Here is a 72,089-nt window from a genome sequence, read left to right as displayed (position 1 = left end):
TTGCTGTTGCCATGAAACCTCTGTACTTGGTTTTGTCAACAACTTTCCATTATTTAACATTCTTTATTATTCCCATATGCTTTCGACTTTGGAAATGGTCATGGTGTCATGCTCACATTTCTATTTTTACAAAGTCAACTAACTTTTTCTTTCAATTTTTTTTTCTATATATATATATATATATATATATATTTTAAAATTGGAAATAAAATACTTTTGCTGATATGCGACCACATATGCGTTTGTGTAATAGCATATGCACACACATGTTGATCACACATGGCCTATGCGATTTAACAACATTGTTGAGGATTGCTTAAAACCATCTTCTTTGTGGATGTGGAGATGGTTGGGACTTGAAGCGAGCTTGCTAAATTAGTTAAATCTGTGAGTGTTGGTACTTGGTACAACGACCTGGGTTCAAAACACTCCTCCTACTAATTACTGACCACTGATCTCTGTTGCCTAGCCCAGAAAAAGATATGGTTGGGATTGGGACTCATATTGTGGGTTCGGCATTCTTGCTTTTTAAGAAAATTTTAGAAGACAAAATTATCCTTCTAATATCTTAATTTTATACACAGTTTTTTTGGTAGGTAAAAGGAGTTCAGTCAATAACAAAGAGAGTGTACATACAAAGAGAGGAGGTTGGAAAAGCCCTACCTAATAAGAAGCAAAACAATGGGAACAATCGATTCGAGTTAAAAGGATTAAAAAAAATATTAACGCCAAAAGGCAATTGTGAAAGCATAGATAGTTATTTAAAATGAAATAGGGTACAATGACCTACAAAGTAACTATCTTGAATAGGTCCACTCTCTACCATAACAACCTTCGAGAAGGTGTCTTCCTCTTCCCTTCATATTATTGTTATATAATTTGTTAATCTACTTCATATTATCCTATTATTTACCTCTATACTTCAAAATAGTTGTTATAGTTATGCCAGATACTCCAATTTTAAGTGTGAAAAATGTATTTCTATCGTGTTGGGGCTGTCCTTTGCATAATGTGGTATATAATCTATTTATCTTAGACTATCTTACCATATACACTAACAAAAATGAGGCTCTTTATAGTGAATGTGTTCTAAAGGTAACGAATACAGTCTGGTGTTTAGATTAATGTTGCTTATCATTGACCCTATAGTATATATGATTTTAGGGGTTGTTTTATAGCTTCAAACATCATCATTTTATCGTGACCAAAAAACTGATTCCTTCTAGCATTAATCTCATCTTATGTATATATATATTTTCTGAAGCGGTAAAAGATAAAAGATAACGATGTTTAAGCCAAAATCTTGTATGCTGATCTGCTGATAGTAATCAACTGTTTTTCAGGTTGGAACAGGTGTGACAAATGCCTTAATTAATGCAAGAAAAGCCGTTGACAAGTCTTTGGAGGATGAAATAGAAAATGTTCCTTTAATATCAACCAGCGTTGCTTATGGGATCTACATGGCAGTTTCGAGCAATCTTAGGTAATTGGGTTACTTGATATCTCAAAGTTGATGATAGCATTTAGGTTTGCACCTAATTCATATACGGACCCCAAATTTCTAGGATAAGGCTTTGATGATTACGATGATGAGTTTAGTTACGAGTTGTGTCACTCAATGTATTTTTCTAAGCCATCAGTTGATGACTTGATGTAGAGGTTCTGAAAGACCTCATCACACTTTATTAAGAACCATATTTTGTGGGCCCACATTATCAATAAATTTTCACTTATTATAAAAAAAATGAAAATAAATAAAAAAAAACCCTAAGTACCCCGGGGTTCACCATGTTTTGCGACATCAAATGGAAGTATATATTCATGAACATTGAACTTTTGTGCACTGGCAGTGCAGATAACTTACTATGTGTTCTTTGTTCAACAGGTACCAAATACTTGCAGGTGTTATCGAACAACGGATGTTGGAGCCATTGTTGCACAAACACAAGATTGTACTGAGTGCAATCTGCTTTGCTGTCAGAACAGGAAATACATTCTTGGGATCATTACTGTGAGATTCTTGACCGTTCTCTTATAATTTTCATCGTTAAAAACTTTTAGTTTCTCCTCATGGTTGTAAATCTCGTCCGAGACTGAGATGACTCGAGTGAGTCATCTCGGTATCGTTCAGTAATGACACAGATATACACGGTGTCTCAACCACAGCATCTCACGAGATAAATGAGATTATGTAGACGATATTTTGAAAATCTCAGGGGAGTCAACTGGGATTTTGATTAAAATTATTATTATTATTATTTAGAATTTAAATGTTTACTATATAAACAAAACATGATTTTATGACAAAATCTTCTAATCTACCTTATTTTATTAAAAAAAATTATAATTATTTTTATTTAAATATATATAAATAAATCAGTATAAATCGAGTTAAATGGTTTATCTTGTCCGAGACAATTTGGTCTCGTCCATGGATGAGACGAGACGTCAAACCATGTTTCTCATTGAGAATTCTCAAAATGCATGTGTTTGAGCAGGTGGGTTGATTATGCTCGATGGATAGGTATTCAGAAGATTCGCGAGTAGGAAAAAAGGGTCGAAATTCCCTTGGGGTGCTTTAGCTTTCCTTTTTTTTTCCTTAATAGTAGGTAGTCTTTATATCAAAGCAGATCATTGTAAGTTTATTCTTTGTTTTAATTTATCTCAATGGTTTAAGAATCAAACCGATTATTAGATAACAGCATTGTTCAATTTGGTTAAATTGAATATATGTAGACATAATTTTTAAAATATATTCTTGATTTTTCTTAAATTAAGTGTTTTTTTAAAGGATAATGCTCAAATTATTTTTTAGTTTTATTTTTATGAATTCTGCAATTCTACACATTTCATATTTCTATATGGATTGAATTTTATTGTTTTCTTAATGAATAATGCTCAAGTGACCTCAAGATTGGACCTCACAATACACACCCAGACGTGTAAGTGTATGGGAACAACCATAGATGCTTTCCTCGAGATGCGAGTGAGTACCCTTAATTTAATTTTTTTTCCCACTTTTAGCCTTGCTTGGTACATTATAAATCATTGCAAAATCATTTAGTTTTTTATTGATATTTGCAATGAATTTTTTTTTACAGTAACAAAATAATAAAATTTGGAAACAATTTTAGTTTACTCAAATCTCATCAAAGAATTTATTAAAATTATAAAAAATATCTGCATTAACATACTACATGCATTAAAATAAAAAAAATAAAAAACCCTCACCAAAGGTATAGTAATTTACATATTAAAATTACAACAAATACTCATCATCAAAGAAACTATTCAAATTACAAAATTAGCTTCAGTGCTTGTTATAATAACATACATATGAATTTACAAAGATACACTCACGATGAGCGATATTTTATAATAACACTAGTAAGGGGTTTTTTTTTTGCTGTAATTTTATATGTAAATAAATGTATCTTTGATGAGATGTATTTTTGTCAATTCATATTATAACAAGTACTTGGAAGTCTATTTTTGTAATTCAAAAGTTCTTTTATGAAGGTTATTTTGTAATTTTTGATGTATTTTTGTAAATTTGAGTGCATATTAAGTAAGGGTTCTGTTAACATGTGCCTTAAGAGCACACGTTTAAGTGCATTAAATACTCCTTGAAATTTGATTTTCCTTTAAAAAATGCCCTCAAATGCTTACTTCTAAGGTGTATTTAAGGCAGCTTATTCTGTGCCCCTAGGGCACTTGTTAACATTCCCTCCATTCAAACACTAGTTTGGCTAATATTGTGGGATTGTGATTGCCAGAGGGTTTAATCTAATTTCCTATTAGATTTTCTACTATTTTATGATTAAATTAAATCCAATCATAAAAAAAGGGTAAATTACACTTTAACCCCTTGTGATTTTGCATAATTCTTTGTCAACCCCCTAAGCAAATCAAAGTCAATCACAGAGATCAGTCGGATTTACTAATCAATGAACTGGATGGAACATAATGAAATTTAAGAACCGAAAACCACCTACTTGATTTTCTAACGAAGTCAACAAATAAGCATTTAACCACAACGATACCGTAATTGACCATAGAATCAATCTTTGTCAACGCAACAAGTACTATAAACACGAATATATGATTTCTATCTGATACCGATTGCTTGGATGCATTCGAAAGCTTCGAGATGAATTGACTCTTGTAAATAAAATCTTTTTAGTTGGGAAAAATTGTGGTCTAAGGGGCTCTATGGACAACACAACTGATAAAAAACTGATTTTTTATTTTATAAACATCATTTTGCCCATTTTAAAAGAAAAATATCCCTACGAAAAAAGGGTTCAAGAGAGTGAATGCTTAGACTGGTGCATTTTTAATTATTGTTTTAAAATTTATTATTTTAAAGAAAAATAAAATAAAATAAAATGCGGGGGTAAAATAGTAAAATATCATCTAAAATTTAACACCAATGAAAGGAGAGGTAAGTGCAATTATCAAAATGTTAGGGGGTCAACATGAAATTATACCAAAGTACAGGGGATCATAGTGTAATTTTCCCTTTAAAAAAAAGAGATCCACTTATGTACAAAATAGAGAGGTGGCATTCATTGTGGATAAAAAATTCAGGAAATAATACCAACCAAATGATGGTTAAAACTGCATTTATGTAAAAAAAAAAAAAAAACACAATTCACTATAATGGGAAAACATAAAAGATGGCATTGGTTTTTTTTTTTTTTTACTCGGATTACGATTAAATGACCAGATTGGTTTCTATTAACAAACACCTCATTCAAAATATTAAAGGTAGAAACTAGTATTCAATGGTTCCAACAATATAGAAAGATTGACGAAACTCTTCAATAATTTTCAAGGTAAAGGGGCACGCAGTACTCGGTTGCAGTATTCCCCAAGAGCCCATATTGGGAAGATATTTCGGTATGCAGAGTAGCTGATCATACAATTCTTGTTGAACACTCCCATTATCTCCTGATAAACAAAGAAACATCATCATTGTCTGAAATTCGAGAAAGAAATTTGAATTTCTTCAACATTCCATCTAGAAGGGAGTCTTTTCTACAAAGGGAAGAACCCAACTCATTCCTCATTTAGAATTTTGGGTGTTAATCAAAATATGCACTGGCAATTGAAAAATTACCAAAATGGCACACTATTCATTTTAATTCTGAAATCAGTAATTTACTGTTTTTGGAATTAAGATATTTTCATTAATGTGGGGAAAAAATTCACAGGTTTATAAAACAGAATTTTTTGAAACTAAAACGTGGAAAGTACTTACTGTTTTATAGAATAGGAAAGAATTTTTACTATTCATATAAAAAATTTACCATTTTGGTAAAAAAAAATTAAATCCGAAAATGGTAATAATTTTCGAAATTAAAATGAATAGTGTGCCATTTTAGTAATTTTTCAATTTTACTCCATTTTGGTAATTCTCTCTAGAATTTTGTGCCTTCTGTTTCCTTGTTTCTCCATGAATACTATCTTACTTATTTTCGATAACTCACCCCATACAGCCATAATGTAAGTATCATAAGAGGCACCGTACAGCCAAAATGCAAGTATTCATAAGTGGCGATTTAAGCAATAATTTCAATTTTTTAAAACTGAATAGCGTATTTGAATAATTGCATGTGAACTATAGGTTTATGTTACTTTGCAATGTGCAATTGTTTTTCACAATGGATAGACCAAGGGTTTTCTATGGAGACAATAGCTCATGCAAACATAAATATTCACTTTTTCAGTGTAAACATGAGAGAGAGAGAGAGATACCTCTTGCGGATAATCACCATTCTCCATTTGTGAATTTATCAATATCCTTGCTGCACGATGCAACACCGTGCATCTCTTTTGGCCTGTTTTGGGCAATATTTGAAATGAATCATGAAAAAGAAAGTGACATTTAGCATAAAAATATGCAAATCAAATATGTATCCGTGGATGCCTGATAGAGACGCCTATTAAACACTTGTTCATTATTAAGTGTTACATAATCTTAACATTGTCATAAAGTACAAATGCAATCACAAGTACCAAACTTCAAATAGTGATAAAATAAAATAAAAAAATTAGTACTCGAAATTTATTTGCATTTGTAGATGTGGAAAGGCAACTAGGAACTTAAAATCCCCTAAACTCTTAAGACAGACAACTTTCAAGAGATGAAATATATGCTCAAATCTTTGATTGAGAAGTAAAAAGACGTGTTAAGTACACCCATATCATTTTACTACTGAAAAAACATTGTTTGAGGCCTACCAGTAAAGTTAGTAACTTGATTTAAATTTTAGAGACATTCAGTCAATTTTAGAATTAGGTCTTGGTTATTTTAAATGGATGGTTCACAAGTGTTCCTAAAATTAGGTCTTTGGGGCCTTTTGTCATAAAAATAGTTGTTTAGAAAGCATTATGAGGAGATTTTTCAATTCCTTAATGAAGATTTTCCATTTTTGCTCCTTTGAGAATTTAGGTCGCTCAGACTGACAGATTTTCATTAACAAATGCTCCGTTGATCAAATGAGTGAATAGATCCTTCCTTCTGGGAAACTAACATGTTCAATATAACAGGTTTGGAGTGAAAAATAAGTTGAGAAGATTCAATAGTCAACCTAAATAAAGGGCTTTACTGATAAGAATATTAAGCTTTCCAATCCGAGTTAATAGACACATGAACATAAATAAAGACTTCAATTAATATCCATTTATACCTGCCCAGCATCGATCAGAGCCAACATAGCCCATCCAGTGTTTACCACATGTGTACGTCTGTCCTTGAGATTTGTATACACCTGTTCATACAAGTATTGAAATGGTTTGTCATAAGAGAGCTCTACTTAGAAAGGAAGAAAACCCTGTATTCATAGTGCTTTTCCACATAATAGTGATGGTTTCCGTTCGCGCAATCTGAATATTGTGAAACTTTTTTTTTCCCTAATTGTGGTTTAGATCCCATACTTGTTCGATTGTTAAATACATGCATGAATCAAAACAATTTGGATTCTTTGCCATCACTAATTGTTGTGAATTGTGATAGATGTCTTGAATCTACTTAGTGATTGATAACCGGGATGTATTGATTTTTAATGATACAAAACACTCCCTTTGTATTCGAAAGAACAAGCGCAGTTCCATTTCCATGCACTTGGAAATAAGCTTTACAAAGAAGTAGAATAAAAGAGGACGCTATTTTATAAAATCCAATTAACAACCTGAGTACCTATAAATGACCAAAGCAGCATTATCAGTAAAGAACGGTATGCCTATGGGTAGGATATAGACAAAATACTTCTGGCATATGTTCATAACAGAAATCACAGAGTATCATCTTTACTATTATAATGAGAGGAAGACGGAGTAGAAGTGGTTAGACACCAAAATTTGAGTGGCCATAAATGCCCTGACTTTTATATTTAAATTTAATATAATCCGGGCCATTTGGATAAAAAACAATTTGCAGCCCACGACCCTAGAAACATGTCGATTAGTTTTAAAATATATATATATATCCTTTTTTACTATGTAATCTTCAAAAACCCTTTAATCAATATTTTAAATTATAAATTAGTTCTTTTAGATACATGTGTGTTTGCACATGCCACCAGCAAGTTTATGTTAACATGAATGTCAAGCTAAATCATTATTCCAGCACTCTGTCTTCTTTGTTGTAATTTTTGCCGGCGTGATTGTGTATGTGTACCCTTTAAAACATTATTTATGGGATTATCAGCATCATAGATTCTGGAAAATTGGGAAAATAACTATGTCTGGGATTTGGAGAACGTTGATTCGTATGATTGTATCTCCCTTCCCGCATCCATATCCGGGCATCTTAGTTAATAAGAACACCTCCACAACTGATATTCAAAAAATCAAGCATCAAGCATGCCTTAATAAGAAAGGAAAAGGAAATTTGATGTAAATTTGAAAAACTTCACCTTGTTCTGACAAGAAAGATAACTCTCTCCCCAACCACCAGAAGCCAGCTGTTTAGACAACAGAAAGTCACAAGCTTTACGGATACTAGAGTTGTTTTCAAAGGTTTCTCCAGCAGCCACCAACCCCTTTACCCCAAACCATAAGCCATAGGTGAAGCATACTCCCCAAGAGCCATACCTATTAAAAGAAATCTCTTCTACATAAATGGTGGACTCGAGTTCAATCATTAAACATAAAGTTCTCAATAAATGCTCAAGTAGACCAAAAAATTTAGTCACTTAGATGGACTTGTAACATTGATTAAGCTAAAAGCTCAAACATGGATACAATAACTAACAAGAAGAGCAAAGTAAATATTTTCAATGGGGCTGAAAAGAAGAATAGAAAGGCACACAAACCAAGACCCATCTGGCTCTTGTATCTTCTCAATGAACTTAACAGCTTTTGCGATACAATTGTCTATTTCTTCTCTCCGATGTCCGGGGTGTAATTTCTTGAATGATGTTAATGCTTGAATTGCTGCTGAGGTACATTCCACATACCTACATCGCAATTATAGTTAGCATTATATAAGAAGATTCCACCAAGAAAAAAAAAAAACATATAATTCAAGGTTAGGCCATCTTACGGATAATCGATAACAATGTCGCCAAAAGTTTCAGCAGGATTGACTAACTGCAAATACAAATGAGAAGGCGAAGAAGAGTAGGATTATGTTCTAGATAACATACAAAAAATAACCTGAAGCAGGTTTTAAACAAGAAACAAATGTTTCCAAAAAAGAAAAGAATCTAAATTTGATTATACATAATAAAGAGATTATCTCTTGAGCATTAAGTGTAGGTCACCTCTAACCATGCATAAGATCTTGTCAATTCGTAAGTTGCAAATCCACCATCTCCATTCTGCAGGGACAAGGAATATCAATGATGATATACTCAACTGTAAATCAAATATGGAAATGCAAGATAGCTTCATAAGAAAATGGTGGTAGAAGAGTAGGCAGACCGAGAAATTACGATCCATAAAACAAACACTAAGATATGGTTTATTAGTAACAGAAATGTTCACAAACAAAAACCCAAATCTTGTGAAGAGAATATTGCTTGCATCTTATGTTGCTCCAAATATTTATAAGCTTGAGAGAATAAAAAGCTAAATTTGTACTACTCAATCATTATCACTTTCATATGCTTATAAAAAAATTTAGAATAAAACTGACATGTTATATTAGCTTTTATAGCATTCGTTGCTTTATATCTGAAACTAATAGGTGAATACCAGTTCTTATTTTCACAATTAAGAGTATGGAGGCTAGAAAAAGTCTAATCAGCAGTCCTGGCCAACGAATTCCTTTAGACCAACACAAGATAATAGTTGGGAACTTTTCTCCCTTTTTTTCTAATAAAAGAAACAATGCATATTATATTGACCAACAGAATTGCAATGCTAGGGAACAAATTTCCTAGTGGACAAAGAGACAACTACTACTATCTGTTACAAGTGCCCACCAACGCAGACCCTTCACCAAGCATCAAAAGTGACCAGACCTGTAAAAAAGTTGCCTAATATGACAGTGTGAGAAATCGTCAAAGAGATATGGGAGATGTGGTGGTGGTGGGACACTCCCAAATGAAGACAAGATGAAGCCCAAGACGATGACAACCACAACTCCTTAACCACGGATTGAATTGAGGACATGCCAAACTCCTTTTAGGGTTAGAAGTTTTAAAATGTGCTTATTTTTTATGAGGATGATCCCTATGGTAAGGAGATCATCCTCACAAAAAATCAGCCCATTCCAAAACTTCTAATCCCATCAAAAGTGGTTTATAAGTTGAAGAATTATCAACCGTTAAATTGTAAACAACTTTTGATTGGTTAGAAGTTTCAGAATGAGCTGATTTTTTGTGAGGATGATCTTCTTACCATAGAGATCATCCTCACAAAAAATCGGCATATTTAAAAACTTCTAACCCAATTAGACAAAGGATTGTCACCTGATCCCAACCCATATCTATATAATAAACACAATTATAGGGCTCACTTTTGTTGGGGACAAACTTCTATCCAATTAGGATAAACATCCCATCCAACTACAATTTTTGTGGGCCAACTTTATTACCTTTCCTCTTCACCCCTCTAACTTTACTATATTTCCTCTTTTACTCCTTTAACCCACTTTATTGTTAATCATCTTTTACTCCTAAACCTCAAAAGATTTTAATAATACTCTCAAACTTTTTTTTTTCGCTTTTACCCCCTTAATCCAAAGAGAATGCCAGTGGCGTAGGCATGGGTGAACTCTAGTATACATAATACCCAACCCTTAAACCTTAAGCAAAGTGGGCCATTTAATTATTCAGTGATCTCAACCACAAAAAACCATCAAGAAATACATCACACCTCCTCCCCCCCTTAAAAATAAAATATACAAGGGCTCCCAAATGTTGGAAACTGTCCAGTTGAGGTACATCATGTATTCACTTTGCAAATCTCTGCACTCAACATAGTACATGTTAAACCATAATGGAGTCAATAGAGTAGTCTACCAGTGAACATTAATTGCACTACCAAGTTAAAATATCATTAACCCAATTATTCGATCATTTTAACAAAAGTTCCAAATTGCTGATTTATATTAAAAATTTACATCCTACTACAGAGCTTATTTTTAGCACTATAAAGTTTTACATAAACTTAAAACACAGTTTAATATAAACATACAACAGTAAATAGTGACCCACTTGCAAATATACAAGCAAAATAATTATGTCAAAATGATATTAAAAGATAAGCTACCTGAAGGGAAAGAATGACATTCACAGCATTATACAACAGCTTTGCATCTATTGGTTCACCAACAATTTCTGATGGAATTTTTGATAATAAGAGAGCAGCCTGCATGGGAAAAGGGAATTTAGTAAGAGAAGTTCATCTGAAAAAATTGTGTTTGAAGTTCCTCCAAGAGTTACCGATAAAAGGCAAAAAAAAGAGTTCATCCAATGGTTACTGGGTATTTTAGAAACAACCCCTGTAAAATTGGTGATATTAGGTTTACCCCTTGCAAAATGCAAGATTAGGCACACCCCACTTGACTGTAAGTCAATTTTGTGTTTTCTTGATGACCTAACAATGAAAATTGATTTTTTTTTTAAATGCTCTTTAAATACTTAAATTACTTAATTGGAATTTGGAAACTATCAAAATTTGACGGTTAAATCATAAAAAAAAAAATTAACAAAGTTGACTTACGATCAAGGGAGTTAAACCTAATCTGGCATTTCACCAATGTTACAGGGTGCTGTTTCTAAAATACCCATAGTTACCTTGAATCCTTCTGCTGTGCAGTCTGAGATAGGCCATCCATGATCTGCAGTTGAGAAAGGCCATGCTCCTTTGGAAATGTGGCGATACCAAAAACTAATATTACCAGGACAATCCTCTAATACCTTCAAAACAAAGTAAAACCAATGAACAAAGAAAACATGTGGAACCAATGATTGAAATATAAACAAGTATTCTTTGGAGGAAAAACTAATGATAAAAGAAGAATAAAAACCTGCGTATTTTTTATGTAGTCATGCGCCTTTTTAAGAGTTGGACCATATTCTTCAAAGAGGTTAGTTGAAATATATGCTTGAACAGTGAAAGCAGTGTCCCATAATTGACTTCCATTATATCCCTGCAGTTAATTGTAATATATATGGTTGCTAGAAATTATAATTTCAATGCACTCTAAAGTAGAGAAAAACAAAGAAAGATATGATATCACTTAAAGAAGTAAAAGAACATATTTAATACTTCAATTTCCGGACCTGCATTTTCATGCCATCTTCGGCAATCCACAAGTAATCTGGGATTCTTGGAAGATGCAACTTAAATGCCTCTGAGTTTGGATCTTCTGCCCAGCAGCACAACATATTTAATACCTGCATATTTTAGGAAAGATGCAATCAAGGGCTATGCTATATAAGTAATCAATAGCTTATAGCTCACAGAAGTTTAAAAAATAATTATTAAGTTAACATATATTCTGGATTTATTGAGCAGAATTAAGAGAAATAAGCCGACAATCTAATTAGGTGCTTAGAAATGCAGGCTCGTCTCTCAAAGTTCTAATAGGACAAGGGACTCAGATTAATCCTTAAACAATGGTGCATTTCAGTTAGTGAATAAATATTAGTTCTTTTCAATGGTTCTAGTTAACATATGTTTGATATCTCAAGTTCTCAACATTATGCTCTCTCCTACTTAACAAAAAAGGATAGAGAGAAATTCTCTTGCCACGCCAACTTTAATAAGGGCACCCCAATTCATGTGATATCAAAGAAGAATTTAGTACACATCTGGGGTGCTCTCAGTAAAAATTGGTGTGGCAATAGAAGCTCTAAAAAAATATATATATATATAGGGCAGCGTTTAGCAGCCAACATTATGGAGCCAAAATTTGTCCTATATGGCTTAAAAGTTTTGGATTGGGCTGATTTTTTGTGAGGATGATCTCTATAGTGAGGAGGTCATACTCACAAGAAATCAGTCCAATCTGAAACTTCTAACCCCATCAGAAGTGGTTTACAAATTAACAGTAAAAAATCGACGGTCCACAATTCTAAACCACTTTTAATGGGGTTTGAAGTTTCAGATTGGGCTGATTTTTGGTGAGGAGATCATTCTCACCAGAAATAGCCCATTCCGAAACTTCTAACCCCGTTTACAAAACATGTTGAATAAAACATCGGATGGTGATTCTGTCCCTATATATATATTAAAATTTAAAGAAGAGAAACATGGGGGAACCTCTCGTACATACCTTGTTTACAGGCCCTATGCATATGTATCGAGTATTCTCATCTTCATAGTGTATATGCTCCATTGTTGTGAGCAAAGCCTTCTCTCTGAACCTTTTTGCAGGCCAATGCATTAGAATAGGCTCAAGACCCCTGTGAAGTACTTCCCAAAGAATATCCTGTACTAGTGGGTGAGGGTAGTATAGATCTTCCTGCCAAAAAAAAAAAAGAATGTAATGAATCCTCCTTTGCAATAACCCATCTGTGTGTGTGTAAGAAATAACATGAATATTTAATGAAAGATTATCTTTTGCAAGGACTCCATAGTAGATGTATTACCAACCTTTGCACACTGATTGCGTGCTCGATTCCAATCAACTTCATGATAGGGAACATTATATAGTTCCTTTCTTAAAGATAAAATTGTTGGTGTGATTGGACCAACAAACCTCTTCCCATATAAATATGACATGGGTAAATACACCATCCGGCAGTGACACCACATCCTACCTGTGTAGTCAAGAAATTTACTTTGAAGTGATTAATACAGAAGTCCTTGGGTCTTTTTATTTCGAAATTTTATATAAAAAAAAATTACTTGATAAAATATATATATATATATATTAAAGAAAGAGAGCTGCTATTGGCACCCCAACTTTACCTATTACAGGCCAATTAAAAATAAAGAAAATAAGTGAATGATTGAGAATAAATAAAAGTTGGGGTGCCAATAGAAGCTCTCCCGCTTTTTAGCTAGATTTCTATTTTTTGAGTTTAGGATTTTATATGAGCCTAATCATAATTTTAAACAACTACTGAAATTGTTTGAACGAGTGTTATTATGTTTTGTAATGTTGAGATTATAATTTGAGCCAAACCTTTGTAATTTTGAACTTTGAAAACTGTTTTAATCTTTACCTGGGATGTGATAAATAATTTAACAAATTGGGGTGTAATAAGTAAAAGTTGGGGAGCAAAGAACTGCCCTCTAAAGAAAAGGAGAGAAAATAAGTTGGCACAAACCTGGATGGAAAGGGAGTATACTAGGGAGCAACCATATCTCTGGGGGCAATGGATTGTTTCCAGACCATTCAAATACTCCGAGTACCTGTTACCGTAAAGGAAAAAGTGATCCACGAATAAAAAAAACAATAAAAAACCTATACTATCTTCTGATGTTGACTCTTCTCTTTAAATCAATAAGAAATGAAGGTTATGTACCGAAAGCCACATCTTTCCCCATGATGTTATTGCAGTGGCACCACCATGGCTCAGAATCCATCTATGCCCTTTCTCCATTGCCCCTTCTCCATCTTCAGCTCCTTCACCAAGCAACCTCAAAGTAACATAGTTTAAGGTTGTACCAAACATAGTACTTGGGCCTTCAATATGTAAACCCCAACCCCCATCTTCGTTCTGCAAACTTGCACATGTTAATGTCTAGTAAATGTTTTTTCTTTTCTTTTCATAAGCAAGAAATACAGAAGTGGAAAAGCTCTAACATAGTATCTCATAAAATTAAAACAAAAGAGGCATATGTAGAGAAGCATCTTTTTTATGTCATAATAATAGGAAATTATCCTTACCTGATGATTGTATATGTAACGGCACATCTCTCGTTGATGCTCTGTAGTTAAGACTACATTCAATGCTCCTGTAATAGATAGTGCAATGATCTATACAATTGAAGGAATAAGACAACATTAGAATCTAACTATTATTTCTTTCCTCAGCTAAATTGCAAAGGAAAATTACGAAACCTAGTTAGTTGAAGTATTTGAGCTTTGAAAAAGTTAGAAACCTGAAAGATTTATTAAGTGGACACAAGCTTCTACCACACAAAAAGCACTAAGAACAGAACTGTGTACAGATAAAATGAGAAAAAATCATTGTAGGGCCAACAGAATTTTAGTAGGGATCATTGGATACGTATATCAAGACAACAAAAACAAATGGATAAAATTATGCAATATCTCTACTATTATAATGAAAGAAGGCGGAGTGGAAGGGGTTTGACACCAAATTTTGGATCCCACAATTGCCCCCACCATTATATTTAAAGTTAATATAATCAGGGTCATTTTGGTCAAAAACAAAAAAAATTACAGTGCATGAATCACGTTGATTAGTTTTCAAAATTACAAAAACATCATTTTTACTATGTAATATTCAAAAACCCTTTAATTAATGTTTTAAATTACAGATGAGCCCTTTCGATATATGTGCGTTTGCACATGCCACCTTCTAGTAAAGAATAAAGCACTCTCAACACTGAAAAAAATAATTCTATATAAACAAGAAAAGCAAATTGACAAACTGAAGAAATTCCATTATTTAAAGTGCCACAACTTACCAAGCCAGGTAAGAGAAACATTGGACCTCCATAATCCCCTGGCCAGTGCCCATCATGTGCCTGCATGGTTGAATGGAAGCCAATAGCTCTTCTTATGGTGGTCATTACTGCGTCTTCCGTGACATCTTCTGCATCCGTCACTTTGACTTGAGGTAAGTCAATACTGCATGGATTCTCTTTTGCAAACTATGTTTTGTAAAGGAAGAGTGAAATGATGTAAGGATGCAAATAAAAACAACTAGAACTTACAAAAGCTTTCAAATACAATTTGTTCATTTTGTAAGAATAAACAAATTTACAAAGGAGTTGCACTGAATTGTTCACAAAGAGCTTCATGGTCAGCATCGTATTCAAAATTATGAAAAAAATGTATGATACGTTAGACATTTGTGCTAAGTTTCCAATATATTTTTGAGTTAAAAGAACACCATTGAATATATATGCATGATAACATATTTCTCAAATAATTATACAATTTTTTTAAGATGCCAAAAAATAGTCAAACCATCAACATATCGTTTGAGTAAGATAATTGTTAAGTGGTGGTAGTAGTAATAGTAATATTAATAACAATAAAATGATAATAATTATAACAATAGTACATATAATTCTAAAGGATCAGGATCCGCACATCCAGAAAGTTGACATCTACAATCACATGCACTCAAGGCCAACATACATATGTCTTCCTCTCTCTCTCTCTCTCTCCCCCCCCCCCCACCCCCCAGCCACTCTCCCATACACACATAATCTGCATAGCAAAAATCAACCATTGATTCATATCCATGTGAGCATGCATGACTTTTGGCATCAACTTTCCAAACATCGATCAAATCCAACAATGGCAATATAAAAGTAATATTCATAGTTTTATACGATTTATGGTACAAATAACATTTAAAACAAACAAATTTAACTGTATCCCATCAAAGACTGACATGATAATTGATTGGATTCAGAGTATAAGATCAATCTGACCTAAAAAAATTTACAGTAAAAAGTTGCAGTATAAACTAGGTTATATTTGATTGTAGTCATGGGGCATCCAAAAGGGATCTAATAAATTCATCAAGTTGTTCCAAAGGGTTAAAACAGTTGATTATTGATGGAATCTTTGTCCCCATTTCACTGCTCACTTGAGTAAGATTGGTTTTGAACACATATAAACATTATCAGTTCTCTGTGATCTCTTCAGCCAATAATTAGGCTAGAAATCCCAAGATGGCAATATGGATCTACGTTTCATTAATCACAATTCTGGTTAGAAATTCATGAACTTTACATCTAATCTCAATTTCTAATGTATAGCTTTCAAATCTTTTACATAATGAGAGAAGTCGGACTAAGCACAAAAATGAATAGAATGAAATCTATATCTAACCTGAAATCGCATGAGTAGGTCTGAGCTGTGCTTTTTCTCGCAACGGTGGTTCCGAAAATCTTCACGAGCCTTCTCAACCTCTGCATGCTCCTCTGGTGTTCCAAGTTTCGGATCAAATTCCCAAACTTGCCTTCCAATATGGTTGTTTAGAGTCCGAAGCCATGGATTTCCTCCTTCAGCGATTTTAAGCTTCCACATTATTGATCAAGCAACTGCAACTCCTGCAAAACAACGACAATCGTTTCAACTTGAAAAATCAAAATATACTTAAAATTTAAGAAAATTAGTTTTTTTTAAAGTAAAAAAGATATTTTTCAGGAAAATGAAGTACTTGTAGATTTTCAACTTTTCTCTGGTTAAAAACTATAACCCATTTGAAATGTTTTTGGACCGACCCCTTTTTCTTTATAGTCTTCCTTTTAATTCTTTCAAGTTCTTCAGAGGGGATGGATATTCTCATTTTAAGGGGATCAATCTAAATTTTTAACCAAACATAAAAGTTATTTTAATTAAACCCAAAAAAGAAATTTAGTCAAACCCACTCACTTCCCAAACATTTAAACCACATCAAATTACAAAATAAATCCACAACCTGAAAGTCCCCATATTCCATAATTTACTCAGTTAACTCATTTCAACAATCTAAAAAAAGGGCAAATAATCCAATAAACTACTTAAAACAGCAAACTAAATTACTTGATATAATCACATGAAACTAAACCAAATCAAATATCTAAACTTCTTTTCTTTTCTTTTTTTTTTGTACAAAGGATTACTTACTTCACGTGCAATTTTCGTCTCCAAACCCCGGATTTCAACCAAGCCACCTTCTTCTTCCTTTCGGTTTTGTTTTGGAGCTCCCCAATGAACAGCTCCACTCTCTCTCCAATTGTTCTATCTTGAGGTTATTTGAAAAAAAAGTTATAAGCAAAGTTGTTGCTGAAGCTGAGAGGAAATTGTCTCTGAAACAACTTGTTTAACTGAGTATATTGTTGGCAACTTGTTATCTAAGTGTGTTGTCTAGATGTTGAACAGTTTGGTAACTTAATATCTAAAATTTGCTTAATGAATTTAAAATTAATATTTTTACAAAAATTATAAGTAGATTTTTTTCTTTTGATAAACCCTTTCCTTCCGAAGATAGTGAGGAAAAAAGGGCTTACAAAGTCTCATCCACTGTCAAAAATACCTCGAGATGCATAACAATTGAACTTGAGATTTGTTACGAATCTTGAGACTTGTTTTTGAGCATCTTGAAGTCATTTTTGATGGTAGATAAGGCTTGGTAAGCCCTTTTTTCCTCACTATCTTAGTAAGGCTAGTCGGATTCTTTTATTTGATATTTTCATACAATCATACCTAAAAGAATAATGCTGAAGTGACCTCAAGATTGTACCTCACATTGCACATCCTAACATAAAAGTGTATAGGAATCATAGATGCTTTTCATCGAGATACAAGTGAAAAAGCATCTATGGTTCCTATACACTTTCACGTCAGGATGTGCGATATGAGGTACAATCTTGAGGTCACTCCAGCATGACTCTACCTAAAAATATATGTTTTTTTGTCATCTATGATTCCATTAAACAAAATAAATTGGATGAGATTAAGGATTTTGAGAGTTGGATCCCCCATCTTCTATCTGATCTCTCATACATTTGGAAAAAAAAATGGCCTCTCTTTCTTTTTGTTTTATTTAATGATTTTTCTCCTCTTCCACCCCTCCTCGGAGCTGTTTAATCGAATTGATCTATAAATCGACCCATAATGCTGAATTTTGAAAAAAAAAAAATCCTCAATAATCAACAGAAGACAAAATCATAGAAATTTCTTGGACATTGATCTGCTCTTATGAGTAGTTCTATTTGTAAGTAACATTGCTTTGGTTATCTATCCATCCTTCAATTGCTTTTATTTTTTATTTTTTAGTTTTCTTGCCAAGTAAGAATACATCAATGTTGATCTCCAAGTCCAACACCCAAACAACCAAATCTGATTTGGGTGTCAGAATAAAAAATCCATAATTCTTTTACAGTATAATCAAGAATACATAAATCTAACAAATTAAAACAGAGTAATTACATTTACATTACATTACAACAATTAAAATCCCAAATAAAAAACACACAAAAAAATAGGAAAAATAAAATAATAGCAGCATAATCGATATGGATTTTAATCTTTTAACTTCAAAACAAATTAGTCAAAGAGATTCAATAAATTTCAGAAGAAATGCTTTTAAATAGAGATAAGAGATTAACTAGATCTGTCTGTCTTCTAGAGCTTTCAGAGAGAGAGAGAGAGAGTACCTCTTGAGTTCTTCGATTGAAATTCGATCGAGTCTTCTTGGCGAGATATTCAGCAACAATTCAACTGCTCTCTCTCTCTCTCCTCTCTCTTTCGTTTTCTTGTTTTAAGAAAAAAAATCTCATTTTCATCTTTACAAGTGGGTCCCACCGTTCACTTACATTCTCTTAATTGAGATCAACTCCCCCTTACTTTTGAAATTCCAAATTACACCCTGAGTGAAGGAGAAAACTTTGAAGAGCCCTTTTTAAAAAAGAAATGACACGTGTTATCCATATCTATTAAAATTTTTTTATCTATACCGTCCATGGACTTCTTTAATTTCAACCGTGAAATTACCCTTTTAGCCTCTCTTAAATGTTCGTGATTTACGAATCACCGTTTTCAACATTTTGGCAAATTAGCTTTATAGCCTGTTTTATAACCCGATTCTATGTACTCACGTCTCATCACCTTTTTAAAATATAATAAAACAAATTTACACTCCTCTTTACGCAAAGAAGAAAAATGGATTCCCACCCTATTCACTAAAATGCATTTCCCAATTTAATCATGTGTCCCCTAAAATAATTTTAAAATTTAACTTGATATTTGTCAATTTAAATTTTAAATAAAAATGTATTAAATTTTAAATATTTTAAAAATAATTTTTATATTATAAAATAAAAAATAATAAATTTTGACTTAGACTCACTCTAATTTTTAGTCGACGACTCTACAAATTGGTTTTCATTAAAATTTGGACAATATCACACCTTCAAATCCCATAAATATATGCAGTTGTGTATCAGGAGAAAAATAATCTATGGTTCTAGCACATGCTGCCACATCAAAGGGCGTGTGTGAGAGGAGTCAAAATTCATTATTCATATGAATGTTTGGGGGTTCTAAGTTTCCTTCTCTCATTTTAGACGAGTTTATTGTTCTTAGACAAAATCACCAATGGGTATTATCACCATTAACACTGATGGGACTTTCTTTACTCTAAAAAGAGGTTATGGAGCCATCATTTGTGACTTTGAGGGTAATGAGAAGACTGTCATTGTGGGTTGCAATACTCTTAGATCTATTTTACATCATGAGTTATAGGGTATCCTAGAGGGCATCCGACTTGCTGCAGCTTCCAACACCTCAAGAATTACTATCTAATCTGATTCCTTAGTAGTGTTAAACATCCTCAACAACACTTGGAGTTGCCCTTGGCATGTTTACCACTTGATCCTCTTGATTAGGAGCCTTCTCCCAAGATTTCAAGAGGCCTTCTTCACCCATATTTTTAGAACAACTAACAAGACTGCTGATATGCTAGTTTTGATGAACGATAGGTTAGATTGCATTGTTTTGAATTATAATTTACTCCCTAGTGCTATGTTATTTTTGATCTGGTAAGATGGGGATGTGTTATGTGAGATTGTAGCTAGTTTGGGTCCAAATAATCTTTAAAAATAGTAATAATAATAACAATAAGTAAATAACTCTTGAAATCAAATTTTGCTAACGCCACCCCCCAAGATGTGTGTAATTTTTTTGAAGTGATACAAATGATTGAGGTGGCATTAACAAAAATTGGTGTGACAATAGAATCTCTCTTTTTTTTTTTTTTTTCCATTAAATAAATTTTTTAAACTTTGTTGTGCTATAGTTATATTTCAGAGGTAGGGTGTACTATTAAGCTAAAATTGTGATTATCTGCCAAGAACCTTATCCAGTCACACAGGTGGGGCTGTCAACAGGGGCGGAGTACGATTTTGCCTTTGTGAAGGCAACCAAGAGTGAAATATTTTTGTGGGTTGCCCTTACTAATTCATACTTGCCCTTACTAATTCGTGGGATGCTTTTGTGGATCTCTATTTATTCCTGTCTCATTCTCTCCTCCTCTCTCTTAGGCTTTTACCCTAGTAGATTGTTGATTGAGAACTTGAAATAATGTTGTTCCCATCACCATTACAACTGTCGTTATAATCCTCAATGTATGGTAGTCCATCCTACAATAATAGGTGTGCAACATCAGGGGCGGAGCCAAGAATTTCTTGTAGTGGGGCAAATTATGGTTAGTCGTATAGTTGATGAACTTGAAGATGAATGGTTTTAAGGAGAAATTCAGAGGTTTTTTATTAGAAGTTGAAAAAAATGATATTTAGGTCATTTCCAATTAGTATATGAGAAGGTCTAGTCAAGAAGCAATGTCATCAACAAAAAATTTAAAAGGGGAGGAGGTGAGGGGTGTGGAGGCAAATGGGGAGAGAAATGAGGGAGTGGGAACATATGGGGCACGTAATTAGTTGAAAATATAGGGGTGTCTCAAAGTTCTATCGGGGCAATTGCCCCCCACCAACTCCTTACTAGCTCCACCCCTCTCCAGCATGGTAATTGGTGCTTGTTGATTTATGAACAAAAAAAGAAAATCAAATAAATGTTATTCCAAATGCTAGGGTTATCAATAGAAGCAATTAATAAAAAATATAGGGGGAGATGAGGTCATTAGCATACCTCCAATTTTGGAACCATGAGTGATAGAAGAAAAGTGAGAGAACAAAAAGTGGTTTTGTATTTGATTGGGGAGATGGAGCACGTGAATGAAGAATCATGAATGTTATTCATGCTTTTGAGTACAACTGTCAATGGATCGGGGTCGATTTGGTATAGATCCAATAAAGATCAGATCAAATCTCGTATCGATCCAATAAGGATCAGGTCAAATTTAGGACTGATCTGATAAGTATTAGATTGAACCCTTATTAGATTGGGGTTTTTACCATATCTCAATATTAAGATCTAGATTCAATCCATTAACAATTGCATATATTTGATCAGTCAAATCCAATTATATATATATGGGTCCCTTTCAGCAACAAACATTTTGGCAAAACATTTTTCAAAACATGGGTTAGAGGTTTTGGAATGGGCTGATTTTGGTGAGGATGATCTCTATGGTGAGGAGATCATCCTCACCAAAAATCAGCCCATTCCAAAACTTCTAGCCCTATGTTTATGAGTTGAAAAATCGTGGACCGTCCATTTTTTGTAAATCATTTTTTATGGATTAGAAGTTTTGGAATGGGCTGATTTTTGGTGACGATGATCTTCTCACCGTAGAGATCATCCTCACCAAAAATCAGCCCATTCCAAAACCTCTAACCCATATTTTGAAAAATGTTTTGCCAAAATATTTGTCAAAATGTTTATTGCTGAACATTTCCCTATATATATATATATATATATATATATATATATATATATATATATATATATGAACAGCGTTCCTAAGACTCATATTGGGACTCACATTGCGACACACCGTTTTGTCTTATATGGGTAAAAATATTTGGAATGGGCTGATTTTTTGTGAGGATGATCTCTATGGTGAGGAGATCATCTTTGCCAAAAATCAGCTCATTATGAAGCTTCTAGACCGTCCAATTTTTGTTGAAAAATTATAGACCGTCCAATTTTTGTAAATCAATTTTGATGGGGTTAGAAGTTTTGGAATGGGATGATTTTTGCCAGGATGATCCCCTCATCACAGAGATCATCCTCACAAAAAATCAGCTCATTCCAAACATTTTTGCCCATATAAGACAAAACGGTGTGTCGCAATGTGAGTCTCAATATGAGTCTTAGGAACGTGACCCTATATATATATATATATATATGTATATAAGACCCACATTTGCTATAGTTATAGAGGATAAATTTCCCATCCATCATTGTATATGGGCCCATTGTATTATTTTTTCTCTTCATCCCTTCCACTTTATTATCTATTTTCTGTCATCCCTCATTTTTTCCCTTTTAACCCCAAAGATTTTTTAATAATATCCTTTCAATTTTATTATTTTTTCACTTTACCCCCTTAAGCACATATAGACGTGGGCTATCATATATAATAAAATTCAACGATGGGGCCCACTTGTACTTGTGGCGGATAGACATCCCATCAAGTATAGTGAACCCACTAGTGATTTATTTGGTTTAGTTCTATATAAGCCTTGAACCGAATCGGAATCAAAACCGAACCAAATTGATCGGTTCTCCAATTTATAAACCTATAACCCAACCACAACTTTCCAACGCATAAGGAGCATATTCATATGTAGGCTCGGACATCCATTAGTTTACACATAAATTACATCTAAGGATCAAATGAAAGTTAATTTTGAATCAATTAACATATTTTGATTGAAAGGAGTTACAATGCAGATTAACTGTTACAAGAGATCTTACCAGGCAGTTTTCTTCCTATAAATGTTAACCTTTCATTAAATAAATTATCCATTTAAAGTAGTTGAGATAGGTGTATTGTTTAATAGATGTTAGCTCATACACATCCATGTCAAGGAGATAAAATATCAACACCTATCTAATAACATTGTATCTACTCAAACCCATCAAATAAAATATGGTACCCTATTTTACACTGTTTTAAGAATGATTTTCCATACACTACGTGAAAATTGAAAATTTTGACGGGCCTAGGCTCACAAATTTTAGAAATAGAATTTTGACAGTCTAGGACCGTCGAGATTCTAGATATTCCCAGATTTGACGGTTAGAACTGTTGAATTTCTCCCATGCTTTATTAATTTGACAGTTTTGGCCCGTCGAAAAAAATATTTGACAATGAAAAATTCAACGCTAATTCGACCATTTTGTCCATCAAATTTTATGAAATTTGATGCCCAGGACCGTCAAATTTGGGCATTTTTCACATTGTGATATGATAATTGATCTTATATAAATCAAGTACTATTTCCAAATAAAAATGAATACTATCAATAAATTGATTGAGGGTAGACAAACAGGATGTTGCATCCGAGTTAGTTCAAGTTTATGAAACAATACCAAGATCTAAGAAGGGCGGGTTGAGAAGGAGAAGATCTTGGTCTAGAAAATGAATTCCAACGTTTACTTTATTTTAAGGGATCATTTTAGTAGATTGTGGGGACAATTTTTTTATGAAGTTTACTATTTGTAACTACTTAGCTCATTATCCCATATTTTGGCGATCATGATTTCAGCAGAATAAGAAGTACTTGGTGTTGTCGACAATGGAGGTAGGTAGAACTATTTTGTGGAAGAACGTGAAACAACCACCAACACTTCAACTACAATGGAGACCGAGTTTATGGTGTGTTTTGTAGCCACTAATCATTTTCTATGATTGTGGAACTTCATCTCAACATTTGATATTATCAACTTTATATTTTGAAAATAGAATAGTTCTCTTCTTTAAGAATTAGGCCAGCCTACAAGGGCCCATAAAGTTTGTTCACTTTGGCCTATCAGAAAATCCCCAAAGAAAATAGAGTTACTAGAGGAAGATACTGCGTTGTGAGCAAATTCTTTGGTGGAATAATAAGAGAGAGATATTGATGAAAGGGACTATTTTAAAGATCATAGATGAATGTGATTTTGCTAGATCGGCAAATGGGAAGGTCTAAGAAGGGGGGGATCAAGAAAAAGAAGATCTTAATCTCATCTATCCCTTGAGTGGGTACGAAATTCAAATCAACGTCGAGAAGGTGATATCTTCTATGTCGAGCCAACCTGATCCTAGTCAGGAGATCATGTTGCTGTGTAGTTGAAGGTTAATTTTAATTAGGGGTGCAACTTGGTCCGGTTCAAATCGAGAACTGAGCAGCAAGATGGCCAAGAAAAGGACCAGGGAGATGTTCCATTCTTCCTTCAAGCGAACAAAGAAGATGCCACTCAGTTTAAGTCTCTGCCAGTATCGACACCTCAGGCTCTGGGGAGTGAGAAGGAACAGCAGAATCAAGAAGAACAAGGTAAATCTCTATCGAACAACTCTCTATTACATATCCTCTGGCTATTCACAACATTTTCTATTTCCTCATCCCAATTCCAGGCGTAATTCATATTCCGTCCCACGAAGAAGTCATGAGACATCTGCAAGAAGACAGTAAGCCTTAAATCAACTTTGTGCATAAACCCCGTAATTGACTATTCGAAATTCAGAAGAATTACGTGGAAGAGCCATTGAACAGCTGGAAAAAGCCCGGTCCTATTTACGGAAAGTGGAAATGGAAGCAGATACGTTTCGAGTGAATGGATACCGTGAGATAGAACGAGAAAAATTGAATTTGATTAATTCAACTTCTAAGAATTTGGAACGATTAGAAAATTACAAAAATGAAACCATTCAGTTTGAACAACAAAGAGCGATTAATCAAGTCCGCCAACGAGTTTTCCAACAAGCCTTACAATGATAGCAGTTCAGTTCCAGGTTACGAAAATGGAGAACCGATCATACATAGGGCGTGGGTGATGCCCACTTGCATTCGTTTTACGATGGAAGAGTACCAAAAATACACATATTACAAACCAAGTATACAAAATCAGAAATATATCTTTCCTCTGCCCTCCAAGAAACCTACCCTAAGTTGTAAAACCGGGCTCTATTCTTGCTCGATTCAAGAGAGTTTTTACGAACTGCATATACATTGAAAGTGAAGTTATCATTACATGATATCACCACCATGAAACATCTGAAGCAAAGATGTGTGTGTCTGCAATATGTTGTAAAATAACAAGAACACACCACCAAAAGAAAAATTCACTGCCTACCAAAACATTGTACTGGTAAAACGATGGCCTCACTCAAGTCAGTACTATTGGTACCCAAGAAGGCATGACAGCCATTACCAATCCAGTGCAACCACCTGACATAACAAAGATGAGCCATTACGTGTAAGAAAACCAGCTCACATGTTAACCAAATTGGAGTTAGACAAGTTTAATGAAGCCATAGCTAAAATGAAGGCTCTTGCACCTGATGATCTGTGGAACTTCTACCTACCGGCCAAAATTCATTGCACCTTCTGTAATGATGCTTATAAACTCATCGGCACCTCTGCAAGTCCAGTCTGAAATGTCAACAAGATCACTCTAAACAAAAAAAGGTGATTAAAGAGAAAAAGTAGGCTGAGAAATAACTTAACTTAAAAAAGAAAGAATGAGTATTCTTGATTTTGAGGAAGAAAAAACTAGGGCTACAAAAATGGGTATCTTTGATTTGATTTTCAAGGGACATGTTACAATTTTATGGCACCAAAGCACGTAAAGAAAACATTATAACACTGAAATCTGTCTCACACTGTTGGGGCCTCATCTTTAATCTTTCCAAAGATTGGAACCCCAAGCTGAATTAGCTCTCTTATTCCCTTTCAACTGCTGGTTGAACAGGATAAATGTCTAACCTACATCATTCACAAAAAGACTATTGCAAGTCCCTTGGATGGCAGGAATATCAAGCTATGTAATAACTAGGGCATACGCCTTATGGGAATATCCTGTAGTATCTTTTTTCTCTGTTGTTGTGGTATTTTACATAATAGGCTTTGCAATTATATGGTTTTCCTTGTTATCACGGATCAAAGTTTCGTGTCATTTCGATTTTTTTTTTTTGGGATAGATGAAAGAAAATTTTATTAAAAATAGAGAATCCCTTTATGACGCCTCCCCCCCTCCCCCTCTAACATACGCCTCCCTACTCTCCCATCATAGAACTGTAGATCATTTGCCTTGGGATACAAAAAACCATTAATCTTTTTATTTTGTACCCCGAGGCAAATGATCTACGGTTATGTGATGGGGGCGTATGTCATAGTGGGGCGTCATATCATCACGACTCTAGAAATAATAGAGACAATTCTAAATTGAAACAAACTCCAAGTAAGTATAATTTAATCCAAATAGAAATAAAATCACCTTTGTAATAACTTATAAAGAATGCTCTTCACGTATAAATCATTAAATCCGGTAAAAAAAAATCATACGAAACTAAGCTAGAGTAAACTATTATAACCCATTGATTAAATGCTCAAAACAAATTAATAGAAATGGTCAACCATCTAATTTGGGGTTGAGCTATTAGCTCAAGTAGAGAGAAATAAAACAAAGATTGGATCTCAATATCTTAATCACCCAAGGAGATATATTGAGAAAGAACCAGAAAAAAAATTATATTAGCCCAACTGTAGTTGGAACAAATTATCAACTTCCCTTAGTAGACTTAAATTCTTACTTCACCTTAGATAAAAAATAATTCATGACTATGAAGTAATGTTCATATTTACAAAAAATTAGCGTACGACTTTCCAAAGGGGTGACTTAGTAATTAGTGAACCACATAGGAGCAAGACTTATGAATTCTATGAAGAATAAATACTAGTAATCTCGCTATCTCTTGTTTTAAGGCTTATATGTTATTGACATTAAAATTCATATGAATCATAAGGTTGGATACCATAGTTTGTCACAAAGTTTACATTGATAAAGTATTTCGAATTTTTAGGATTCAAAATTGTTGTTCCCTTAGAGATATTCTCATAGTTAAAGAAAATGCCTTTATGGAAAGTTAGTGTTCCAATAACAAAGTAGAGAAAGAATAAGTTAATGCTGAAAGGGTTTCTCTGTTTTTGCATTGACACTTTTGTTCCCCATAATTTAGTCAAGTTTAAGAAGATTTTGGTGTCTTTGCTTAGTTAAGTAGTTTCATATTTCTCGTATTTATACTACTATAGGACCAACTAAGTGCTTATTGTGAACTAAATGCTTAGTTGCTTACAAGTACATAATCAATGTTATAACTATTGCTTCTAACATAGTTTCTTGTGTTTCCACTTCAGTCTTAGGACTTTTAGAAAATAAGAGACAACTCAAAGTACAATCATGATTAGAATGGGCATTCTAGCTAGGTCAACTATCATGCTTCTAACATTGTTATGGTGTTCTTGTGTTGGTTTTGGAAAGTGTGATTTTGACGATTCAAGTTGAGTTGATTTACAAGATACAAAAGGAGTAAATTTGGCTTACTCTAGCGTAGTTTGGATTGGGTTATTGATCAAAATATTAATTTAGATTTTGATTGAGTTATTGTTGCATAGATATGCATATAGTTCACCATGAAGGTGATCAATCGAGTTGTTTTGTGACTCTCACATCGATTTAGTTGAGTTAAGTCACCTCAAATTGACTCATTGAGTTTTACAGATGTGATTCAACACACTTTTTGTTCAAGAAGATGTGATTTAACACATAGATGTATTGCTTACATTAGCATAGTTTCCTTGTTTAACTTTTGACCAAATTGTGTACATGAATTATAACATTGCTTAAGTTTTTTTTTTTTTTTGAGGGGGGGGGGGGTAGATTTTTACCAAACAGAATTGAAGAGTGAATTTGTAGAAATTAGTTTTTAGAAACAACTTAGGCAAATGAATGTTTGGAATCTAGTAGGTGAATCTCATGCTTATTTTCCCTTCTATAGTTTACAGTCCAACATTTCAAACTACAAATATGCAAGTATCTGTAGTGTAAAAAAGTTTTGGTTGCTAGTATATGGGGACAATCCAATTGGAATTTCCGACCTACTGTGTTTTGTACTCATTTCAATAAGATTTTGTTCATTCTATTTTTAGTTCATATCTAGTTTCCATCTATGGATAAAAAATAAAAATAAAACAACTTTCCAAGTTTTTTTGTAACAACAATAGAAAACAAGGCAACTACTAATTGAGTAACAACAATAGAAATTTCCATAAATGAAATTAAAAACAAGACAACTACTAATTGAGTAAAAATAATAGAATCTTCCATAAATGAAATTGAAAACAAGACAGCTATTAATAACAACTATTTGAACACTCCATTAATTAGTAGCAACTAAAACATATAAAAGTGCACACATATATTTGAACAACAAGAATATAATCCAACTCAACTACAAGTTACGAGTCTTATACATGTATCTGCAACTCAGTTGCAAGTTGCATGTATTATTAGCATATATATATATATATATATATATATATATATATATATATATATATATATATATATACAAAATCAGATTTGTACTTACCTATCTCTATTAAGAAAATTATATTACCAATAAACAGCTCAATAATGTTTATACCATAACAAAGCATCTAGTTATAAAAAACAAGAGAAGTAGGCTACGGTACAAATTCATCTCATACTTTCTTATGGATTGTTCAACAAATTCAATAACTCCTACTCAGTAAATTTCAAATATTGGGATAAAAAACACCCAATTTGATGAACAAAATATCTTAAAAAACCCAAAAAACTTTCACTTTAATTACAAATTCAAGGCAACCTTTTGTGTTGAAGGTGTTGTAATTCATACTTGTTTTTTAATTGAAATGGGTCGATATGATTGTTAGGATTAGTGATCTATAATCCTATTATATGCCATAACCAAGGTATATGAATTGGCATATAACCACTTTTGATGCAAGTGTTCAGAGGAAAAAATAGGATATATTATATTGTTGCACCGACTTTTGCTAAGAGCACCCTAATTCATACAAAGATTGAGGAAATGTTGGGGTGCTATTAGTAAAAGTTGGTGTGACAATAGAATCTTTTAAAAATAATTGGGTTATTTTTTTTTCAGATTCTAAAAAACTAATTTTCAGAATCTACAATCTCATTTGCCTTTACTGACTTTTGGAAACTGATTTTAGAATCTAGAATCATAATAGTGCTGATGAAAAATATTATACCCAAACACAAAAATATGAAAATAAGAAAGAAAAAAGAAACAGATTTCCAAAATAATATATTCTTTTCAGATATGATCTAATAGAAAAAATGGAATTTTTTTTATCAGTCCTAATTTGATCTTTATTCGATTTGATAAAAATATATTTAAGATTTAATGTACATTACATATATAAATATCATCTATAGTATTTTATATTCAAACACCTCCGATTTTTTTTCAAAAAACAACACAAATTGCCATCAAATAGAAGCAAATAAAAAAAAATGAAAAATTGAGCAAGAAAGCGTTTGAGAAGAGGGGTGACTACTTACATGATATAGAGATAACAATACAATGAAAGTTTAGGAGATTTGATTATCTGGGATCAACCAAATACTGTAAACCAAACTTTCTGAAAAACAAATTAAATAAATTCGAATTGGTGTTGCACCCTAACAATAAAGAAAAAGCATTCAAAACCAATTAATACAAAGAAAAGGGGAAAAAACAAAAATTACCTGTTCTAACTCTCGACAGATTTGGGTTTTGAAAAAACAACCCTCCTTTCTTCTTCTTCTTCTTCTCCAACCTTGAGAAATCGTTAGAGAATGGGACAGAGACATAGTGGGAGTGGGAAAGAGGGAGGGAGGAGAAAAGGAAACGAAAAACTTATCGCCAAATTGGAGACCGCGAAGGAGCCATATTGAAAATGCCTCGATTCTTCATCTCTGTAATGACAGAGCCTCGATTTAAGATTTCTAAAATGGACGTTGGAAATGCCTCCCAACGATCTACTGTATCGCCTATCTTGACGATTCATGAAAATTACCTCAGATTTTACCAAAAAATTGCCTTCTTTTAGCCTCATTACTTCCTTTTTCAGAGGTGTTTTCGTTGGAAACACCTCCAATCGATCTACGTTGGTTCTTCCACGGCGTTTCCATTGAAGCTACCTCCAAAAACTCATTTCATTTGGCTTATCTTGACACTTCAACAAAACCGCCCAAATATGAGCCTCTAAAAGCCCTAGTTTTTGTAGTGATTAGTATATTTGAAATGTTTTAACTTCATGTGAATGGGTCAAAGTAACACTTTATCAACAATCAAAGTGTTAAGTGTGAAAACTTTGGGGAAGTAACACAAGACCGACTACATGAAAAACAACTTTTTGGGTCATTAAAACCATCTACGTTCAAGTTTAAGTGAGAAAACTTTGGGGAAAAAGAAAGTAAAGAAAATTTCCCATACCATTGTTTATGGGGCACTAGCTGACCTAGTTTTCTTGTGCTTTCGTTACCAATCTTCTTCACTTCCCAGACAATATTTTATGTGTGATTGATATGAGTTTTCTAAGGTGGTATGACCTTGAACTAGTCTAGATCCTTGAGAGCTCATATAAGCAAATTAGAATGTTATGTTCATGGCTTTTGATAACTATTAAACTAGCCATATGGCCAAACAACGTTAGCATAAGAATCTAATTTTCTTTCACTATAATAAGTAGAAATATTCCAACTTTACTAACATTGAAGTATATTGTCCTAGGTGTTTTTCATACAGTTTCTTGATATAGCTAGATGTGGATTCTTCATGGTTAACAAATCCATCATTAGAACCAATTCAGCATGTTCGGTGTAGATTATCAATAAAAATAAGAGAACAAAAATATATAAAAACCTTGACAAGCAACAGTCGGCCCACAGAGACAATGTTGATTCCATAATTTTTCTTTTGACTTAAAACAATCAGATTTTAAATATTAGAGAAAACTAAACTAAAACTATTCTAAGCTAAACAAGAGTATAAATCACAGTGTAAAAAAAATAGATCAATCAAATACACCATAACAATTCATCTTATTAATTTATTTGTTTGTTTATTATCTCAATCTAATTAACAAAGCTAATGTTATTAGATAGGAAGATGAAATATGTTAATCTAAATAACAATCATAAATCCTGTAATGAATTTTATGATGAAATCAAAGGTAAAACATTGAGTCTCTAATAAAACATAGTTTAACTTGAACTTATCTAATGATAAAACTATCAAAATCATGAGAATAACATTTCATCCAATAATCACTACTTAAAAAATTAGTATCACAATAAAGCATTAAATCATGATTATGTAGACACCCCATGTTTGTATTTACCTAATTCAATAATTTGTTACACAGTTACGATGAATTTTTAATGATGAGCACGAAGAACTCCAAGGCTTGTGAGTATTGTTTATAATTTTTTCCGTTGCTAGTCTTTTCATCTCTCCTACTCGCTACGACTCGATATAGAAATTTACGCACGCTTAGGATCGTTACACCTTACACCCGTTTTAGCAAACATGTACACTTAGGTTTGTTATACAGTTCGATAACTTAGAGACCTCACTAGGAAAATGCAACCTTGAAACTTAGAAATAATCACGTTGGGACTAAAAGAAACCTCATGCCAAAATTTGTAAAAATCTGCAAAAATTACTAAAATAAAAAAAATACCCCTCATGAATTTTAGACTTTGAAAAAATCTCGAAAGTACCTCCTTCGTACCCATAATATGATTTTGAGTCTAATGAGATTCAAATTGACGAAAATAGAGAAATTTATGAAAAATCACAAAAATAATCGAAATGACCCTCAAATCGAAAAGTTCTTCATTGTAAGTTTCCGCATGGCATATGGACACACTTTTTGAACTTGAATGGAGTTATATCCTGTCTACCACAAACATTAAAGAACTCTTCAATTGTTGGTCTTCAATTGGCTATTCGTTTGGTGGTACAAAGAGATTGTTGTGGAGTATTACACCATTTGCAATCTGTTGGGGAGTGTGGCTTGAGAGAAATAGGAGTATATTCGAGGGGAAACATAAAGATTGTAGAGATACAATTATATCCATTGTGGGTCTTATCTTTTTCTGGTCCAAAGTATTGAAAGAGTTTAGGGGAGTTTTCTTCGAGGTTTTTATTTTTAATTGGGATGGGATTTGTTGTATTCCTTATGAGTAGTCCTCCGATGTAAGGTCTTGCTAGGTCGGTCATCTCGACTGGCCTAGTTTTGTTTATGAATGAATTGCTACTTATCAAAAAAAAATAAAAAAGAGACGTTTTCTCTTTCCAAAAGATCTTCTTCAGCAGCAATGTTGCTCTATCTCTCGCTCCATCTTCTTCTCCAACAGCACCCCCTTGGTCTCTTTCCCCTACATCTTCTTCCCCATGTCTCTCTCCCTGCTACATCTTCTTCCCCACGTTCCTCTCTCTGCTAGGCTGCTCTCCTTCACCTCTCTCTACTAGACCCCTCTCTTCCCACGTTCTCCCTCTCTCACGACCTTCTCTCTCTCAAGGCTCTTCTTGACGTCTCTCTGCTAGGATGTTCTTCTTGACATCTCTCTACTAGGCTGCTCTTCTTTCTCTCTGCCCTCCTTTCTCTCTCACGTCCTCCCTCTCTCTCTTACGTCCTCCCTCTCTCTACCTTCCTCTCTCTCTCTCTCTCTCACGTCCTCCCTCTCTATGCCCTCCTGTCTCTCTCACGTTCAGCCACTCAGATATACAGTAACAGCAATAAAAACTAAAGAAGAGGAATAAGATCGAAGGACAAAAGAAAAAAAGAGGAGAAAGAAAAAAGAAGACTGACTTTCTTCTCCCTTTCAGCCCAGAGCAGCCACCTCTTCTTGACCTCATCTTCTTCTTCCACTTTCCTCACCCTTCTTCACGTTACAGCATCATATTACTCAGCCACCCTCTCCTCTTGAACGCCGCAGACACAACAACTCAGCCACCCTCCTCCTCGTTGTTTTTCTGCCAATAAAACCAACCACATGCTGCTATTTTTTTTATGCCATTTAAACCAGCACATAGACTCACCATTTTAGCCCTTCATTAACCTCCCTTACTCTTCAATTTTACCGCAACCCAACATCATTAATCTCTTTCTCTCCTGTAGAAACACCACAGTACGGCCTCCAACCATCTCTCTCTCCTTTAGAGACGCCACAGCAGTACAACCTCCAGCCATCTTCGTTTTCTCCTCTTTTGAACGCCCCAACAGAACCACGCAGCCATTATTGTCCCTTATTCTTCTTTAGAAATGCCCTTCATAGCAGCCACCTTCAATCCATACCTCCTTTTAATACAGTACTCCAAGCTATTTCGAATCAGGCCTGAAGGAATATCACCCAACCACCTCTCCGTTGTAAAGGTAACTTAGTTATTTAATTTATTTTTTGTATTTGTTTTTTTATCATCTCTAGTTTTCATTTCTTCAATGGCCGTTTTATTTAGAATCACCACATCGTTTGGTTGAGGATTTTTTTTTATTTCTCTTATTTTTCCTATTTCTTTTGTTTTTCAATAATCTCTTTTTGTATCTAATTTTAGTAGGATTAGAGAGTTCATGCTTTATTTTTCACATCCATTATTATTGTGATTGAACTACATGAATCAAGATTGTTTATTTTGGAATTTTTAGTGATCATCGTAGTTCGAATTTTTCTTTCATATTTATATTTTTGCTAGCTTGAGAACCATCCCATATACGTGCTCATTTTTTTCTAACTTGGTGGCTTTATACGATCTCAAATTTTCTGATTTATGAATCCCATATGCGTGTTCATATTTCCTTGATTTAGTAATTTTATATGGTGTTGATTTTGCCGATTTTGAGATCTATGCATGTTCATATTTCACTGATTTGGTGGTTTTACATGGTTTCGATTTTTTCCAATTCTGAGATCTATGCATGTGTATTCATATTTTTTAGATTTGATAATTTCACATGATATTAATTTTTTCCAATTTTGAGATCCACATATGTTCATATTTTCTTGATTTGATAATTTGACGTAGTATTTATTTTTCTCAATCATAAGATCCATGTATGTTCATATCTTGTCGATGTGGTAATTTTGTGAGATATTGAATTTTGCAATCTATTAAGTTATCATATGCTCATAATTTCCTATTTTGAAAGATTTCATGTTCATAATTACTCTTTTGGAAACTTCATTTTTGGAAACTTCATTTTTTGAAATTTCTATTTTGGAAAATTCATAATTTTTTATTTTAGAAAAATTCATATTTATAAATATCTAATTTAGAAATTTCCTTTTTGTGATTTTCCAATTTAAAAGTTTGCACTCTCATATTTAGAAATTTCATGTTCATAGAAATTTTTGATTTTCTAATTCGAAAATTTCGCGTTCTTTTAAAATCTTTTTATTTTAGGAAATTCCTGTTTTACAAATTTCTAATTTTAGACTTGTCATATTGGTCATTTTTAATTTTATAAAAATTATTTTTATAAATTTCTAATTTGAAAATTTTCACATTCCTAATTTAGAAACTTCATAAATTACTGATTTAGAAATTTCACATTCATAATTTTTTTAATTTGAAAATTTTACTTAAATTCCTATTTTATTTAATTTGGAAAGTAATTGCAAATGTGGATTTTTAATTAAAGAATATTGTCATGCAAACTTTAGAACACATGATATTATTTGGGCTTTTTCAAAGTTTTCCCTTTTTGCGAAATTTAATAAATCATGTAATAATTGGAGAATCTTAACTGTAAGATTCGTTTCTTAAATTCGATATAGATTGCTAATAATTGAATCCTAATTTGACTTTTAGTGTTTGTATGTTGACCATAGGATAATTTTGGATTATAATAGAAACCGATCATCTAATCGGGTAGGTTTAGTGCCTAACACTTTTCGAAACCCGTAATCTGACCCCTTACCTGTTTCTCTTATCTGTGGACCGATCTAGATCCATTTAGAGTTATTTTTTAGTTCCTAGACCTAAACTAGGTGGCGATTCTCATTTCTTAAAAAATCCCCAATTTACCAATCGGACTCGTTTAAACTATTTAGTGTAAAAAAATCTAGACGATTTCAGATTAAAACAAATAATTATCTAAGATGATCTTGCTTGAGCTTCATTAACCTCTCTAACAGAGGTCTAGCCATAGATCATAGCAAGAATAATAAAAATAAAATAAAAAGAAAAAGAAAAGAAAAGAGAGAAGAAAAATGATGATTCTTTATTAATTTCGGCTTGAAACTGGCAGAGTACTCCTTCTCTTTACAAAGCTTGAATATAAAGTAAACCTAAAAATCTAAAAACTAAAAAATAGAAAAGAACTAGAGAAGATAATCTTGGAGGAGATGAGACGATTTGGCTCTAGTCTAGTCACTTATTTATAGAAGCTAGATTAGGGTTCCTTTAAAATTTGGCATACTTTCATGTTTTACAAGACTTTGAACCCTAACTTGCTATGTTACAAATCATGTCGCCTTAACATTACACCAATCTTGAGAAAAAGTTTGTCAATGTCACTGCGTAGTGATTCCTATTGGCCAGTTGCCTTTGGTCTTCGGTCCTTGATTTTGTCTTGAGTCTTGAATTGTAATGTGCATCTTTAATTATCTTGGTTCATCCTTTTTACTATTGCGACTTTGGTCTGTTACACGCAAATAACCATAATTAGTCCGAATATTCACAATTTATTCAAAAATAATAATAATTATGGACTATCAATATATTATGTCTATTTAAGGGATTTATGTATTATACAACCTTATAGTCTCTGCAATTAGGGTTCTAGAAACAACTTTCTAGGCCCTGATCACAACACACCATGAGTTCCAGCTCAAATGTGGAAGTTCTAAAACTTCAGAACCCTGAGAAAGTTTTGCTTGATTGGGCCATAATAAAGGGATTTCTACTGAATCCCCGTCATTTTCAATAGGTTCTTTATAATTTCATAATTTATTTTAAATACCTGTGGAAAGTTCAGTAGCATCATATGAAGGTTGTACACATGCAGGGTACTTTCCCATCACATAATTCTCTTGTAATGGCTTAGGGATTTGAAATGAAAATTGTACCATCGTCACTCCTGCTGTTATGTATTCCGGGTGTTCAACAAGAAACCTGCAAAATAGGAACATAAGAACAACTGTAAAGCAAAGAATGAACATTATTTTCTAAGACAACATGAAATAAATTCTATTTTATTTTATTGTTAGAGAATAATAGAGAACATTTTTCTCGGCTGATAGAGTAAAGCAGGACGTACTTCTGGACTTTCACCATGGATTGAATTCTCTTGCCAGATGATACATGAATCTAATAAGAAAGATCAAATAAGAAAATCTGAATAATTTTAACAAAGTTACTTAAAGGAAAATGGAATTGGCAGTTTTAAAGGAGCCCGCAATGAAAGGGAAATATAGTGGTTGTGCCTTCCAATATTAAATGCAAAACAAAATTGGAAAGGAATACATACACATCTGCAAATTTGGTGCTTCCTTAACCTCTGATCCTAAGTAAACATTTCCAACCAAGAGGGGGCTGAGCCTGCTACCATCCTGTGAGATGTCAGCTGGATCCTCTCACAAGTTATATCTGGTTGCCACTAGCGAGCTCTTTCACAAATGAAAGGTTCTTGCAAGATACTCTCTCTAATTTCTGTAAGTAAGCAAGTCTAATTCATAAACATCAAGTCATGCTTTTTTTGTTGAAAGTTACATCAACTCATAATCAACTAAACTTAGAACAAATTCAATAGCTTCACAAACCAAACAACAAAACAGATTCATGAGAACCTGAAGTTCCACCTAAGGTGATCAACCCAAACATGCACATAGATAATTAAAAGAAACGACATATAGATCAACAGATACCTTATTTCAGTCTTTTTCCCTCTTTCATGCACCTGCTTTGATCTCTACTTCTACTACCACTTTTGTGCTTCTTCTTACTCTTAGGACTCCCTATTCTCAAGATTTGGTGTAAAAGAGGATCAATTGTAAAAGAAGAAAAATAGAAATTGAAGGAACATAATTAAATGGTACCTTGGTGTACTACTTGTATATTCAATATCCCAAATAAGATTACAAACTCAGAGAAGCCTTCTTTAGGAAGTTGGAGAACGTAAGAAGACTCAACTTGTTGATGCCGGAAAGAGAGATGAAGGAAAAAAAGAGGAGAGAAAAACAAGCACTGAACTAGGATAGAAAACAAGCAATGAAGAAATTGTTCTTCAGAAGCTTAAGGCTCAAAATTCATTCCAACCATCAATTACGAAGTTATGGACTTAATTAAATACATGGAACGCCCCTTAGCTATAAAAGCTCTTATAGTTCAAAATTCTTGAGAACCAAGTAACCTAACAAGTAAACTTAATAGGCACTAATCAAGACACAAAACATTGGAAACTACAAAAAATTAAACTACAAGAAGGTGAACTGTATTTTGACGTACTAAAACTGTAATTTTCAAAGTTAGAATGACAACCAACAAAATGGACCCATAGTCAAGTTGTTTGTCTTGCCTAAATGATTACCACACGACCCACTTTGGTGATCATCAAGTCCTCACTCTAGGCCGGTGTTGAACTTCATCTAAACCAACAAGTGAAGCCCAATACCTAGGCCCAACATATTAACGGTGTAATAAGTCCATTGGAATGGATACATCATCTAGATGTCACAAGAGAGACATTACTCATGGTTCCATGCCAACCACTCATGAGAATGCTTATTAAATATTTTAAAATATTCTCCATCACAATTAGAGAATAAGATACATTGTATTAAGGTGCATGAGAAACACCGTATCATTAGTAGTATATCTCATCACAAATGGAAGGTTGTGATGGAGGATATTCTAGAGTACTTATGGATATTTAGAATATATCAATCAGGATATATTGTAGAATATGTCAATCTAAGTGTGTCGTTCTTTGGCAATGGCGCCACCATGATTGTTGTGTCATCGTCGAACTTGAATCTCTTATATTTTCTCTTTTGCTATTATTTTTCTAGAATTTTTTTTTTTTTTTTTGTCAATAAAAGTTACATCTCCTTCTATATCTCTAAAAATCTCCTAAATTCACACATTCATCTTACACAATATTATTTTCTTTTCTATCTAAAATCTCTCCTCATGCACCTTAATACAATGCATCTTGTTCTCTAACAAGGGGATGAATGCATGTGGATCATCCAAGATCCTTACACTTAAGTTCAATTTCTCTTAGGTTCCATACATGTGTATTTGTGTTAATTAACATATTGATTATGATTATGGGAAGATGTGATTTTAAGAACAAATAAATTTGCCAAAAACTATAGGAGCTCTAAGAAGTGCTCTTCGCAGGATACAGTCATGTAGGCTCCTCAGAGAACTAAGAGAGGTTGCGACAATTAATATCTATATAGATCCATTAAACTGTTTTAAACTAAAGCACACCAAGTACAAGCATAAGGACTATTTATTTTAATTGTTCTACATAGAAAGATAAGGAGAAAAAAACGTGGGAAAGAGTATTTTGGATACTTCAAAACTCAAAAGAATTTTCAAAACGTGACCAACTTAATTTAGACTTAATTCCCATTCCAGCTCACTATTCATTTTAATTCCAAAAACATGCCTAGCGAGATCGTCAGTTTTTGGAAAGAAAAAAAACAACGATCTCAATACTTTTTTTTAATCAGTGAGTTCGGCACTTTAAAAACATGTGTTCTCACTAGGCATGTTTTGGGAATTAAAATGAGCAGTGAGTTGGAATTGGAATTTCGTCGTATTCAACTCCCTAAATTGAAAAAATCTTTACTAACTATATTATTTAGTTACAATTCAAAATTTTGGGGGCATCTAGAAAGAAAACCCTATATTTATGCCTGTTAAGTGGTTTTTCCCAGAATTCTAATAAAGAGCCTAATTTTCTATGATTCAGACCATCAAGATAGGGGCCATCATAGCCTTAAATACTCAATTATCTTTAATGTATATGTTGGTGAGGAATGTTCCCATTCCATGTGGATCTATGTGGGTTTTTATTTTATTTTTATCCAATCAGATCAGTAATTCACGTTCTAAGTTTAATTTCAGATTTAATTTGACCCCGATTCAATTTATTCCACACCTAGCCTTGTCAAACTGCTAGAATATATAAGATTCAAGTAATATACCACCATGAATAATAAGAATAATAATGAATGATACACATATTTGTAACTTTTAACCTCTAAACAAATTTCAAGAAAAATTAGTAAGGTAGATAGACATACCATTTTATGAAATAACTCTGAAATGGGATCGGGCCTGTGACTTCACTCTTAAATGCAAATCGCTTGTGAATCCTAATTTCGACATGCAGAAAATACTAAAAGTATTCACGAAGAAACACGAAAGACATGACCACAAGCTTTTGAATCTCAAAACAAGATCGTAAGGAATAAATTCCAATGAAAAAAAATGAAATACGAAGTGAGTAAAGAAGGAGAGAGTCTAAGCTCTTTCTTTTCGATTAGGGCAACTATAATAGAAAGCGATCTTAAATACTACGAAAATATCCCTGAATGAAATTACACAATTACCCTTCAAACCTAAAAGTGCTTAAAAACTATTGAAATATCCTGAATGAAATTACATAATTACCCTTCGAACCTAAAAGTTCTTAAAAACTATTGAAATTACTTTAAACACTATTTTGAAGGCTCAAAAGGCTAACCAAAAGTTTCACCCTTCAAAACAATTTAAGTTGAATTGGAAATTCAAATATAGCCCAATGCGCATATGCCAGCTAGAGAAAATGGAAAACCTGCCAAAATTTTTACTCAATTGTTTATCTAGTTCAATGATAGTCACAAACTATATAATTCTAACATATCAACGCATCTTGTAAAAGGAATCGGAATTTCAGGAATACGTTGATGAAAACCTTGCTGACGAGCAAACTTGTGAGGACTATACATTTCCACCTCACATATATTACGATGACGAAATACAACAAATCCAAATAGTGAATGGGGCAATAAGTCGAGAAAGCACTTACAACTATCTGTGTTTTCATACCTCAATAGGTCTGAGTTAGACCTTTCTACAAAAATCACAAAAACAGAGATACCAAGTTGAATGTAGTACATCGAGCCATCAATGCAGTTACCATAAAGGTGTTTGGACGAAAAACATCACTACTTTTATAAGGGAGAACAAAATGACATAGTCACATGGAGAGAAATGAAGTTGTCATGGCTTCATTTTCGACATTCTGATTTGTAGGAAAGTCTAGTCTGATAAATGGATTTTTTCCCTTTATAACTCCTTATAACCAAAGTGACTCGAGAAGAAAAGGGTGTTCGTAATTTTGTTCTAAGACGTTGATTAATTAAATTGATTTTATCCTTTCTTTGTACTTCATGGTTAGATGATGATTATAAATTTATTCAGTTTTGGTGTACCACCAATCCACTCATTGTGCCTAACACTCACTCCCCTTATCAAAATCCAATAAAGAGTATGCCTTGAACAGGTATTGGAAAGAAATAGGGAGTTCTGAAATATTGTTACAACCCATGAGTTCATCAAAATTGGGAACTACTTCTTCATAATACTCACCCATAATAGAAAGTCGAGAAATCTTCTACATTTCCCATAAAAAAAGGTCAACTTCCACAACCCATTTCAAAAGTGTTAATTTCAGGACACCAGACGTCGTACAAAGTCTAATACATGCCGTTAAGACTATTGTATTCCTTACTAGCTGCAAATATGGCATCACCAAGATAATATGTCCCCTTTCTACTCTATAGTTTATGGCTCATGTCCAAACCCCAATCCCAAAAATTATTAAGATATCAAATATCGCCTCGAAGTTCAATATCTGAGCCCCATTAAGTGAAACGTTGCATAATTTTCTACATTAAAATAGACTATGAACAATTTTAAACTTGATTGTGATGAGGAAGATGACATAAAGATGGTTGACGCTCTGTATCAATCTTGTCTCCTGCAAGTACGTTAGTTGTTAAAAGGTATTCACTTAAAACTACCATATTGAGTAATATGTCCCTTTTTGTATCTTGCACCCTCAAAGAACCAACTATCGGTGTATGCACAATAAGCCTCAACTCTACAAATGGACTATTTTCTCCTCTTGAATGACCAGTTATCATAACATGGGAAAAACACAGTCATTTTCTCTTTTGAGAGGGATTTACAAGGTCATCTACCCACCTTTCGCACAGTAAATTCCTTTTGGAATGATTTTTATTCCTTGAACCTTTGGGGAAAGCGTCTTTAGTTATCCATGTGGATTAAAAAACAAAACTCACATTTATTCAAAAAAAAATTTCATGCCTCACCAAGTACTAGTAAAATGTTAATTAAAGGTACATAAAAATAGGAGATGCAAGTGTAAATCAAAAGGTATCATGCTTAATAATGTTCTGGTACCAGTTAGCGTTGTCCACTCACGAGCCATTGATAAACAATTGTTTTGAATACTAGTCAACCAGCGCATAAACATATCTCATTTATGGTTCTTTTATCCAGTTGGTGTTGTTTGCTCCCGAGCACCATTTATAAATAATTGTTCTGGAGACTGGTCAATCGACATGTACATGCCCCTCGTCACACGACATATCTAGTCAATTAGCGTTGTCTGCCTCCGAGTACCACTAATAAACAACTACTTTGGATATTGGCTAACTGACGTGTACAAATTGCTCGTCACATGGTTCTTCTAGCCAATTGGTGTTGTCCACCCCCGAGAACCATTGATAAATAACTACTTTGGAGACTGGCCAACTAATGTGTACAAATCTTTCGTCACGTGGTTCTTCTAGCCAATAAGCGTTGTTCGCCTCCGAGTATCACTAATAAATAACTACTTTGAAGACTGGCCAACCAACATGTACAAATATGTCGTCACGTGGTTCTTCTAGCTAATTGGATCTGTTCACCCTCAAGCACCACTGATAAACAACTGCTTTGGAAACTGGACAACCGACATGTAAAAATCTTTCATCACGTGATTTTTCTAGCCTGTTAGGGTTGTCCGCTCCCGAGCACCACTGATAGACAGTCAACATGTACACAATTCTCATCACGTGGTTCTTTTAATCAGTTAGTGTTGTTCGCCCCCGAGCACCATTAATAAACAACTACTTTGGAGACTGGCTAACCGGCAAGTACAAATCTTTTATCATGTGGTTCTTCTAGCCAGTTAACGTTGTCCGTCGTCGAGCACCACTAGTATACAAATATTTTGAAGATTGGCCAACTGGAGTGTACATACACATCTCTTGTCAATCAGTATCTCCAATAAATTAAAGTTGTTCGCCCTTGAGCAAGACTAACAAATAGATGCTCTGAAGACTGGTTAACAAGGGTTATAAGTTCTCGATCTATACTTCCTGTTACAATTCATTATAAATAAAAGGAATATACAAGGATAATCAAATTCGAAAAATTAACTTTTTTGTAACAACAAAGATCAAAGTGTTAGTTGTCGAGATACAGTAAGGAGAACCAAAGCTGTTAGTTGTTGAAATTAGAGTTACCAAGCTCCTAACATAATAGTCGACCAAATGATCAAAAATAAAAAAATAAAGCCATGCAAATTGTACAAATATGTAAACGAGAGAAATTAAAAGGCCACCCTAAAATATCCATATTATTGAATTCGGATCATGGTTCTTGTGTTTCAACCAAATACTGGAGTATTGAAACTCATTTTGCTAGCTATTACAATCTTGCCCCTGTCTTCTATACTATTTAAAGACCATAAAGCTAAAGGAAATAAGCAGTTTCGTACTTGTAGATCTGAAGTTTCGTACTTGTAGATCTGAAGTACTACACCTAGACCTTTTTGAAGCGTCCGTCGTCACAAAGTTTTTGATGTCGAGGATATGAAGGTGTGAGACTTGATTAAACTAGATCCACCGTATGCCTTCAGAACTTTTGTTGGAAGGAGAGAGAAAGAGAAAAGTGATGCTGGCCTCAATTCCAACACAGAAAAAAGGAAGGAGTAAAGGAAGAAAATTTAAAAATTAAAGGAAGAAAATATATTCGGATCTGAACTGATCACCATGGGACATCGGCCTAGATTCAACCATCAGTGATGTCGCCCAAATTGCAGCCCTTAGCCACCTTTTGTTGTGTTGGATGCCATGAACACCATCTTCAACGATTTCATTCATCTCCCAATTGGTTCAGTGCTCAAAGACCCTTCGGACAAACTCTACAATCAGTAAATGGTGAACCTGCGGCTCCTTGGTTCCACATTCTTGACTAATCTCGTTTGACCACCAAAGAGAAAATCTATTGTCTTTTGTGACACACATTTACAAAGATAAGATTCAGTTTCTAAGTCCAATTCATTTTGTTTGGTACACGTCTAGTAGTAAGAGTATTAAAGTCCAACTCAATTACTTTAATCCACCTCCAAATCAGTCCCACATGTGTCTGTGTTGAGATTGAAGACTAGCAAGTGTTTCAGTTGTACTGGATAACTCAATCCAACATGGACCCAAATCAATTATCCAAGTCCAAATCCAAATTCTCTATGCCACGTAAGTAATGCTAAAATGTATAATTTTTTGAAACAAATTCCTTGGTCAACCAAGAGTCCTAGTTAATCAACTCCATTACAGAAACACATCCCCTAGGGCCCATATCAAAGATGTGCAATCAAAGCCCACTACACCTAAAGAAAAAAAAAAATTTGTCCTTTAAAGCCCAATTCTTCTATTCCATTTATAAAAATAAAAAAAAAAAACAGATTTTATGTTGTCTCTTGTGGCAATCACGCCTTGAATTTGATTCAAATTAAATTCCAATGCCCGAAGCAGGTTTCTAACAGAAAAAAAAATAGTTTTTTTTTTTTTTTTCCTCTTAAGATTGACCACTTAGCCTAGTGGTAGGACTTTGTGGAGGTCGTTCCCAAGGTCTTAGGTGAACCCCTTCTTATGCTGGTCTGGGTCTGCCTTAACCCTGTTGACCTTTCAAAAAAAAAAAATATTTTGTTAAGTCAACGACACATGCATGGTAATTGAATCCATTCCCCCTGGGTTTGCTAAGCCCAAGCTCTCCTTACAAGAAGAAAAAAGCACACACAACCCAACTCAAAACTTTTTTTTTTTTGCTTCGACCCATAAGAAGTTGGGGATAGGTACTACATGGTTCTTTGTGTTATTATGAAGATAGGGAATTTTCGAAATAAAATCATCTCATTAAACCCATTTGTTTGTTATTATACTAATATGTTCTTGGGAAGTCTTCTTAAAGATAAAATGAGGAGATTGGAGAATTTTTTAGGAAAAGCCTCAATTCGGGTCAAGGTTGGCAAGATAAAATTGCAAGAAGATAAGCTCAAAATTGCAAAATCATCCATTTGCAAGAAAAAAATATTTTCAAGGAAACATGGACGTTGTGCTTTCGACAATACATTCTTGAGGGGACATTTGTAAGCATCAAAATTTTAGGAAGGTCCTTAGAAATTTTATAAATCAAAATAAAACCCCAAAAAGTCATAAGTGGATTTATGTATCCAAATTGGGCTTCACTAATTGGGAATAGACCTTCAAAGTCATGGGTTGGAGTTTTTACAAATAAAGCCTACAACCTAAACAAATTTAAATGATCAATGTTAAATGTTGAGTTTCATAACCAAATAAATGAGTTTGGCCCAACAACAATTCATAGAATCTTTAAAATCGGATTTGGATGAATTTAGCCTTTAGATTAACCAATCAAGGCTCTCTAAGTCGGGGCATAATTGAAAATCTAAATTATCTTTAAGTCAATAAATATCAAAGCCTTCCTCATTTAAAAGGGATCTGAATCACTTTCTCTAAGAAGACAAAAGTTTTTCCTCTAAAGAAGAAGAAGTTCTCATGCCCTCTTCTAAAAAAAAAGTAAAGCTCTTCAAAAGAATTGGACTCTGATTGAAGAGAAGATCAAGCCTAAAATTCTTCTCCAAAAGTCAAGAAATCCTTCTCAATTGATAAAGCGTGAAGCCAAAAAAAAAAAAAAAAAAATCTACAGAAGCCTCTACATAAGAATAAGTACAAGTAAAGCCACCATAAAAGCAACCTCTTCAATCAATCACGCACAAAGTCTGGAAAGAAGAAAGCTACACACTTTATATTTATTTTTGTCAAAATCAATATAAAATTATTTGCAATCTTATTTTATGAATCTCAATATAGATTTGTAAAATTTGTTGTCAACACCACAATCATTAATGCTCTTACCCTAGAGGTTCAAGACTTAATACTTGATGGGCTTGGAGGAAAAACAAAAGGTTTTTGGCTAGATGTTGAAGATGAGAACATTTGGGTCATTTTCTATTAGTATCTTGGAGAAAATTGGAGTCAGGAGACAAGTCATCAGTTTGAAAACACAAGGGTAGTATCTCAAATATTCACCCAAACCCAAAGGCATTTGTCTAGCTAAATCACGCTACTATCAATTATTCATTTAGGTTTGCTCTTACTACTCTAGTATTACAAATACAAAGTGCTACCAATATTGGGAGAATCATGGAGTAGGGACCTATATTGCCCAATTGGTGGTACTAGTCGGAACCACAAACTTTATAAACTGAAAGAGTTCTTGGTATGGTTTGTACTTGCTTGGTAAAATCAAGCAAACCACGAACCCGCCAAATTTTGATTGGGTTCGACGAATCAAAACATGCCAATTCACAACAATTTTTTAATTGGATCAGTGAGGCAAACCATTTATTATATATTTTTTCAATATTTATCTTTAGAATTTGAATTGATATTGTTGTTGGACTCCCCTTAAGAATTAAGGGAAAATTTTTGTGGGCAAAGATTTGAGCCATCAATAAAACCAAACAAATCATGGCCCTTTAGAACTGGAACAAATTCTTGACGTCATAGAAGATTGTTGGTCCGATCCAACTTAATTGAAGCAAGGTGAGAGCTATTGGAGACAATAAAAGTTGGGTTGTTTGAGGTGCCAGATGAAATCATGTTTAGCAGAAAATGAGATGGACTGATTAGAGAAGGTAAGAGGAAAAAAATGAGGATCAACTAAGGAACTAATTAGAGGAAGGAAGAAATGAAGATCAGTTGACAGATGTCAAGCTTGCTCTGATACCATGAACACAAAAGCAATATTTTATTGAGAACAACTGTATATCCCCATATTTGGGGTTTATCTATACTTATAAAGAAAATAGAATTTGCTTACGGAAAGTGGCTGCAATCAAGGGACTGTTGAATATCTATCTAGTAGAGAGAATCAAGGAGAGATTATAGAAGATATTGATGACTGATTCCATTGTGATTCAGATGGGTCGGATCTTCTAAATGGGTCAATACTAACATTGTTTCTTATTGACGCGTCGCAAAGTTATTCAAATGGTTGGAAGCCATTTCAAATTTTGGGGTTTGGAACAGCTAACAAATGTTCCAAATATGCCAGTAATGCTTACTCTTAACATTAATCATTTATGGGAACGCACTAACACTATACAAAGGCGAGTAGTGCTTCATACCATTTCAAAAGAGTAGGAATAGGGCTATCAATGGATGCTTATCGATTTGAATATAGCAATAGCCGAATCTGAAATTTTTATCTGATACCCGAATTCGAATTCAAATCTTATTATCCTATCGAATATCAGAGATCATATAATATCCCATTAGAATTGGAATAATTTGTATATTAAATAAACACTATTTTTCCTTATCAAACTCATTTTTCATTAATAAAAAAATATATTATATATTATACTATGTATATAAAAAATAAATCAAGTAAAATAATACATATTATATCTTATTTCTAATCAGATATTATCGGATTTAAAATGTTAAATCTAAATCCGTATCCGATAAAGATTCAAATATATAAAACTATCCGAATTTGAAACCGATATTTGAAATTTTCGGATAATATCTGATTTTTCGAATTCGAATCGGATTCGAATTTTCGACTATCCATTGACAACCATAAGTAGGAATGTCAAAATAGACAAATCTTTTTGAGATGTTAAATTAAGGAGACTCCTATAGACACCAGTTAAGATTAATGAGCAAAAATTAACCCAAAGAGATCATTTACGTTAATTAGGTTAAATTATCCATAAAGATCAAGATATCAGTGGATTAACATTAGTTGTCAAGATATTATAACTACCTCACTCCCCTATTGTTCTAGGATTAACATTAGCTGGTTCCTTCAAAAAAATCCAGCTAAAAAGGTTCCAAATTTGAGCAGCAAACGAGCATTCAACAAAGAAATGTCTAATATGGGTATGATGAACATTGCTCTTCTAGTATTGGGTCTAGGATTGGGTCTTCTGATTTCAACTCTTGCTGTTTGTGTAAGATCTAATCGAGTTCGTTGTAGATCTGCTATTTCTGAGTGCACGGTTGGCAGACAGTGACTGTTGAATCTTGGAAACCAAACGCCAGAACCGACTGCACTAAGGATTCAATCCTAAGGAGGCGAAATTGGTTTTAAGGACAGCGGCTTCTCCGTGCCTCAGTCACCGATAAGTTCTTCCAATTTCATCGAATTATTTACATTATAATATTGCTTATTTTTCAGTGTTTCAATAAATCAGATTCATAATTAATATCCAACAAAATATGGACTAACCATGTATTTTGTCTAATAAAGGGATTTAGTGTGCAATTTATCTATAAAGTTAATGTAATAAAGCCTTTAGAAACCAATTTCTAGACCCTAATCACATACCAATACCTTTATCCTTAAAAGATACAACTCTAAAGTTGCACACATATTTGAGGATATTTTGAGAAATCCAACATAAAGGAGATATACAACGAAAACCAATGTCCTCATGGGGTCTTGGATGATAGCATTCCCATAACATGACGGATCATAATCACGATAAAAAAGAAGTTAGTACTTGACTATAGGCCATAAATAATGAAAGCACCAACTTGCAGGTGTCCCAAAACATTTTGTGCATGATGTTTGGCCATAGATGCTTCAGGATTAATATAAAAAAGGTAGTCAGTTTCCTTTATAACTGGACGAAAACGATTATAGAAAGGCATAATTGACAAATTTCTGGAAAAAAAAAAACATTTTATACAGCAAGAGCAAACTGAAACGTAGAATAGATACTATCATCCAATAAAGTATAAATTGAATGATATATATACCAAACCTACCAAAATATGTATCGATCCGTGGAGGACTAGATATGTTTTCCAATTGTGGTGTCTTAAATTCTTAAACCAAGAGGAAAATTATACTCACTTGGCACTCCCTGTATTAGAGTCATCAACAACCCTCAAGGGTCACTTTCTCCGTGGCCGGCTTTCAATCTAAGTTTGCATACAAGGGAGAAGATAATCTTAAGCTTTGAGTCAAAGGGATAAATAACAAAACTGAACTCTACTAGGAGTCATCTTAAGTCTAATAAAAAAAAAGTACTAGGAAAGGTGAGATATGATAAACATCCTAGTATATAAAGCAAGTGACTACATGCATGAAGCATACATACAAACTAGATTGAAGCAAAAAATATCTTCTACTTTAACAGGGTATATAAGCTTAAATAAAAACCCATAAATAAAATCAAATATGTTACCTTCTCCTGATGTGATCTGGGAGATTGATGACCCTTTCTAAGATATCTTCAATACTGCAAGAGCCAAGATAATCAGTGTTATAGCAAATATAAAATATATATATATATCTATATATATATATACATATATATCAACTAAGCCATAAATCAAAAGATATATATATTTAAGTACGCAAAGGGTATTGTACATAAAACTACAGAAAAGAAATCAGACCTTTTATTTCTAGTGAAAAGAGTGAGTTTTCCGGATGAAGAAAATGAGATCAAAGCGATGTCATCACAAAACGTAGCAAGTTCATGAAAAGTTCATGAAATTTCCTGAGGAGCCCATTTTTATCTTTTTGAGTTACAACACAAGCAAAAAAAACTTTATAACATCTTCAAACTATAATAAAATGGGAAAATTAAACTAACCAGTACCACATTCATTTTGCAAAAACACATTCACATTAACCTACAATGATCAAACTGAAACTAACAAAGGCCAATGCCAGAATCAACTAAGCACCAAAACTGCATAACCCACTTCCCCAAGGTATAGACAATCATGTTTTGCTTACAACATGAATTTTGTTTCTCAAAATTTAACCCACCATCAAATGCAACCCACTGAGATATTTGTAATATGGGAATTATTTTGAAAACATGTTATTTCCTTGAAGACAAAGTCCAAGTGAGATTTTCGCTACCCACAGATAGCTATGCAATTTGCACACCATAGAACAAGAGGCATCAAAAGATTGGGTATGATGAGCATTGCTCTTCTTGTTGGATTTGGTTTAAATTGGATCTCATCATTAAGATCTAGACCCAATCCAATAACTAAAATCATCGTACATATAAGTAGTGAGCGGCATACGATGTAGGCCAAAATCACAAAAATGATATGAGAAATGAAGGAAGATGAAGATAAGCTCTTTCTTTCATTTTTGGGCAAATGAAAATTTGAATATAGGTTATGAGAAGGCGATCTTAAATACTAGGGAAAAAATACGAAAATACCCCCCCCCCCCTCCCACCCCACCAATTACAAACTTACCCTTCAAACCTAAAAATTCTCAAAAATTGTTGATCAAGGTCTAGAAAGTGATTTATAGAGCCCTAATTACATAAACTTTACGAGTAAACTATACACTAAATTCCCTTATTAGATATAATTCATTATTAGTCAATAATAATTGTTGATTTCAATAAAATGATATATTTTGGGAACTAATTACTGTTATTTTTGTGTAACAGGAAAAAATCATAAATTTCTGAAAACAAATCAAAAAATTTGAAAAAATCATTGCGATCAAGGATCCAAAAGAAGTCAACTAACCAAGACCTAGGTCAATTTGGCCCACATGGACCGCGTCACCTTGGTCAACGTGGGCGATGCGTTGATGTAAATGAATGACTCCTCTATATTTTCACAGGAGCTTTGCTGAAGATGTTTCGTATTGAATTGGGGTTTGGAAGTTTTTGTGTTTGTAGAAGGGTTCCAAACCCTATAAACCCTAATATGATTTCTATAAATAAGATACCAGACCAGAGCTTAAAATATATCTATAAATATATATTCAGAATTTTAGGAATTTTCTTTCTTGTTTTTCTTTTAACTTTTGTTTAAAGAAGAAGTTGTAATCAATGAGACTACCGACTTTCGAATCAAGAGCAATAAAGAAGAATTTCTATTCTCTTTATCTTGTATGTTTATTTTATTTACTGATCTTGCAATGACTATTGGCTAAACTCTTCATTAGATCGGTCAAGGAAACTTGAGCAAGTTTCTATTAACCCTTTTTATTGTTCCTATATCTATGCTTTATTATGTTATTGAGAAAATCTTTTAGTAAAAATTATCGGACAGAATATTGATTGTTCTACTATTCTGATGGTTTATACTTTCATCAGTTCAAGATAAACCATGCCTTACAAAGATATTTAATATTTGTCTTATAATTTTAACTTCTAATCCACGAACATTAGTTTTGTTTAGTAGATTGAGATAAATAAAAAATAACTAAAATATTAATAGAACTTGCAATGGTGGATCAGACCGTTCTAAACTTTTTCATAGTGTTTTAAATCTTTTATTATAGTGTTTTGTTTTAAATAGTTTATTTTCAAAAATTATTTTTAAATTGGTTACGTGAATCTAAATCGGGTCTAAAGTAAAAAAGAACATCGGATCAACATTGTCTCTGTGGATCGATCCTTACTTGCCAAGGTTTATATTTTATTCATTATTTTAACATCAATGTACATCGAATAAATTGGCACCATTTCCGGGGACAACGATGTGATCCAATTACTTTTATCCAAAAATTCGATTCGATTTTCTTTCGATCGAAGTTTTATTTTTCAAAAAAATCCAAAAACAAATCGTTGGATTCCTGAAGTCTGTATGAACAAAACCCTAAAATTTTATCAAAATTTCATCAGAATTTTACCACGACATCTTAATCAATTAAGACAACATGATCAAACCTCAAGATTCGTGGTTTAAATGTTTACAGAATCTTGTTTCAGACTACAAGAACCTCATGAGCAATTAATTTTTTTAGAATTCTAACTTTGTTTTTTTCTTCTGTTTTCAACGAAGGAATTGACAAGGAGCGACTCGGTTGGAAATTTTATCCAATCATTTGACTCGATTTCTCTCCCATGAAGACATAAACATTTTATTTTCTATGTTTATTTTATTTTTATTTAATTACTTTTTTATATTAGACTTGTAGTAAAAGTTAATAACTTATAAACGAATTTTAAATTTATTTTAATTTGATCTGAGAAGGCTCGGATTGTAATAGATTTAAGAAAGGACGATAGTGGGACGTAACGATCTCGGCACCTCGGCTTCGTACACGAGATTGGTGTCAGTGGCCCAAGTCAATTCAACTCGCTCATCCCTTGTCTATAATGGGAGGTAAGACTCAAAACCCCCACGCAACTCTTGTAAGTGGTTACTATACTAGCTTTGGGTGAGTTAACTGCACATAGTAAAAAGAATTCCCTTAAGAAAATGACACAATTAATATAAGAATCGGATTTCATCATCAAATTCTTGCCTTATTAGAAAATTAATTCACACAAGTCAAATTTAACTAAAATATTATTAGACTCGACCATAGGTACCATCAAGCTCAATAGACAAAGCTTGTCTGAGTTGTCTCAATTGTACATCTTAATCAAGGTCGATGCCTAAACGAGATCCTACCCTGTTATACCTTACTGTACTAAGGGGATAAACTACATCTATTCTAGACAAAGAGATGATTTAAGAGTGTCATTGCTCCGCATTATGCACCGTCTCTCATCTGGGGGTTAAACTGGCTGACTTTGATTTCATAAAACTGGGTTGGAAACTCAGATTATTCCTTTGAAATAGTTAGGGGTTGTCTAGTCTATAGAACCCATAAAACACTGTATGAATTCCTCAATGTTTTGCATCGTCATGGAGTTTAGGATAGAATCATAGATCCATGTGTGTCCTAGGAGATAATTATAGTCATTTTCTCGAGTATTGTCCGAGTCTGCCCATGCTTTGTGATATGTAGGCTAATATGCGTAAATCTCAAAATTCTTATTGGATGCCTACACCTAGTTCATTCAACCAGCCATACGATGTAGATAATTGATCTCCCTTGGATACCATACCTTGTCAAAACGAGTTCACTCAGGATAGTCGTTTTGCTAATCATGTGGACGGCTATATTCAGAACACCTCGATGATGAACCCAACCATAATTTCCTAATAATCATATGATTCTCAACAATTCTTCGAATTTAGAATTATAGAGCCAAAGTCAACATTCAATTACTTACTTTTGTCCTCTCCTCCTACTTCGACATTAAAGTCCTTGATGACTGAGTTGTTAAATCAACAACAACAGTTTATCTAACAACAATAGGGATCAAGCCTTAATCAACCTGGGAAAAATTAATCAATTAAAAAATGAGCATATCTTAATTTGAAAAAATCCACCATTCTTTCAAAATAACCTTAGCAACCAATTCCATTCTTTGAAGAATTCGGTGATTGTCTATCAATGACTAATAACACTTTATTGATTGAAGTCCAACAAGGTCAACTAACTGTGCCCTTAAAAGAAAGAGAGAATGATTATTTTTCAAATGAGATAACCCCAGAAAGCTAACCCATATTTCAAATTCCCAATGAGTTAGCCAATTACACAAATTTGGCTAAAGAAACTAATTCACCATCAGAGGAGACTATTGTCCCAGAGGAATCAATGATCAATTCTAATTTGTTAGTCACACCAATCCAACTTCATACCGGCCTATCCTTTTACAAGATTATAAAGACTCTACCTATCTTACAACTTCCATTCTCTTAAGAAATACGATGGTTGAAAATTATTTTGAAAATGTGATGACACTAAGAATTGAAGATAAACAAGAAATGTTGATCATTTTAAAAAATCATTTTCATGTCCTAACGATGATCCAAATCTATCTATCTATTATTTGAGGTAGGAAATCAATCGTCGTGTCCATCAAATTAGATGTTAGGAAAATACCTAGGAATCAGACCATTTGGCAGGTCCCGCTGAAGACGTTAAACTTAGCGTTTCTAGAAGGCAACCCGTGTGTTTTTATTTTAATTAGTAGTGTAGTTGTGAAACAAAACCTTTTTCTTAAAAAAAAAAATAAAAAATTAGATAGGATTGTTTTATGCAGTTATCTCTAAATCTTTTCAGATCAGTTGTAACAATATTTTGGAGTAAAAAGGGCATTTCACAATTTTCTTTTATTGCTTTGTTAGCAATTAATAGGAAATTATCGACAGTGGAAAATATAAATAAGAGAGGTTTTAAATGTGTCTCTAGATGTGTATTGTGCTGTAGTTGTCAAGAGACAAATGATCATGTTTTCTTTCAATGCCTGTACACTAGATGGGTTTGAGAACAGTGTCTGAAGAGTTTGGAATTATCAGAGTTGGTGGGGGGACGATTGAGGAGGAAGTGCAGGTAATAACTAACGTTTTGTATAAGGAAAATCAACTCCATCAGATGTTGTATACAACATTTTGTGCAGTGATTTACTTATGCTGGAGAGAAAGAAATCAACGGTTGTTTGTTGAGGTGTTTATTTAGAAGGAAGTGATCTTGAAACATGTGGAAAAGGTAGTAAGGCTTCGGTTTGAGGGGATAATAGTTGTGAACAAGAAAACAGAGGTAACAGTAGAGGTCTTGAAGAATTGGAATTGTGGGTTTTCATTGGTTCCAACTGCAATTCAATGCCTATCGTGAGAACGCCCAGCCACTAATGTGTTGAAGGTTAATACGGATGGATCATTATCAATACAAGGTGTGGGTTTTGATTTTATTGGGAGAGATAACGATGGATTAATTCAGTTTGCTGGCTACTGCAATAGCGAAGAAGGGGACATTATCAAGATCGAAATCCAAGCTATCTTGGAAGCAATGCATTTTGCAAGACTGAGGGAATTCAAACGAATTCTGATTTCATCAGGTTCGTTGTACTCAATCAAGTACATTAAGGGAGAATTCATACCTTCATGGAAGTATGTATAAACATTGCTGGAGATTGCAGACCAAGCTCATATCTTTGATAAGTTTGAATTCGAATTTCAATGGAGAGAATCAAACATAACAACAGATTATTTAGCAAAATTAGGGGCTATTTTGAATGGTTTTTTTTTTATATTTCATGATAGTTCTAATGTTCCTCAAGATCTTCTAAGAATTGTTGAAGAAGATTTATTATGTATTTACACTCGTTATTAGTGTTTTTTTAAGGGAGAGATCCCTTTAACCTCAGCTTACCAATAAATAAATAATATATATATATATATATATATATTGCACATTCATGCCCAATTTGTTTCAGGTGTGATCTAACCCCCCTCTCCATTTATTTATTGTTTCCATTTTGAGGACAATATTTCATTTAGGTTTGAGGGTATTAGGTTTGCTCACAATTGCATTGTTAATTTATTTTCAAGTTTTTAAAAAAGTTGAAATATATATATATATTTAATACTTTTGAAATATTTTCTTCAAAATCTTTGTATGTACTGTTTATATATGAATTTCAAATCTTAGGCTCATATTCTAATTTTTTTTATCATAAGTTCTTTTTATTCTTCATTAAGAAAATCAAAATATTATTTTGAAAATTCACGACACTTTTGATTGAATAATGAAAAAATAAAATTTTATGAAATAAGAGTTAACTCTCTTCTCTATCTAGAATGTTAGGAAAAATCAAGTCTAGTGAACTATGACTTTTTTGTCCTTTGGTTGGCTGGTTAGAAGAAAAACAGAACTGGGGTTAATATGACTTGCACAGCAACCATATGATTACATTAAGAACCTTGGAAACGGTTACCTATTTTTTGTAAAAAGAATACCAGAAAAATGGTGATGTGTGAAAAAGTTGAAAAAAATAAAAAGCAGAAAGATGTAAAAAAAAATCAAAATAAAATAAAAAATGCTAGAACTAAAAAAGTGCAAAAAGAAAAGAATCTAATGAGATCAAATCAAGTAGTTTCAATAGTTCGAAAACTGCCAACGATAAAAATATGAGTAAGCTAGAATATCACATGATAAAGCCCATTAAAGGTATTAAAGTGAACATCCACACCTCTCACAAACCCAGATAGAATGCTTAGTTTCGAGTTAGAACTTAGATAAAACCAACAATTCTTAGTAGTTAGGGGGTGAGATCTTGTTCTTAAAAAAAATGTTGCTTTTTAAAAGAAAAGTTAGAAAATTGCATAGGCACTTAAGTTACTCTTGAAATTTTCTAACTATATTATTTAGTTACAACTTAAAATTCTAGGGGCATTTAGAAAGAAAATCATATAGTTATGTCTTTTAAGTAGTTTTTCTTAGAATTCTAACAAAGAGCATAATTTTCTATGATTCAGACCATCAAGATAGGGGGCCATCATAGCCTTAAATACTCAATTATCTTTAATATATATGTTGCAGAGGAGTTTTCCCATTCCATGTGGATCTATGTGGGTTTTTTATTTTGTTTTTGTTCTTATCCAATCAGATCAGTACTTCGCGTTCTGAGTTTAATATCGGATTTGATTTGACCCTGATTCAATTTATTTCACACCTAGCCTTGTCAAACTGCTAGAATATATAAGATTCAACTAATATATTACCATGAATAATAATAATAATAATAATAATAATGAATGATAGATATATTTGTAACTTCTAACCTTTAAAAAAATTTCAAGAAAAATTAGTAAGGTAGATAGACATACCATTTGATGAAATAGCTCTGAAATGGGATCGGGCCTGTGACTTCACTCTTAAATGCAAATCACTTGTGAATCCTAATTTCGGCATGCAGAAAATACTAAAAATATTAATGAAGGAACACAAAAGACACGAGCACAAGCATTTGAATCTCAAAACAAGACCATAAGGAATAAATTCCAATGAAAAAAATAAGATGCAAAGTGAGGAAATTAAGAAAGAGAGTCTAAGTTCTTTCCTTTCGATTAGGGTAACTATAAAATTGATTATAGGTTATTAGAAAGCGATCTTAAATACTAATTGCAAAATATGAAAACATCCCTGAATGAAATTACACAATTATCCTTCAAACCTAAAAGTGCTTTAAAACTATTGAAATATCCCGAATGAAATTACATAATTACCCTTCGAATCTAAATTTGCTTTAAAAACTATTGAAATTACTTTAAAACACAATTTTGAAGGCTCAAAAGGCTGACCAAAACTTTCACCCTTCAAACCAATTGAAGTTGAATTGGAAATTCAAATATAGTCCAAATGCGCACATGCCACCTTGAGAAAATGGAAAACCTGCCAAAAACTACCTAACTCGGACTAACCCGAGTTTATAAACTCAAGTTTAACTTGGGTTAATTATCTCAGGCTCAACGCTCAAGTCGAGTTGAGTTCGGGTTGAGAGCCCTGCCACTTGAGTTCGGCCCAGGTCAGCCTTCCAACACGCCTAGGTTGCAACCCTAACATAAACAATGAAGATGTAGTTGTGTGACGATTAGGGGCGAAGCCACATAGGAGCAAGTGGGGGGTATCACCCTCACTGAAATCTAGAAAAAAATGAACTAGGTCTAGTGTGGCGGATATGTCGTCCTCTATAGAACATAATAATATTTGTCGCTGTAGTTAGGAAGTCGAATGTGATCGTTGTTTTCACACTCCTCCATAAATGGAAACACATCAAAATATCTCCTTAAAATACAAGAATAAAATATACACAAAGATGATATTTCACCTTTCAACCATCTTTTGGTAAATAAAATTTAGGGACAATGACCTCAAAGACCAAAAATGTTAAAATATGTACCAAAAAACCCTTCTAAAAAATTATGGACTTTTTAGTACCCATTTTATGAACAATGAAAAAATGATCTAAATAAATAAATAAATCCTTGTTTTCTCTTCCCAAAACTAGTAATCTTTAACTCACATAGATGATGATGATGATGAAGTGATGGAGATTAGTATGGACATCATCATCATAGCATTTTGATCCATGTATATTATAGATTTATTAAAAAATATGAATAATTTTAAATAATTAAAACATACTTTTAAAACTCAACTTGAATGCTCATTAAATTTATTCATCTCAAAAATTAGCAAGTTGACTTAAATATATTGAATTTATGAATAGCTTTTAATAAATAAAAATAATTATTTTTTTATTTTTCACATAAATATTAATAATCAAATAAATTGGTCAAGTTTTTATTTGACTCATTATATTTTTAAACACTTTGTAAAATTCAGGTATTTTCCTTTACAAAAGATTGTTAATAGGTTATATTTTATTAAGTTGGACTTAAATGGTCCATATTCTTTAGTAGGGGAGTATTAGGTACATATTCACAATAAAGAGGCCTTCATAGTCATTGTCCCTAAAATTTATTGTGAATCATGTTTATTACAAATGTTGTAACAAATAATACTTCTGTCAATATTATCATGTAGATACAGTCATGCAATCATGTGAAGCTTAATAAAGCAACTGAAAATCATGGACACTACTACATTCAACCATTATCATGTAATTTGATTCAGAAATATCTCAAATACTTTTTATAGGGAAATAGTTATAAAAAGTAAGCAAAGCTTCAAAACTCTATTATAAGAAAGACTTGAGAGGTTAATCTATAAGAGATATATACAAATCCAATGCCTAATCATATTCAAGTGTGTTGGTCTTAGTCCATTCTATCATAGTTGTGTTTTGTTGCTTGTTTAAATTTGTGATCTTTGTGCCAAAAAAAAATGATTAACTGTTTGAATTTATTTTAGCATCTTTTACCTTACACGCTACTTTAATAATAACACTATCTTTGAAAACACTAGTACAAAAAAGACTTTAGACATCGCTTTTGAGTGGTTGTGCCTTCGAATATTAAATGTAAAACAAAATTGGAAAGGAATGCATACAGATCTGCAAACTTGGTACTTCCTTCACCTCTGATCCTAAGTAAACGTTTCCAACCAAGAGGGGGCTGAGAAATTTTTGGCTTGTCAATTGCCCAGAGCCTGCTACCATCCTGTGAGATGGCAGCTGGATCATCACAAGTTATATCAGGTCGCCACTAGTGAGCTCTTTCACAAACGAAAAGTTCTTGCAAGATACTCTCTCTTTAGTTGGTTTCTTAGGCACAGAGGACTGTAAGTAACCAAGTCTAATTCATAAACATCAAGTCATATTTTTTTTGTTGAAAAGGTACATCAACTCATAATCAACTAAACTTAGAACAAATTCAATATCTTCACAAACCAAACAACAAAACAGATTCATGACACAATGTGAAAAAAGCTCAAATTTGACGGCCCTGGGCTGTCAAATTTCATAAAAATTCGACGGACAAAGGGGTCGAATTGGGGTCGAATTTTTCATTGTCAAAATTTTTTTTCGACGAATCAAAACTGTCAAATTAATGAAGGATAGCAGAAATTCGACAGCTCTAAGCCGTCAAATATAGAACTATCTAGAATTTTGACGATCCTAGACTGTCAAAATTCAGTTTCTAAAATTCGTGGGCCTTGGCCCGTAAATTTTTTCTGTCGAATTTTCCAGTTTTCACGTAGTGTGAGAACCTAAAGTTCCACCTAAGGTGATCAACCCATACATACACATGGATAGATAATTAAAAGAAACCACATATGGATCAACAGATACCTTATTTCAGTCTTTTTCCGTCTTTCATGCACCTGCTTTGATCTCTACTTCTACTACCACTTTTGAGCTTCTTCTTATTCTTAGGACTCCCTATTCTCAGGATTCGGTATAAAAGAGGATCAATTGTAACAAAAGAAAAATAGAAATTGAAGGAATATAATTAAATGGTACCTTGGTGTATTACTTGTATATTCAATATCCCAAATAAGATTACAAACCCAGCACTATGTGAAAAAAGCCCATATTTGACGGTCTTAGCCTGTAAAAATTTCTCAATATTTGACGGACCCTCCTGTCAAATATGCACGTCAAATATTTTCTTGTAGAATTTTTTTTTTTTTACAGCCCGGGACTATCAAATTATTGGAGAATGAGCTTAAAAAAAAAAAAAAAAAAAAATCCATAGAGTATGACCGTCGAATTTGGAGGTTTAACAAACAATAGCACGATCCTCTAATTCACCAATCATAATAAATGCAATAATAATAATAAAAAATCAGAAAAATAAAAAACGAAAGAAAAATCATAAAACAAACTCCAAATTAAGCTAAACAACTCAAAATTCATATTATATATTGAAATTTCATTACTAAACAAGCTCTAATAGAAACAATTGGGCACTAACAAATGAAATTGAGTCACATAATTTCTTAGAAATAAACCAAGATGCAAACACCACCGGTTCCACTCACAATAAAAATGGTCTAGCCCTTTTCAAAACACATGGTCTCAAAGTCTTCAATGGCAGTTTGTAGTGCTAGTGGCAAACTTGAGGCCTCGTCGAATGACAGGTTTGCAGGTTTTAGTGCCACCAGGTTTTCCTCCACGACGATGTACTCTACTAGCGTCCCAAGCTGCTTTAACTTCCTTTTAGCGTTAAAATCTTGGATGTTTCATAGACCTTGTCGCCAACATTAAATTTTGTGACAATATCACGTTTTCCAACGACAAATACATAATGAGATGTTATTCAATTTAGACCAACTTAAAGCGAGAAATTGAATTATAATAGAAATGGGTGAAGAACTAAATAAAAACCTGAGCATTAGATAATGAAAATGGCTGAAACATGAATTAAAATGAATAGTACGCTGAAACATAAATTTCACAATTTTTCTCTACTATTTTGGTAATTTCCTCCTAGTTTTAACATAGTTTTGAAAGGGTTGGACTTCAACTGTGAGTGCTCCTAATAATCAATCGAGCTAGAGACTCATAATTATCAGAGAAAGCATAGCATGATACAAAACAACTCGAGATTTGTTCTTTGCAACTCTTTCCTCAAATAGAGAAAAAAAAAACCTTAAAAATTTAAAATGGGACTATTTGGATGACATATGGAACAAATGAATCATATATAAAACTAAATTTTTGATCATACAAAACCATGGCATGTATGTTTTTAAATAAGTTCATAGCTACTTACTTTTCTAAAAGACATTCAAGAAACAAACAATAGGTGAGTTGAGCCCAATGAAGAAACTACCAACAAATAAATATTACTTTCCATCTTTCCCACAGACCTATGCAACAAATATTAACCTTATTAGAATAAGATCATACATGCGAATAAAAAAATAAATGAGTTAACATGAATTTACCTTTGCACCGACATGAATATCTAAATCTTTGACACAATTCTGTCAAATAATTCCCCACCAACCACACATTCAAGAAACATATAAATCTCTATGAATTCTAGCTTTATTAAACTATAAGTTATTTTATAATCACCAAGCAAGAATCTCATTAGTGAGTGCATTGTGTTAGCTTTAGAAATAAGTTTGGGACTAGGGCCTATAAATGCAAATGATTTTCCTCTTTTAGATGGTGAGGAATTAAATTATCTAGTTTTAAGCTTAAAGGCATGAATAGCAATCTATTGGATCTCACCCAAATAAAATTATTTAGTGTCATTCCTCTTTTAGAATATGTGGGATTTATTACTTATATAGAATTAAGCAATAAGTTCCTTACTGCTATTGCAGTCATGCTTAGAGACCCCAATAGCAAGCTATTGCAAAGGACCTTTTCCCAAAACACTGAGAAATGTATATGTTTGCTTATGGTTATAAAGGCAATTTTCCCATAATTAAAATCAGAAATTGACTACAAGAAACACCATTTTTTGACAATTTTGAATTTTCAAAATTTATAGACCAATGTAACTAAGGATCAATAGGCTAATGTAACAAAGCAAAAGTGTTGCATTCTTAAAAGGAAAGTGAATTCCTTATGGTGTAAAATATTGCACTAATTAGGGTGCACAAAATTAAGACCCTAACAATGCTTCGATGAACCATCCACATTGATTTTGAACCATCTAAAATCACTTTTTTCTTGCATGCTCCTGATTAAAGAACGAATGTCATCACAAAATGGTCAGAAGTTTTCCAACGAGTGAATTTCTTACTGCAAGCCTACTTGTATAGTTTGTGTAGTGTTTTCCTTTACACATAAAGTCTTCTAATCTGGGTTAAAGAATTGCCCAGAACCAATGTGGTATATTTAAGAGGTTCCTACCTTAACTTAAGTTCTCTCTCTCAATACAATTGAGAGGTGTTACATACGTAATTCGATTAGATCATAGAATATGATGAAAGACGAAGAATATAGACCAATTCGAGATAGTCAATCTCCAAAATCCAACAAAAGATTTAATAAGTATTTTATCCGCATAATTTCATTTATTTAAGCTCAAAAGCAATATAAATTTTAAATACAAGATGTAAATTACATCCTAAAACATTATTCTAAACTACCTACTATCTTACGCATTCAAGGAACTACACGTAACTCAACTTCTCTTGCAACAAGACTATGATCCTATGGACTCCACCTATTTTAACTATTCTTCCCCTACAAGGACTTGATTCGATACACCTCATACACCCTAAACTACACTATATCAAGAGCTAGAAAATGTTTATTTTGACTTACCAATAATCCATTTTAGTGTTTTTCATTGAAAATAAAACTCTAGATCCTACACTCGTGAAATATTTGGGATTCAAAATCACAGCATGAATATCTGAACTAACACATATTTTAGTGTCGAAATAAGTAGGTTTTTGGATACAATGTGAAATCCACAATTTTTTGAGATAAAATCCTAAAATTCAAGTTAAACACTAAATAAAAGGTGGCTCATGATTCGATCTAATTCACACAAATAGATAAGAAAAGAGATAAGAGATTTAACATTGGAATGGTTTCTCTCAATTTAGATTTAATTTTTGTGTGGTAAAAATCCATTTGTTTCTCAATCAAATTAGCATGCATGATGAAGGATTGGTTTAATTTCAGGGTTAAAAATAGAACATCTGCAGAGAAAAAAATTGGGAGATTAAGAAAACCTAGATTCATACCTGAACGCGGTCTTCGTGTCCTTCATTGGCTTCGTAACCTTAATCCAGTTGTTCAAACTCGAATCAGATATTGATTGAAGGATTGAGAGTGATGTGACTGAGAGAGAAGGAAAATACGAGAGTGATGGAGAGGAATTACCAGAGAAAATAAGAGATCGAGCAAAATCGAAAGAGATGTGAGATCGAGAGAGATCTAAAGATTGAAGAGATGTGAGATCCAAAGAAAAGCCTCTGTTTAGTAGGTTTGGGTTTTTAATCTCAAATCGATCAAGAAAGATAGAGAGAAAGAGAACCTTCCCCTCAGCTCTCCCACACTAACAAATTTGGTTTTATTTATTTTTTCTTTCTATTAAGAAAAAAACAAAAACAAAGCCTCGTCCTAAAGCCCACGAATTCAACTACAAAAAACTTGATGGCTTGAAAACATAAATCTTGTCGTCATATTTGAACTTTTTTCACGTAGTGCAGAAGAGCCTTCTTTAGGAAATTGGAGAACCTAAGAAGACTCAACTTGTTGATGCCGGAAAAAGAGATGAAAAAAAAAAAAGAGAGAGAAAAACAAGCACTGAACTTGGATAGAAAACACATACAGCTCACCACTATCAGATAAAAGCTGATGAAGGCAAATGATTCACACAGAATTAAAGAAATGCAGAACTTGTTCTTCAGAAGCTTAAGGCTCAAAATTCATTCCGACCATCAGTAACAAAGTTATGGACTTAAATAGATACATGGAACACCCCTTAGTTATAAAGACTCTTACAATTCCAATAAAATTCTTAAGGACTAAGTAACCTAACAAGTAAACTTAATAGGCACTAATCAAGACTCAAAACATTGGAAACTACAAAAAATTAACTTATAATAAAATGTGCTAGACCAAAAATCTAAATTTATATGCATCTTATCTTGCAATAATACAATAAGCCTGGATGGCAGATAGATTATATTTCCATTAGATGAAAAATAGAAAGGGATTGAAGTACCCTTGGGCCTTGATGAGAAAATGGTATTGTTAAAAATAGATATTACAACAGCACCTAATTAATTTAAAAAGGTTTTTTGATGAATATAAATGCTATCTTGAAAGCACAAATGCAAAGAAAAATGAAGAAATGGCACTTCTGTGGTTGAGTGACACTGATCCCAAATAAGGAGCCAGTTAATCTTCATTACAATGCTGGAAATTAGAAATCTTGATGAAACTTCACAATCTCTGTAAATAAGAGACTCTTCTATGGTGAACTTTTAGGTCCACAAATAAGCATATAAAGAAGAGTGATAGATTATGTCAATATTACAATTACAATCTGTTCAATATAGTGGGAGAAGTTTTTTTTTTTTAAAGAGTTGGGTTGTTGCCCATGCCATGCATACTTCATTCCAATATTCATAACCAACAAGATAAGGCAAGAAGGTGAATTGTATTTTGACATACTAAACCCGTAATTTTGAAAGTTAGAATGACAACCAACAGGATGGACCCATGGCCAAGTTGTTTGCCTCACCTAAATGATTGCCACATGACCCACTTGTCGATCAAGAAGGTCTTACTATGGGCCGGTGTTGAACTTCATCTAAACCAACAAATGAAATCCAATACCTAGGTCCAACGTATCAATGGTGTGATAAATCCATTGGAATGGATACATCATCTAGATGTCACAAGAGAGACATTACTCGTGATTCTCACACCAACCACTCGTGACAATGCTTACAATAATAATGCTTGAAAGGGAATAAATATCATTTGAGCATACTAAAGACAATGACAACTATGAGAAAACTTGAAGAAGAGAAAATGTTAATTTTGTAATTTTATTTTAAGTATTTTTATTTTATATTCAGGATTGCAAGGACACAAATGCAAATCATCCATTTAAAGTTGCATAAACTTACAAAAATATTATCTAAACATCCTAGATGGTGATCTTACATTAGATATATAGGCCTCTTTCTTTCTATTTGATCGATGGGGTCCTTTTAATAACACAGCTTTCCGAGCAAAGTAAAATAGGATAATTATAAAGATGCCCATGTGAAAAGATACACCACAGGCAATATGCAAAATAATTGCATATTAAATATTGTTAATGAATGAAAAAAATTATTTTAAGTTCCATTCCAAATTTTAATCAAATTAAAATTACTATAGTAGATAAGACATACCATGATGAAATATTGTTGAAAACGGGTTCGTGCTAATGCAGATAGTTGACTGAATCAACTTTTCGATCAAGGTTGAAAATAACTAGAATAAAAGGAAAATGGTTTCCATCCATCACAAGATCTACTATGACATCTGACATGCAAAAGATACCAAAAACATGGCGGAGTTAATAAAGACCACTTATTCAATCATTTAGACTGTCCATTGAGGGCACATTGTTATAGCATGTTAATATTTATTTATTTTAAATTATATAAATATTTTACTAGATTTAAAAATATATATAATTTTTCTTCAATTAGACCCAAAGAAATATATCTAAAGCACCCAACTATCTATTATTCATTTAGGTTTGCACTTACCATTCTGGTACTACATATACAAAGTGCTGCCAATATACGAGAATCAGCAAACCAATTTAATATCTTTTTTTTTTCAATATTTATCTTAAGAATTTGAATTATTATATTAATTTATTTATATTGAACTTAAAAAATATTAACATAAAAATTGTATTTGTAACTTGTGTTGACAACCATTTATTGGACTTTGTGGAGCCTAGTTATGTTTGATCCGGTTGACGACCCGACCCGAATAATGTTGCGTGATTTTTTTATGGGAAATTTTTTGAGACTTAGTCCATGGAGCGAAGGTTTGGGCCGATAGGCCCAAGCCGGAGTGCTCATGGACAAGCCTCCTGGGGTTCCAGGGGGCAATGCCCTTGGGAAATTTTTTTTTGCCCGTTTTGTAACACATTGTGAATCCTGTGCGCAGTATATAGAAGCCGTTTTTGGTGATTAGGATTTTTTGTGTCTTGGTTGTCATTTTTGAGAATGTAGCCGCACTTGGTATTTTCTTCTCGAGAATAGTGAAATCTCTTTCCTCTAATTTTTGTTTCTTACCACGTTGGGAATTTCAGGTTGAATTCCTTACACCATTTACCTCAAAAGACAAATCTGGTGGGGAAGGCGCACTATGAATATAAGAGGGTCACAGGTCGAACGAGGCCACGTTACGTGAGTACGTGACACCCGAGAGTGGAGGCGGATAACACAACACTCAACACTCCCCCTCACCCATAAGGGTGGAAAATTCCCTAGAGGAGACTTGAACCCGTAACCTTTACAAACCTAGCGCTATGATATCATGTTGACTATCATTTACCCAAAAAGACCGATCTAATGGAGAACACGAGCAACTATGAATATAAGGGTCACGAGTTGAACTGGGATACAATACGTAGGCATGTGACACCTGAGAGTGGAGGCGGATAACACAACACTCAACAACTTGTATACTTGACTTATATGCACAAGCAAACCAAACTAGTAAAGCTATCTAAGAAACCCAAGCAAACCAAGAAACGAATTATCTCAACCCACTCCTACTAACTGGGTTCATTCTAAATTGACCAACCACGAACACAAATTTGAACCAACGAACCATGTAACACGAGTCAACTCAGGCCCCCATGGACCTGAAATTGGGTCCAGGCTAGCCTTGCCTACTCAAAAAAAAAAAAAAAAAAAAATAGTCTGGGCCTGACCCAATACTCCATGTATGTAATAACTGAGTAAAAGAAACAAGATTGGAACTTCAAAATTATTTTTCCCAATAATGGATTAATTCCTGGATGCACAAGGGCTCATCATAAAAATACAACAAAATGGCAAATTATTTTAATTGCCTGTTTAGATGGAACAAAATCGAATCAATAACTAAATGTATCAAATATCAATCACAAAGAAGTTTTTTGAGATCTCATTTGTTTGACTTGATGAAAACTTTGGGGAAAAAGAAGTTTATCAACAATCAAAGTGTTAAGTGTGAAAACTTTGGGGAAGTAACACAAGACCGACTACATGAAAGACAAGTTTTTGGATCATTAAAACCATCTACGTTCAAGTTTAAGTGAGAAAACTTTGGGGAAAAAGAAAGTACAGAAAATTCCCCACACCATTGTTTATGGGGCACTAGCTGACCTAGTTTTCTTGTGCTTTCATTACCAATCTTCTTTACTTCCCAGACAATATTTTATGTGTGATTGATATGAGTTTTCTAAGGTGGTATGACCTTGAACTAGTCTAGATCCTTGAGAGCTCATATAAGTAAATTAGAATGTTATGTTCATGGCCTTTGATAACTATTAAACTATCCATATGGCCAAACAATGTTAGCATAAGAATCTAATTTTCTTTCACTATAATAAGTAGAAATAGTCCAACTTTACTAACATTGAAGTATATTGTCCTAGGTGTTTTTCATACAGTTTCTTGATATAGCTAGATGTGGATTCTTCATGTGTTCTCATTCTATTCTTATTGATCAAGTTGTTCTTGTAATTTGACATTACTAAAACAACTAAGTGCTTCCATCAATCTTTGACATTAAGTTAAGGCTAGGTATTCTTGATTCTCTTGTAAAAATTGTTTTATGGGGTTCCTTCATTTTTAGCAACACAAGTGAGCATGGAATTAATGGAAACAAACCAATGAATGCAAACAAATGAAGGAAATGAAACGACACCGAGTAAGAAGTAACAATGCATGAGTAGATGGTTAACAAATCCATCACTAAAACCAATTCAGCATGTTCGGTGTAGATTATCAATAAAAATAATATAACAAAAATATATAAAAACCTTGACAAGCAAGGGTTGATCCACAAAGACATTGTTGATCCCATAATTTTTCTTCTGACTTAAAACAATCAGATTTTAAATATTAGAGAAAACTAAATTAAAACTATTCTAAGCTAAACAAGAGTAGAAATCACAATGTAAAAAATTATATCAAATCCACAAAATCTATTCATCTTATTAATTTATTTGTTTATTTATTATCTCGATCCAATTAACAAAGCTAATGTTATTGGATAGGAAGATGAAATATGTTAATCCAAATAATAATCATAAATCCTGTGATGAATTTTAATATGACGAAATAATAGGTAAAACATTGAGTCTCTAATAAAACATAGTTTAACTTGAACATATCTAAGATAAAACTATCAAAATCATGAGAATAACATTTCATCCAATGATCACTACTTAAAATAAGTTGAACTGTCTTCTATAAAAATAAAGAGACGTTTTCTCTTTCCAAAAGATCTGGCCGAACGCCCTCTATTCTTGCTACAGCAGCAACGATGCTCATCTTCTTCTCCAACAGCTCCCCACATCTCTCTCCCTGCTACATCTTCTTCCCCACGTTCCTCTCTCTGCTAGGCTGCTCTCCTTCACGTCTCTCTACTAGACCCCTCTCTTCCCACGTTCTCCCTCTCTCTCTCACGACCTCCTCTCTCTCAAGGCTCTTCTTGACGTCTCTCTGCTAGGATGTTCTTCTAGACATCTCTCTACTAGGCTGCTCTTCTTCCTCTCTCTGCCCTCCTTTCTCTCTCATGTCCTCCCTCTCTCTACCTTCCTCTCTCTCTTACGTCCTCCCTCTCTCTGCATTCCTCTCTCTCACGTCCTCCTTCTCTATGCCCTCCTGTCTCTCTCACGTTCAGCCACTCAGATATACAGTAACAGCAATAAAAACTGAAGAAGAGGAATAAGATCGAAGGACAAAAGAATAAAAGAGGAGAAAGAAAAAAGAAGACTGACTTTCTTCTCCCTTTCAGCCCAGAGCAGCCACCTCTTCTTGACCTCATCTTCTTCTTCCACTTTCCTCACCCTTCTTCACGTTACAGCATCATATTACTCAGCCACCCTCTCCTCTTGAACGCCCTAGACACAACAACTCAGCCACCCTCTCCTCGTTGTTTTTCTGCCATTAAAATCAACCACATGCTTTTTCCTGTATTCTAACTCAGAATATTATCTCAAATAAACTGGGTATCCCTAGTAGTTTTGGTGTCCCGGGAGTGTCCCATCTGATTTTTGCAGATGATGTTCTAATTTTTTCAAACAATGATACTTCCTCAGCTTCGTCTATTCGAGATGTTCTGAATCTATTCTACAATATCTCTGGTCTTCAAGTTAATGAATCAAAGAGTCAAATATTTTTAGTGAACCATGCAAAAATCAAAATAATATTCTTTCTATATTGGGATTTTCAAAAGGTAATCTTCCTATCAAGTATCTAGGTCTTCCGCTATTCTCGTCTAGATTAACCCACACTCTTTGTCAACCTTTGATTGATAGAGCAATTAGGAGGGTTGAGGGGTGGAAAGCAAATGTGTTCTCTTATGCGAGAAGAGTAGAATTGATTAAATCAGTGTTATCTAGCTTCCAAGTATATTGGTCTGCATCTTTTAACATCCCGGTGAGTATCTTGAAAAAAATTGAGAATATCCTTAATAAATTCTTGTGGGGCGGTCCTTCTCTTGATCGTTCTATTCATCCAACTAGTTGGGCTAGAGTTTGTAAATCTTATGATAAAGGAGGTCTTGGCATTCGACGTCTAAGGGATGTAAATAAATTGCTATGGCAAAATTATTCTGGAGGTTGGTGGAGAATAAAACATGTTAGGCGTATTGGATGAGGAAGAGATATGTGGGGGAAACAGATATTTGGGGATGTCAAATTCCAAATAATGCCTCTTGGGCATGGAGAGGTATCTTAAGGGAGAGAAATTTTGTGCGGAAACATGTGCGTTTTTTAGTTGGTGATGGAGAAGGAATTCATATATGGAGGGACCTTTGGTTAAATGAAGAAAGTATTATCTCTAGAATTGGTAATTGAGTTGTACACCAATTTGACAGTCATGAGAATGCAGCGATTAGAGAATTTATTATTGATAGAAGGTGGGAATTTCCAAGGCCGTACAATGAACGCATGCAAGCTATTATTGAGATTATATCTTCCAAAGCAATTCCAAAGACGATCTTGAGGGACAGAATAATATGGAGCTTAACATCGAACGGTCAATTCACCACGAAATCAGCATTTGCAATGTTAAATGAAGGACATGATTTCTATGGGATGGAAAAAAAATTATGGAATAAAAATTGTACTCCGAGATTTTCTTTTATTACTTGGCTAGCAATTCATCGAAAATTATCAACGGTAGAAAATCTGAACAAGAGGGGGTTCAAATGGGTGTCACGATATGTATTGTGTTGGAGCTATCAAGAGACTAATGACCACCTATTCTTCCAATGTTCTTATACGTGCTGGATTTGGAAGCAATGTCTGATGAAGTTGGGAATAAGTAGAGAAAGAGTGGAGAGAATAGAGGAGGAAATGCAAGTGATCAAAAGTGTACGATATCAAGAAGAGGAGATAATGTTAATGCTCTATTCTTCCTTTTGTGCAACTGTTTATTATTTCTGGAAAGAAAGAAATAAAAAAATCTTTGCTGAAAATAATACTTCTAAGGAAATGTTGTTGAAACAAGTAGAAGAGATGATTAAGAATCGGCATGATGGAGCAAATATTGAAGACGGTTCAAATCAAGTTAGTATCCAGATTTTTAATAATTGGAATTGCTGCTATAATGTGGTTAAACCAATTACGAAACATCTAAGATGGGTTCGGCCAGCAAAGGACGTGGTGAAGATCAATACAGATGGTGCGAGGTCGATGTTGGGGGTGGGGTTTGGTTTCATTGGTAGAAACACGGATGGGCAGATGCTATTTATTGGCTGGATCAAAACGGAGGCAGAGGACATTATTCATATAGATATTCAAGCAATTTCAGAAGCTTTGAAGTATGCAAGAGCAAGAGAAGTTAAAAGAATTCTGATTTCTTCAGATTCTTTATACTCTATAAAGTGCATTAAGAAGGAAATCAAGACTTCATGGAAGTATGAAGAAGTGCTGCTAGAAATTGCAGAGCAAAGCCAATGGTTCGAGGAATGCTCCTTTGAATTTCAGTGGAGAGAAACAAACAGGGTAGCTGATTTTATTGCAAAGTTGGGTTCCTTCTCAGATGGCTTTACGTTATGGAAAACACGACTAATACTCCTCAAGAACTTGTGAGAATTGTAGAGGAAGATTTAATGTGTATTTACATTCGATAGTAGTGCTATTTTTTTTTATGCCATTTAAACCAACACATAGACTCACCATTTTAGCCCTTCATTAACCTCCCATTACCTCCCTTACTCTTCATTTTATCGCAACCCAACATCATTAATCTCTTTCTCTCCTGTAGAAATGCCACAGTACGGCCTCCAACCATCTCTTTCTCTCCTTTAGAGACGCCACAGCAATACAACCTCTAGCCATCTTGTTTTTCTCCTCTTTTGAACGCCCCAACAGAACCACGCAGCCATTATTGTCCCTTATTCTTCTTTAGAAATGCCCTTCACAGCAGCCACCTTCAATCCATACCTCCTTTTAATACAGTACTCCAAGCTATTTTGAATCAGGCCTGAAGGAATAACACCCAACCACCTCTCCGTTGTAAAGGTAAGTTAGTTATTTAATTTATTTTTTGTGTTTGTTTTTTATCATCTCTAGTTTTCATTTCTTCAATGGCCGTTTTATTTAGAATCACCACGTAGTTTGTTTGAGGATTTTTTTGTTTCTCTTATTTTTCCTATTTCTTTCGTTTTTCAATAATCTCTTTTTGTATCTCATTTTAGTAGGATTAGAGAATTCATGCTTTATTTTTCACATCCATGATTATTGTGATGGAACTACATGCATCAAGATTGTTTATTTTGGAATTTTTAGTGATTATCGTAATTTGAATTTTTCTTTCATATTTATATTTTTGTTAGCTTGAGAACCATCCCATATACGCGCTCATTTTTTTCTGACTTGGTGGTTTTATACGATCTCAAGTTTTCCGATTTATGAATCCCATATACATGTTCATATTTCCTTGATTTAGTAATTTTATATGGTGTAGATTTTGCCGATTTTGAGATCTATGCATGTTCATATTTCCCTGACTTTATGGTTTTACATGTTGTCGATTTTTTCTAGTTCTAAGATCTATGCATGTGTATTCATATTTTTTAGATTTGATAATTTCACATGCTATTGATTTTTTCCAATTTTGAGATTCACATATGTTCATATTTTCTTGAGTTGATCATTTTACATGGTATTTATTTTTATCAACATAATTTCCATGTATGTTCATATCTTGTCGATGTGGTAATTTTGTGAGATATTGAATTTTGCAATCTGTTAAGTTATCATATGCTCATAATTTCCTAATTTGAAAGATTTCATATTCATGATTACTCTTTTGAAATTTTCTATTTTGGAAAATTCATAATTTTCTGTTTTGGAAAAATTCATATTCATAAATATCTAATTGAGAAATTTCTTTTTTGTGATTTGTCAATTCAGAAGTTTGCATTCTCCTATTTAGAAATTTCATGTTCATAGAAATTTGTGATTTTCTAATTCGAAAATTTTGCGTTCTTTCGAAACCTTTTTATTTTAGGAAATTCCTATTTTGCAAATTTCTAAATCGAAACTCGTCATATTGGTAATTTTTTATTTTATAAAAATTATTTTTATAAATTTCTAATTTGGGAACTCATCATATTTACAAATTTCTAATTTGAGAAATTTCACATTCCTAATTTAGAAACTTCATAAACTGTTGGTTTAAAATTTTCACATTCATAATTTTTTTAATTTGAAAATTTTTCATAAATTTATATTTTATCTAATTTGGTAAGTATTTGATCATATGGATTTTTAATTGAACAATATTGCCATATGAACTCAAGAACGCATAATATGGTTTGGGCTTTTTCAAAGTTTTTCCCTTTTTACAAAATTC

At 33.2% G+C, this 72,089-nt stretch overlaps 2 protein-coding genes and 3 long non-coding RNA genes across 7 annotated transcripts in view; 1 reads left to right on the top strand and 4 right to left on the bottom strand.

Annotated features, from left to right (window-relative positions):
* Nucleotides 1-2,773, top strand: part of LOC147383943 (protein RETICULATA-RELATED 4, chloroplastic-like) — an 8,781-nt gene extending 6,008 nt beyond the window's left edge. Inside the window, exons 6-8 of the mRNA XM_086426650.1 lie at nucleotides 1,344-1,483; nucleotides 1,886-2,011; nucleotides 2,499-2,773. Of these exons, the coding sequence (XP_086282776.1) occupies nucleotides 1,344-1,483; nucleotides 1,886-2,011; nucleotides 2,499-2,547 (315 nt within the window). The 3' untranslated portion in view covers nucleotides 2,548-2,773. The remainder of the gene's footprint in view (nucleotides 1-1,343; nucleotides 1,484-1,885; nucleotides 2,012-2,498) is intronic.
* Nucleotides 2,774-4,585: 1,812 nt separating this feature from the next.
* Nucleotides 4,586-18,878, bottom strand: LOC147383942 (cycloartenol Synthase-like). The gene is given in 21 exon segments (XM_086426649.1): nucleotides 4,586-4,953; nucleotides 5,761-5,825; nucleotides 5,828-5,843; nucleotides 6,696-6,776; nucleotides 7,923-8,100; nucleotides 8,322-8,465; nucleotides 8,552-8,598; nucleotides 8,772-8,828; nucleotides 10,726-10,824; nucleotides 11,253-11,375; nucleotides 11,486-11,608; nucleotides 11,742-11,855; nucleotides 12,737-12,925; nucleotides 13,057-13,223; nucleotides 13,737-13,821; nucleotides 13,935-14,129; nucleotides 14,300-14,389; nucleotides 15,067-15,252; nucleotides 16,448-16,659; nucleotides 17,228-17,345; nucleotides 18,760-18,878. Coding segments are annotated over 19 exon segments (2,277 nt in total). The 5' UTR covers nucleotides 16,646-16,659; nucleotides 17,228-17,345; nucleotides 18,760-18,878; the 3' UTR covers nucleotides 4,586-4,833.
* Nucleotides 18,879-35,332: 16,454 nt separating this feature from the next.
* LOC147383940 (uncharacterized) lies at nucleotides 35,333-56,157 on the bottom strand. 3 transcript variants are annotated; one of them, XR_015173128.1, is made up of 5 exons: nucleotides 55,934-56,157; nucleotides 36,577-36,758; nucleotides 36,367-36,416; nucleotides 36,070-36,221; nucleotides 35,333-35,748 (listed from the first exon to the last, which is right to left on the bottom strand). It is a non-coding gene; the product is annotated as an uncharacterized LOC147383940 (long non-coding RNA). The 3 variants fall into 3 exon arrangements; XR_015173127.1 differs by lacking the exon at nucleotides 55,934-56,157 and adding an exon at nucleotides 36,974-39,589; XR_015173126.1 differs by lacking the exon at nucleotides 55,934-56,157 and adding an exon at nucleotides 39,365-39,589.
* Nucleotides 48,320-49,121, bottom strand: LOC147383941 (uncharacterized). Its single transcript, XR_015173129.1, has 3 exons — nucleotides 48,896-49,121; nucleotides 48,682-48,735; nucleotides 48,320-48,415 (listed from the first exon to the last, which is right to left on the bottom strand). It is a non-coding gene; the product is annotated as an uncharacterized LOC147383941 (long non-coding RNA).
* Nucleotides 56,158-59,402: 3,245 nt separating the features above from the next.
* Nucleotides 59,403-64,682, bottom strand: LOC147383939 (uncharacterized). The gene is made up of 2 exons (XR_015173044.1): nucleotides 62,229-64,682; nucleotides 59,403-59,761 (listed from the first exon to the last, which is right to left on the bottom strand). It is a non-coding gene; the product is annotated as an uncharacterized LOC147383939 (long non-coding RNA).
* Nucleotides 64,683-72,089: the final 7,407 nt, after the last annotated feature.

This window comes from Akebia trifoliata, chromosome 15 (genome assembly GCF_017979445.1).
Source record: "Akebia trifoliata isolate Shusen 1 chromosome 15, ASM1797944v1, whole genome shotgun sequence".
In the NCBI taxonomy this organism is placed as follows: Eukaryota; Viridiplantae; Streptophyta; class Magnoliopsida; order Ranunculales; family Lardizabalaceae; genus Akebia; species Akebia trifoliata.
This window is presented reverse-complemented; position numbering and strand designations above follow the sequence as displayed.